The 72,089-nt window shown below is 44.7% G+C and overlaps 3 protein-coding genes and 1 pseudogene across 3 annotated transcripts; all 4 read left to right on the plus strand.

Annotated features, from left to right (window-relative positions):
* The first annotated feature begins 2,087 nt into the window (after positions 1 to 2,087).
* LOC119274232 lies at positions 2,088 to 5,832 on the plus strand. Its single transcript, XM_037554899.1, has 5 exons — positions 2,088 to 2,216; positions 2,336 to 2,521; positions 3,357 to 3,749; positions 4,436 to 4,495; positions 5,357 to 5,832. Exons 1-5 carry the CDS (start codon positions 2,190 to 2,192, stop codon positions 5,603 to 5,605), a joined length of 915 nt encoding a protein of 304 aa, XP_037410796.1. The 5' UTR covers positions 2,088 to 2,189; the 3' UTR covers positions 5,606 to 5,832.
* A 10,238-nt stretch (positions 5,833 to 16,070) lies between these two features.
* On the plus strand, positions 16,071 to 17,532 carry LOC119274233 (transcription factor bHLH168-like). Its single transcript, XM_037554900.1, has 2 exons — positions 16,071 to 16,397; positions 16,871 to 17,532. Exons 1-2 carry the CDS (start codon positions 16,197 to 16,199, stop codon positions 17,318 to 17,320), a joined length of 651 nt encoding a protein of 216 aa, XP_037410797.1. The 5' UTR covers positions 16,071 to 16,196; the 3' UTR covers positions 17,321 to 17,532.
* Positions 17,533 to 22,114: 4,582 nt separating this feature from the next.
* LOC119280382 lies at positions 22,115 to 24,182 on the plus strand (annotated as a pseudogene).
* A 4,075-nt stretch (positions 24,183 to 28,257) lies between these two features.
* LOC119274234 (transcription factor bHLH168-like) lies at positions 28,258 to 30,438 on the plus strand. The gene is made up of 2 exons (XM_037554901.1): positions 28,258 to 28,701; positions 29,573 to 30,438. Exons 1-2 carry the CDS (start codon positions 28,414 to 28,416, stop codon positions 30,008 to 30,010), a joined length of 726 nt encoding a protein of 241 aa, XP_037410798.1. The 5' UTR covers positions 28,258 to 28,413; the 3' UTR covers positions 30,011 to 30,438.
* The last annotated feature ends 41,651 nt before the right edge of the window (positions 30,439 to 72,089 follow it).

Genomic DNA, 72,089 nt, shown 5'->3' on the forward strand with positions numbered 1-72,089 from the left:
AAAATAAAGGATCGGCTTAATTTAAATCAAACCCACAAAATAATTCGAGCATACTGGTAAGAATTTCAAACAAACATAGTTAAACATTACAAATATAGCAATTCTATTTGAGATGTGCAACTAGTGTCGGATCAATATGCAACAATAGAGTATAAAGATAAATCGATTGAAACCTCTAAAATACTAGTCAATTGGCAAGAAAAAAAATTATGCCGCTTCATCAGAAGCGAATCTGTTCAAATAATAGAAAAATCAAAATCTTTTAAGCAGGCAGACCTTGAGAAGCCTACCTAATAATAAACTAGATGTGTTTTCTCTAGGTGTGTTTGCTCCAAGGACATTTTTTTAGAAAAGGAGGAAGACCCCCGGTCTCTGCATCTGGACGATGCATACAACCATTTTATTAATTATTGAAACAAGACCTTACAAAGTCATACAACAGTAAGACTAAAGCAACCACCTAAGCAACATCTATCGCTACTCCTATCCAGTTGATGAAGGGGCGCTGATAGTCTGGGCCTAATATCAAACAGACCTCGCCGCCAAACCTAACATCTAAGACCTGATGTCCCAACCAGGACGCTTGCCGGGTATGGGCACCCACCAGTCCGGCGTGCTCCTCAACCAGGACGCATGTCGGGTATGAGGCCACCGCAGCCGCCTGCCACCAATCCATCTTCAGAGTTGTACTGCTGCATCTACCTTGACCGGTCTAGTTGCCGCCGATGCCAGACAGCGTCACCCTCCTGAGCGAGTCCATCTCCGCGCATCGGGCGCCAAGTCTCCACTGTGCCACGCCGCCGAGATCCACCGTCATCAATGGGCAGGATGAAGCACCGCTCCTCCTCTTGTCCCCTCCAATCAGCGCTTGCTCCAAAAGGATGCCCCCAGGAGGAAGGACAACACCGAAGGCGCCGTCATCGTCCGATCTGGTAGACCCTCTAGGGTTTCTCCCGGAACTTCCAGATCAGGTTGACGTGACCTGCAATGATGATGCCTCGAGAAGGGAATGATGTCCGAGATGCCGCTATCGTCCACCAAGACCGCAGTCATGCGCGATTTTCACCGGAAGCCACGTCGTCCCGATCTCGCGGCTGGCTGGAACCGAGCGGAACCTCGCCACGAAGACGTACGTCACCGTCGGTACTCCTGCGGAGATCCGACATCTCCTCGCAGGCCCCTCCGTGCGCCGCGGTCGGCGGAAGGCCTCCCCGCGGCGGATCTGATCGGGGCGTAGGATCCGCAGTCACCGCCGTCACCATCGGGGAGACGCGCCGCCGAAGCCCACGTACGCCCGGCGCTCCTCTCGACCACGTTGTCCCGTGTCAACCAAGACGAGAAAGATGGGGAGAAGCCCCGGCGCTGCCCAGCCGGCCAGGCTTTGCCCGGCGGCGCTGCAGACAGCGGCGAGGAGGGAGAGAGGCGGAGGAGGTGCGTGAAGCGGAGGCTAGGGTTTCCCCCCGGGTCACCCACGGGGGGCGACGCGAGGTTGCTCCAAGGACATGCACAACTTTTATAGGTTATTGCAACACATACTCTATAGGTGTATTTTTTGTAGACATTGTCCATTAGCACTAACCACATCCAGTGAGCATCGTATTATTGTCTAATTCTATTGTTCTACTACTCCCTCGGATCCATATTAGTTGTTGCTCAAAACCGATGCAGCGACAATTAATATGGATCGGAGGGTTGTAGTGAAGAGCAACAATGGCGAGGTACAAACGGCGGAAATCCCAGCTCCCACTTGCGCTCAATCATGCATGCATGTCGTTCCTGTATCGATCGTGCTTAACCAATGGATCCACGTCCACGCTGCTGTCACCCCTGTCCCGGCATTGAATGCCGTGTCGCGCATTTGTACGTACGCAAACAGCGGCAAGCAAAGATCCGTTGATATTTCTCCATCGGTGCTTGAACCCTCTCCAACCAATAGGATGTGTACGTACATCATCTCACTTCTGCAGCCACATATACCTCGTATACACACACACACACACACACACACACACACACACACACACACACACATTTTTAAAAATATTTTCAAGATCCCTATATATACACGTAGAGGTAGAGTATTTCCCAAGCTCCCATAGGCCACCTTGGCTGGCCCTTATCCGTACACGTCCATTTAGACCACGCCACGCAAGCACTTGTTCTTCTTCCTCCATTCTCATTCTGCCACCATGAAGCTAGCAGCTGCCTGCGCCTCGGTATCTTCTTCTTCTTCTTCTTCTTCTTCTTCTTCTTCTTCTTCTTCTTCATTTTTATTGCATTTCGATCCACACCCATTGACACAGACATTCTGATCGATCTCTACCCCCTGAGCTAGATGGAGGTGAAGGCGAAGCCGGCGAGGGGCGGGAAGAGGACCAGGGCAAGCGTCGGCACGGCCGGGACGCCGACGGAGAAGCTACTGATGGAGAAGAAAGACTCGGAGAAGGAGAGGCGGCAGCGCATGAAGGCGCTCTGCGACAAGCTAGCGTCCCTCATCCCCAAAGAAGACAACCCCCACGCTGTAAGAACAAAGAACACACTTCTCTTCTCATGTTCATTTTTTTCTCATTACCTATAGCTATAACTGAATAGTCTCCAATTCTCCATGTTTATATCGTGATCTCATCCCCGAGCAGATTTAATTATAGCCTCATAGGTGAGAAAACCATTAAATTTAATGGCCACTAGTATTGTCCTTCTCATCACATGAAATATCGTACTCAACGGTAGCTAGCAATTCAGTTCTACAGGCAATAAGTTTTCTTGGAATGTGCTGCTTTCCTCGACCGAGTTCATTTTTCCTGCCATACTCTGAAATGCAGCTCCAAGTTTTCAGGAAATAACTAACTGTCACGTTAGAAATACGAAGTCTTTCCGTCTGCAGTTTGCAAGCATTATTATGGCCATCTTGCAATCTTGCAAAACTCCTCCAGCTCTGAATTCGCATGTCCACAAATAAGAGAATGCATATAATATTGCTTTATGCAGTGCATCAATGAGACGGGATGGCCCATGTGGCTGTTCATGCCAAACATTCTCAGATAATAATAAGAGTAACTTCACTAAAGGGGCTTGCTAGCTAATAATGAATCGACAATGTAGGACGGCAACATTTAGAAAGTAAATATCAATTCGTAATGGAGAGGAAGATAGTATGCAGTAAGATCTTGAAGATAATTTACGAATTAAGTCACTTCCCCAACATCAACTAACGATGCATAGACCAGAAAGTTATAACTCTTCCATTGTCTTGAAAAGGAATGGCTATCTGAGCCCAAGAAATCATGTCATCAAAACTAAAAAAAAGCTCCTGTATATAATCTGTTCACATTATTGTGCATTAAATGTGTTTGTAGGATACAGTGACCCAACTAGGCAGCCTGGATGTGGCCGCATCATACATCAAGAAGCTCAAGGAGAGGGTAGATGAGCTGCAACGTAAGAAGGCCTCAATGCAAGCCATGGCTACCTCACGGGGAGTTAATGACATCAGAACGCCCACAACCACCACAAACACAAGTAGCGGTTGCGGGTCACTGGAAGGAGAAAAATATTTGGAGGCATCACCAACAGTAGTGGAGGTGCGACAATCCGACGAATCAAGCATGGAGGTGCGGCTGATATGCAGCACGAAGAGACCGATCAAGCTCCATGAGGTGATCACCATTCACGAAGAAGAAGGGGCCGACATCGTCAACGCCAATCATTCTGTTGCTGGCCACAAAATATTTTACACTATACACTCCCGGGTACGTACATATGTAGGTATAGTCTTTATATTTGCAACGTATAAACACATCTATGCTGCAAAATGTAAGCCACGCACAATTCCTTGGATCCAAGTTTTGACAAATAATTAATTAGACCAATAAATATGGGTTATGTGGCATTAAAATTGTATCACTGGATTCATATCTAAAAAGCATTAGTCCCTGAAAGAAATGATTTTTGTGGCAAAAAAAAAAATCTTTCATTTTGGAACGTTGGCTCGATAGCCTTCGAAAATATGTGTTAAAATTTATTTGAAGGGTACTGTTTGTCCTAGTGTAACATTACGCTGAATTAATGAAATATATACAAGAAAAATGCACATAATAAAACATGAGAGTGTTTCTGTCAAAAAAAGAGAGGATGCTGCAGATCCATAGATTCCTCTCGAATCACTTTCCTAGGCTGTAGAAACATAGAAAGAAAATAAACAAGGAGAAAAGCTAGCCAAAAATTTGAATATGACCTTAGATGTACACACTTGCCATGCAAATCCTAATAAAATTCCTTTGTTATTCGTCCCTCCATACTGGCTGGAATGTATGTGCTAAATTTAATTAGATGCAATTGGCTTTGTTTCCATCAAGATATAAAATTATGATGTTATCTATTTTGCATACAGTTAAGTTAACTAATTTCATAAATTTCTCCTTTTGTTATTATGCAGGCCTTCAGCACAAGAATTGGCATAGATGTTTCAAGAATTAACGAACGACTGAGAGCATTGGTATGATAGTAAATGAATCTGTGCACACACTAAAATCCACACATAACTGTATTTAATAAACATCCTACAAACAGTTCATGATATCTATTTATTAATTGACTATGACAGGGGATGGAAACGCCTTAAGTAGCTAGCTAGTGTCTTCTCCATGTTAATTTTACAATGAGGTCGATGTATGAAGAAAATGTTGATCATCCTTCGATCTATAATCACTTGCTATAATTTACAGTTACCTGTTTTTGGCTATTATAGTATGTTGTACATGTTAAAATATAAAATTTTAAATGTGTTCTATTTTATCTCTTCCTCCAATATCCAGTGTTGCATGAGATGAATAGGCTTGTTTTGAATATCGAGGTTGAATAGAATTGTCAGTTATAGCCCCAACAAAATACAACTTACATCTCATGTCTTTGGTGCAATACATTGATTGAGCCCTAGCACCGGCATCCCCAACCAATCTGCTATCACTAATTTGTATGGTACGGTATTAGAGCCGCCTCTCCAATATGCAAAGATCTTTCGGGTTCGCGGGCAATCGGCAAACATGAGGAAGAACGACCTACCGGCAAATTACTCTTTCAACAAAGTAAAAGAACTCAATGATACAATGGCTTTAGAAGGATCCCCTCTCGCTGAAGAGCATGCACTCTCATATATGTTTTGTGACCTCAGTTCTGACTACCCCCATGTTATCATTGACTCAAAACAAGTTGGTGTTGCTTGGTGAGATATATTCTCATATGAACTCTTTTGAAACCATATTGGAGAAGAAAAATCTCTCATTCTTGGTAAAATTTTCATCCAACCTTGATCCGTGCAATCAACATGGTGGTGATAATTGAGAAAATGAACATGCAGGATGTGGTGGCAGCAACAACGATCAGCATGGACAAAAAAGGTGGCAACAATCATTGTCAATACTCCAACTGTGATAATGGTGGGTGCTCATGCCTCCAACGTTCCAGCAAGATGGGCCCTCCCTCCCTAAAGGGTTCGAAGCTCTTAGACCATATCTTTGAAGACAACGATAATCAACCTCCCAATTATACGACAACCTACGACATCGATACAAACTCATATGCAGGTAAGGGAGCATGGACAACATAACAAGTGACCTAAATCAACTCACCTTCCACAACTATTGCAAGGGGGAGTATCAACTGTACACAACCAACATGTGAGGAATGCACATTAGTCATGTTGATTACTATAGAATTTGTACTTACACCAATAGCCACCATCTTGATAATAGCCATCATGTTCCTAAGGCTGCAAAAACACTCTTTTATGTAAATCAACCCACTTAATGGGTATAATGCTTTTTATGGAATTTATTATGAATAGTTTTTTATAAGGCATATGCAACGAGGAGAACTTTTTTGAGAACCTTGTAGAGGACTCTCTAACCTATCAATAATTGCCAGTCTTGCTAGGGTCAATATCTTGCAGCTACGTACGCATCTTCTTCGCATACATGGCATAGTCAAATATGCCATCGACTTTCCCATTGGTATAATTTCACTATCTTAATAATCTCCTACGTTTTTGTGGTTGTCAATAGGCAACAAGTCATCTTTCTCTCTATTCTCTTGAACTTGTTTTTTTTGGTATATCTGGACACACTCCCAAATATGTTCAGGGTCATTTTAGTTTGTAAGATTTATGGATGATTATAGTAATTTTGGTTGGATTTATCTTTTCATATGAAAAAGATAAGGTTTCAAAACTCATTGCACAATTACAAGCACACTAAACGGTTGCTTTCCAGGGAGATAATAATCACACAAAGTACACAGTAGAAAATTTTAAAAATCTACACAATTCCAAGGAAACGATGAATGGTTCGTCTTGTTGGCTAGGGACATAATAGCCATGCAAAGTGATTCGGTGGAGTATGCCAAAAAAACTTAATATTTTTTTAACAACATGGGTATTTTTTTAGTGGATATGTGTATCTCCTCTTGTGGAATACCATACGGATAGTACGGACCTTTCACTCCTCAATGAGTCTCCCATAACCTCAAGGTGTTGTACTTCAAGCACCTAAGTGGGATCTGTAGAGGTGATAAGGTTAGGAGCGTGAAAATCAGGAATCTTAATGTTATACGGAGTTACGCTCTCTATATATCAAGGGATCTACAATGCATAGAGGATTCCAGATAAATATTTACAAGACTACCACTTCTGGTAGGTCTTTTACCCATTTTGGGGCCTGGGTAAAACCGTCGATCTTTGTCCTCTCCAGCCTAGTTCTCTTTGTGCACCACCCATCTCTTTATTTTCTTATGTTGTTACCTTCATATCGTATGGTCATTGAGCCATTATTTGTCAATATAATCATGCATGTGTCATATCCACATAAGTGTCAGCAGAATAGTTCTCCTGAAACAGAACATCAACATACTGTGAAAGTAGGCCTTGCACTTCTTGCCCATTCACATATATATGCTATTAAAATTTTGGGACACAACCTTGACATCTAGTGTTTTACTCATCGACCAAGTTCCAACTAATGTTATATATCAATTTCTCTACCCTCTTGGAATGCTACTAGGACAAAAACCATGTCATTCCATCCTTCGAACTTTCAGGTGTGTGTGTGTGTTGGCTAACCATTCGACAATACAGTGTCTTGCTCTAAGTGTTGTGTTATAATTTTATTTTTTTGAAAGGGGGAGGGGGGTTGCACGAACCTAAAAGATCGCCCTAACAAACTACAACATGTATATCAAGTCTGATATATATTTATTTATTGTTGGCACTATATAGGGCCCGAGAGGTATCCCAAAGCAATCTGGTATGATGATATGGCTTCCAGATAGTGTCTGGCAACCTGGTGGCGGCATCAAGTCTTGCAACGGGGTATTAACCACCTAAAACTGTATTGAGTCCTCAGTCGCCAAGGAATCATATGCGTCATGGCCCCGCCTAACGAATGATGGAGATAGCTGGCGACCATGATGACTTCTCCTAGCTGCCTCGTGCTCTCGTTCCTCGATGGACTGGTACAACAGCTCCAGTCGGATTGGCTAAGGTAAGGTGGCCACGTGAGCAGCCTCTAACGTGTTCTTAGTCGGCAACTCACCGAAATGAGCATGCCCGGGATCTTCTTAGTCACGCATGCTTCCGCACCACCAACATGGCTTCAACAACAATGTAAGTACCATCACCCTGAAAACCTAGAGGGTTACCATGCGCCCGGTTGGATCGAAGGTGGAGACATCCCATCCGTTATCAATCCGAGTGCATGTCCAAGGGTACTCACTGACTCCAAGAGGGAGCGGCGGCGGTGTGCCCTCATCTCGCCCTGGTCTATGTGGTGAATAGGTCCCTAGGTATCTGTGTATAATTTCCTTTCTTTCTAGGGGTGTGTTGTACCAATTCTCAAATTAAATATAGGTCTGAGGTCCTCTTTGCAAGAGAATTTTTTTCGCAAAATATGTTTTTTTGAATGTATTGCACGTTGTTCGATATCTATTTTATAATGTATGTTAATTTGACTCTATAATTACGGGGTACAGATATCCGAACATATCCACATGTTGTCCACTATGTATCGCAAAGAGCAGTGTGACTTAACAGCAAATAATTAATTAAGCAGCCGCAATTTTGCCTTGACACTTCAATATCAATTCCTTAGCTAGCTAGTGCTTCTTACTAGGACAAAGAGATTCGACCTCGTGGATTCACGAGGCCTTTTTCGAACAATATTATGTATTTACAAAGTGAGAGCAAGTTAACTGGGGAAGGGAACAAATACCTTCGTCATGCAGACTTTGACCTCAAGACATCGACAATTAAGTTAATGATTCTTTGACAAAAGCCAAATACTAGCTTGTTAGTTGATTAAACTTTGTGTAAAACTGAAGAAAATATGTATGTGTATGTCAGCGTGCGTATGGTAAAAAGATTGAATAAAGTATGAATGGTGCTTTCCTGCCCAACAAAAAGTAAACTAGTATGCAGTAAGAGTCAGCAAATATATTACCTTTTCAGAAGAAAAAGTGATGGATGAAAGTGAGAGCTAGGCCGATGTTATTGCGTGCATGTAAACGTGCGGAATACTATGTGATGCCTTTTTGGCCCATGCTACACTTCGCTTTCTCCCTCTGTCGCCAGAGAGAGTGATTGGGCGAGCTTCCTATGGTGGGCTGAGAAGTCACCCCAAAGGAATCAATCCACACGAACATTTCATTATTTAGAGCGCGGAAAATGGTTGGTTACTAGGCAAAGAGCACTGTGACTTAACAGAAAAAATTAACTAAGCAGCCGCAATTTTGCCTTGACATTTCAATATTAATTCCTTAGCTAGCTAGTAGTGCTTCCGACCAGAATAAAGAGATTCGACCTCGTGGATGCCTAAGGCCTTTTTCAGACTATATTAGTATGCATTTACACAATGAGAGCAAATTAAATTGGGAAAGGAACAAATACCCTCGTCGTCCAGACTTTGACCTCTAGACAATGACAATTAAGTTAGTGATTCTTTGACAAAAAGCAAATACTAGCATGTTAGTTGATTAAATTTTGTGTAAACATGAAAAACAAATATGGGGATGTCAGCTTGCGTATGGGAAAAAGATTGAGTAAAGTATGAATTGTGCTTTCCTGCCTAACAAAAAAGTAAACTAGCTAGTATGCAGTAAGAGTTAGCAAATATATTGCCTTAGAGTATCTTCAGCCGCGCCCCCAACACGGCCTCCCCAGGCGGTTTTTTCATGCCGGCGCCAAAAAAACGACCCAGTCGCCCCAGGAGCCCGTTTTTCGCCGGCTTGGGCCGAAATCAGCGTCGGCGGACCCAGGCCGAACCCAGCGTGCTGGGAGGCGCCCGGGAGCGCCGGAGCGAGCGGTTTTGGCGCAAAAGGGTCGCGGGCCCGCCGAGTCAGCGAGACGCCGCTTCTTCGCCCTCATCGCCTCGGTTCCCATGGGAATCAATGCCAAGGCTGCCGCACCCGTCAACCTCCATTGATGCCTCACGGGCGGCGCAGTGAAGACGCCGCCGACGCTCGTTTTGCCCGCTCCCGCCACGCGTCCTCCCGCATGCCACCTCCCCGCCGCCCCGCCTCGGCTATAAAAGGCGCCCACTCCCCGCCGGTGAGTGCCACAGCCTCCCCCTCTCCCTCTCGCAAAAAGCCTTCTCCCTGCCGACGAGCAAAGCAAACATGGCCAAGAGGTTCTCAGGAGACGGCGCAGTGGCGAACGGCTTCGGCCTCCGACACCTCGAAGAGCCGGAGGCGCGCCTCCTCTACGAGGCCGAGTACCCGGCGCCCCTTGACATGCGCGTGCCGGGGGCGTGGAGGCTGAGCGTCGGCGGCGTCCCGGTGCCGCCGGTACACGAAGGGGCGGCACGATGGGCGGAGATCGCCCGCATCCGCTCCTCCCTGACGGAGGAGCAGCGGAACCAGCCGAGGTACGTGCCCGACAGTGAAACACTGTGGACGATGTACTTCCAGCGCCGCCGCGAGGAGTAGATCGCCTCCGTCAACGGCATCATTCCCCTTGGCCGCCTCAACGCCGAAGGATGGCGCGAGTGGTGGGGCGTCCCTGGCCGCACCCTCGATGACGTCCTCAACCACATCGATGCGGCCGTCCTTCTCTCGCCGCCGTGGCAGTTCCTGGATGCCGCGGCGAATAAAGCCGGGGTCGTCCTCGTCGTCGGGCTCCGGCTCGCCGACCCTCCACCCCGTCAGGCCCGAGCTGGAGGGGACACCGCTTGGGCGTCGCGGTCGCAATGGCACCCTTGTCATCGACGAGCCCTCACCGCCTGTGACGGCATCGGCGAGGCGATCCCTACGCCTGGTCCGGCCGAAGCCCGAGCCAGGCTTGCTCCCCGTGAAGCCGGAGCACGTCGACATGGTGGCCCCCGACGACGAGTCCGCCCTCAAATGGGCGAAGGAGGACTACGTCCGCGAGCAGGTGCGCCGCCAGCGCCGGGCGTACCTGGAGCACCAGGCCCGTCGCCGCGCTGAGGAGGGCGGCGTTATCGTAATCGACAGCGACGAGGTGGGCGAGGCCGGGCCGTCAAGCGCCCCGCCACGTGTCATCGACACCGGCCAGGGCTGCAGCAGGGACGTCGCAGGCGAGGAGCGCGACGACGTCGGCGGTGACTACACCCGCTTCTACAGGCTTCTCGGCATGTAGACGACGGCGGCGGCTAGGCTTTCTAGTTTTTTTTTTAAGTTAGGCGTAGTTCTTGCATGTTTTTACGTTTTTGTACAAATTTCAATAGTATGGCCGAGTTCATGCAAAAAATCGCCGAGTTTGCAAGAATTTGAAACGAACTTTGCCGAACCCGCGGCAACGTGGGCCTATTACGGGAGAGAACCGAATCCCATGGGCCAATCTAGCGCCGGTTCGCCCTAGGCCACTCTTTTTCGACGCCCTGTGGGGCTGACAGCTGGAGATGCTCTTATCAGAAGAAAAAGGGATGAATGAAAGCGAGAGCTCGGGCGATGTTACTGCATGCATGGAAACGTGTGGAATACTATATGATGGCCTTTTGGCCCATGCTACACTTTGCTTTCTCCCTGGTAGGCCAAAAAGTCTTTTTTTTTTGAAGCTATAGTAGGCCAAAAAGTCACACCCAAGGAATCAATCCACACGTCCATTTTATTATCTAGTGCGCAGAAAGTGGTTGGTAACTAGGTTAATTAAAGGAACTATCATAGTTTCCGTCTAATATCGCCTCCACTTTTAATGCTTAAAAATTACGGTGCATCAAGCTGTAGCCATGTGAAAAAAAAATAGTTATACATAAGTACTTCTTCCGTTTCAAAATAGATGACCCAACTTTGTACTGTTTTAAAATAGATGATTCAACTTTATACTAACTTTAATACAAAATTAGGTCATCTATTTTGAAACGGAGCAGGTAATTATTTTATTGGATTCTTTCTGATTGTACTTCCCATAATAGCCAAATTCCAGCCGTTTCGTTGTGTAAATTGCCTTTTACGATGTTAACTTTGACTGAGTGGAATTTGACATGCCATCAAAATCAAAAGATTGTGAGACCGTGACTAAAATAACTTGTTTAATTAATTTATATGCACGAGGAGGTAGTGGGTCGCTAAGTATAACTCCGCCAAAAATGCCGCACGTGATCGCTTCACTTAAATCTTAATTATGTCACTCTAACCATTTTCTACATGAAAACCATGACACATTACTCCATCTTCAGTTAATTAATCTTGACTCGATGAATTGACAGCTCCTACACATGTCGCATTCAGGTGTGTTTATTTATGTAAAGTGTGAATGCAAGAATAATGTACTACCAAAGTCAAGACAACATCCGTGTATGAGGATACCACTGTCCACCTAACCATCTCAATCGCAGGTTGGTTCGCCTCTAGAAAGACTTATATTTAGGAAAGGAAGGAGTATATCAGTGTATTGGAGATTGATGATCAAGGCGCGATTAAAATATTTGCCAGCCGGGATCGTGTCCCAATAGTACTGTATGCGCTTTGCTAGCTTAAGCTAATCTCTCTATGTTGATTCGCCAAAAAAAAAATTCTCTTGATGTTAACTTAATTTGAAAGGGTATGCATGCCATTTTAAGCTACTTCGTTGATGGTTAGAGTATGCCGTTTTGGGGTGCTGACTCAGTAGTGGTACAAACCAAAAATGCTACTCTCTCCATACCTAAATATAAGTCCTTTTAGAGATTTCAATCTGAACTATATATATAGATTCATTTATTTTGCTCCGTATGTAATCTATATTTAAATATCTACACAGACTTCCATTTAAGAACGGATGGAGTACTTTGACGGATGCTATACGGAGATTTTATAGAGCTTTCCAAAACTTAATAAATCTACTCCTCTGAATTTTGCTGAGTGCCCCCCCTCCCCCTCTTCTTTATCCCTCCAATGAAAACTCTCAACGCCCTCCCCACCGTATAGTCCGTTGAAACCAATGCCTACAATGAAAGACTTGCCATTTGATTCATAGAATAGGAACTTTTCCATTGGGTGTAGTCTAACATTTTTATTTCCTTTAAAATGTGAACGATTTGTTTCTATCCTTCATACAAATATGAATCTGTTCCAACAATCCAAAGGGCTCCAAAGAAAAAAATTCTACAAAAATCATATCCTTCAAAATTCCAACGAAATTCCTAGAAAATTCCTGCAAACCATAGAAGGCCCAAAGTTTTTGGGAATTTAACAATAAAAATATTCTGGAAAATAAGAATGGTAAATTCTGGTAAATAATGGAAATATAACTACGTAGTGTTTTTTTCTATTTTTAACAGTTGAATACCGCAAACCCCATACATTCTAAAAGCTTGTCCGCAATTAATTTTTCAATTTTCCTTTATATTTTAATATTTAATTAATTTGGTAATTCCATTTTAAATCTTTACCCCAAAATATAAAAAACTACTGTAGTTTGCTAATCTTGTTCTTAAATTTTGCTATATTTTCTATCTACCTTGTCTCGATTATTTGATACAACGTAGTGTTTTCCCTATTTATAGTATCTCCATGCCCTGTCAGTCCATATCTCAATTCCCACAGTGTATTTTTGACATTTGTGGAGACAGACGTCGATGTCATCACGTGATCACTGATTAATGGGGTCATTGTAACTTCTATATGGTTGATAATCGATCGGATTGGAAGGCGTGGGTGCGTGATAGCGAAAGGCTGCTAACAGCTCTTGTGATTTTGTTTTTGTGGGACACGTAGGTTGATAGTGATTGTGTTTTTGCCACGTAGTGCCTATATAGACACGTGTGTACAGGCTGGCTAGCAGCAACATTATCAGTCGCACAGTTGCACTGTATATATACCTAGCCCACGTGATTGCACAGTTGGTCTGCTACTTAACACTAGAAGAACGCCCGTGCGTTGCAACGGGGCCACACTAACTTTAAGAGTTCAATACTAATATTTTTATACATATCAAGTGACATTGACGACCTTTTTTACCATCAAATCCTTACACACACCCTCTCTGCCTCCCTTTTTCTCACTCTCTCTCCCCCCTCTCTCTCTAACACACACACACACATATCCATATTATTGGGTACGGGACCATAATCAATCTATTTCACACACGCTAGTGCATAACAATATGGATTATGTGTATTATATTTGCCACCACAACTGAGGGAATTAATTTCATGTAAATCGGCTAGCCACATCTCCAAGAATACGCGGAGGATGTGGCCCGCTTCCAAGTGCGTCTGCGTGCCGGCCACCCACGTCGGGTCCTTCAAGTGCCGCTTCCACCGCACCAACTCCCAGGGCCAGGGAAGCCGCCCTTCTTCGCCCCCTTCACCGGCCGCGGCCAACGCGGTGCCGCGGCACCCGGCCTCGCCGTTCTCGTCCTCCGGCACCGTCACGACCCAGTGACGTAGCCCAAGCATGGGCCTCGAGAATCAAGAACGCTCGACAACGGAGAGGGAAGGGAAGATCATATACATGTCATAAGAAATGGAGTTTATTTACCGCTCCCTCGATGTATTGTTTTCTTTGTTTGGAGATTGATTACCATCCATGAGTTAAGGTAAGGTTAATGTGATTGAGTGATTTTGTCTAAAAATCAATTATTTGTTTTCTAATTAATGTGATTGAGCGATTTAAGGTAAGGTTAATTAATTTAGATTTGACCTTTAGAGATTGTTCGTGATTGATTCTACATTACTAAATAACTTGCGCCAGTATGGAAAGTTCTGATCTGTTCAGATTTCTTTTGTTGTGTGAGAGGGTGACGCAAAAATAAACCGATGAAGTGGGGGGAGGGGATGAAAAAAATCTACGAAAAAACCCAGCGAAGGTGGGAGGAGGTACCAAAAAAAACCATGGGAGGTGGGACGAAAAAAAACCTCCCATACTTCATGCAGGAAGAGCACACATTCATAAGCTAACGGCTTCGCAATGTGTTCTTGCTGATAGTAATTGAACCAAATGAAACGATGGACAAGCAAATTGATTAAGGAACTCTAGGTAATACTTCATGCGGCATTGGCTCAAAAAGTTAATTTGTAAGTAACAAAAAAAGGCCTAGAAGAATAGTTCTACCTAAATAAAGTTTACTGCTGCACATGAGCAGATCCACATGAAGCAGAGGGGAGGTGGAGCAGGCCGGTAACCAGGGGAAGGAGCAGAGTGGGAGAAGATTTACACCGCCGTCTCCATTGGATATGGTGTCTCCGCCGCATCTGTGGAGGCGCCGCGGCTCCGCCTCGGATGGTGCTCGTGGCTATGGTGAAGAGGAGGGGCGACGCATGGGCGAAGAGGCAGGCGGTACTCGTGGCCAAAATAGTGGGTCGTTCGAGCTGCGGGAGGGAGGAGGGGATCGCCGGGAGGCGGCGAGATCGGTGGGCGGCGGCGGCGGCGTCCAGGTAGGGAAGTCGAGGTAGGGCGCTGTGTTTTTAGGGGAATTGCTTGTGAAAATAACGTGCCACAACGATGTAGCGAGCGGATCCCCTTAAAAAAGACATAGCGAGTGGATTCCCTTAAAACTGGTAGGAATGGACACGATTGATGACGTTGATAAATAGTGGTGAATGTTGGCCTAATTTACTATCATCATGCATGGAAACGAATCATCAAGAAAAAGAATACTTCCTATTACTACGCTCATAGGAAGCTTCCTAATCTCTGCTACCAAACAGTTTCTGCCCAAACAAGAAAGAAAAGTTATGGACCTGATTCGGAAGGAAACAAACGTTATGAAGATTAATTAATTTAGATTTGATCTTTAGAGATTGATTGTGATTGATTCTTTTACATAAAGACATTACTAAATAATTTGTGTCAGTATGGAAAGTTCTGATCCGTTCAGTTTTTTTCGATGTGTGAGAGGGTGAAGCAAAAATAAACCGATGAAGTGGGGGGAGGGGACGAAAAAAATCTACGAAAAAAACCAGCGAAGGTGGGAGGAGGTACCAAAAAAACCATGGTAGATGGGACAAAAAACCTGAAAGCGAGACTACCAACTGCTTCATTAGAGATAGAGATTTTCTTCTTTTAGTTACCTCTAATGTTTTTCCCTATGCGGTGAGAAAACACGGGAGAAGAGAAGAGAAGAGAAGTGGATGTGGGCAGAGCAAGAGGGCGACCGGCGGGCGGGATGTGTTGACCGTGAAACCGCGTGCGCGGGGTTCTCTCGCTCAGTCAATACTGCTCGTGGATCGATCCCAACACGATCACGTGCGTGTGTGCATCTCATCAACCCATGTTGCATGACTTGACAGTTCACTCTGGTTACGTGGCGGATGTGAAGCTGCAGAAGAGCAACGCCTATCATATTTGTGCAACGTGCACTAAAAGGAACGGTTGGACCCACGCGAGAAGAAACACGTTTTGGTAGACCCGATCACCCGCGGGTAGACATGGGACTTGCACGTTGCTCTAATCCTCTCCACTCATGTTCATATCTCTCTCTCTCTCTCTCTCTCTCTCTCTCTCTCTCTCTCTCTCTCTCTCTCTCTCTCTCTGAAGGAAAAGAAAAGCCTCCGTCTCCTTTCTTTTTCACTGGCAGGTCCGTCTTCCTCCTCCGTCCACTCCTCTGCTGCTGGCTCTGGCTGTATAAATATGCTCCCCCTCCCCTCCCACCATCCCCAACCTCCCTCCTCCTATCCATTTCATCCACACCTCAGCCTCAGCTCACCTGCTCCGTCCGTCCTCCTTGGGATTGGGAGAGAAGAGACCACGCGAAACTCCTCTAAAAAATAAAAATGAAGAGCAGGAGGCAGAGCGGCCGCGGAGGAGCCATGGTCGCCGACGGGGGCTGCAAGATGGAGCGCAAGGACGTGGAGAAGAACCGCAGGCTGCACATGAAGGGCCTCTGCCTCAAGCTCTCCTCCCTCGTTCCGGCCTCCTCCTCCTCAGACCACCACCTCAGACACTATTCTTCCTCGCCGCCGTCCAGCAACAAGGTTAACTATTCTTCTGTGGGTAGGAGTACGTGTGTGATGTAGCAGAGCACCTACTTCTGAATTATGTCTGAAATTGGTTGGTGCTGAGTGACGACCTTCACAAGAAAAGAAAATATCTCATCATCATTTCGGCACGTGTCTGATGGAATCGGCGGCAGTGAAAGCGATCAGTGTAGTACCACTCACTCATTCTCTCCCCGACCGTCCATGGGATAAGCCTAGGCGTAACTACTTCTGTGGACAAGAAATTTTTCAATGTTTGGTCGATCATTCAATCCATCCCCTCAATAATGCTTTCAGCCACCAACCCAAGATTGCAGCAGATCACTCCTCTGATCCGATTCACATGCCTCTGCCACACAAAATCTGAATATATATTTGATCATCTCTTTATTTTACTGCTAGCTATTACCAGCAGGATTGATTGATCGGCAAGTCTGACAACCACGACTTGGTTGTGTCTGTGCTTGCAGGACGCGGCGACGCAGCTGGACCAGCTGGACAGCGCGGCGGCCTACATCAAGCAGCTCCGGGGCCGGATCGACGACCTCAAGCGCCGCAAGCAGGCCGCCCTCTCCGGCGGCACCGCCGGCTGCTCATCCTCCGTCTCCGCCGGCGACTACAAGGCACAGACGACTTCGCTGCCGGTGATCGAGGTGCGGCACCAGGACGGAACTCTGGACGTGGCGCTGGTGAGCGAGGTCGGGCGGCCGTTCCGGCTGCACGAGGTGATCGCCGTGTTGGAGCAGGAGGGCGCCGAGGTAGTCAGCGCCAGCTTCTCCGTCGTCGGCGACAAGATCTTCTACACGCTCCACTCCCAGGCGTTCTGCCCACGCATCGGCCTTGACGCCCGCCGCGTCGACCAACGGCTCCGCGGCCTCGCCGCAGCAGCCACCATCTCGTCGTCGGTCCTCCTCACATGATATCTTTCTTTGTTGTTTTTTCATCAATAGCGGCAGCTTAGCTTAGCTTAGTACTGCTCTACTCTGCTAGTGAGTGAGCTTCAGGTTTGTCTGAAATCTACTAGTGCAGCCATGTACTTGCATATCTTCTCCTTTTTTGAATATGTGAGATATCTTAGCTTTCAGAATGTTGGGTTGCTTTCTGCTAAGAAGGCTTGAGAAACCGGGGAACATTAGACCGTGTTTGGTTGAGCCGAAGATTCTGGAAAAGCTGCTGTGAGCCGTGAGCATAGATTAAAATCGCGGGCGAAACTGCCTGGCGTGATCTCTTCTTTGAAACGGCCACACGATCTGCATGGCTTGCGGAATCGCACGAGATCGCGGTGCTATCACGGAGTGATCGCTGCTTTGAAACGGCCAGGCGATCTGCATGGCTTCCTGTTATGTTCGCAAATTAGGTGCAGATTTCTAGCTGTCATGTAATTCCCCTCTCTATGTATACCTTGCAGTTCAAGAGCGAAAAAACATTAGAATTGCATCATAATGTGAAATATATCATTAAAATAGGATAAATTATAGTAGGAAATAGTGATGCAAAATGGGTGTATCACCTTCACGTTTGGCAAGCACTACAACTCAATGCTTGTCAAAGATGACATCTCTCACACCCAATAGGTGATCACTCTTGATCAACTTGTTGAGATTGCACATCCCTACACGTCCAAGCCTTCTATGACAAAGCTATCCATAAGAAAATTTAGCAATAAGACAGAGGTAGATATTGATTTTCAGTGATATCAAGAAAGTATTATTCCTCAAACAAGCTAGGAAATTTACCTTTCCAAGAGTGATAATTAGAGAAAACAAAGATAGGAACTCTATACCGAAGACTATCCAATAGATACCATACTCTCCTAGGCGGTAAAGCGAAAGCAAAGAGTCAATTTTCCAAGGATTCGCTAATGGGGGAACTTGCCGAGGAGACCAAAGCTTTGAACCCACTTGTAGGATCGATAAGTATGTCTAGAAGGCCGGTGAATAGACTACTAAGTCAAATAATGGACCCTTTCCCAAGTTTTCATTTCTTGTCCAATTTTAGTCTTTTCTAGAAATCCATAGAGCATGCACACATGCAAGTCTAGAGTAATGGGCAGCGAAAAGTAGAGGCATGCAAAGTGCAAACTAAAGAGGTAGAGATAATCGTAAACACAATTGGCTTTGTGAAGATTCTTTTTACGTGGTTCGAATAGTTGGTGCTATCTTACATCCACGTTGATGGATGTCTTCGGTCCATGAAGGAATAAGATCACAAGGATCCCGTTTAGGAGATTCCATGGAGGGACAGTCCATGAAGGACCATTCTTTAAAAAATCATCCGATTTAGCGATTTATGGTCCGGTTAATCAATACTCGTGGGTGATCGATAAGATTATGCCATATCATCATCATTTTATCGATTGGGCCGATTTACTACTCTGACAAGCGATTTGTCCGGAAGCTACTAATATATCGGGTCTATTCCTAGAAATATGTGTGCAACAACTATGTTTATTTGTGTTTTTGGGACCTTGTTATGTAATATATATTGTTGTCCAATTTTTCAGAGCAAAGTAATCTAGGTAACACTTCTGTTCGATACCTTTTTGTTGTTGAATATAGCAAATTTTGTGCTCGGAACCTGGGGTAGCAGTCTTGAGGTGGAGTAATAGTAGTAGATGCAGTTGGTTTAACGGTCTATTTGCCATGCATGTATTGCTTGTAGGAGATTATGCAATGAATGATCATAGTCATACTCGTTGTTATTCCTGTCAATTGCCGAACTTTAATTTGTTTACCATGTCGTTTGCCCTCTTTTCAAGAGATGTACCTCTAGTGAACTTATGGTCCCGGGTATATTCTTCCATCAGTACAAGCTCCTACAAAATGGCTCTTTCATAGTATCTGCTTTTACTTTTAGTGCACAATTAACTAGTATCTTTTTGGTTTTAAACATTATAACTAGCAATACAAGGGGCTTGACAACCTCTTGCCAAGTTGCGCGCCAAGTGCATAACATTGTTTAGAGTCTGTGTTAGAGCATCTCCAGCTGCGCCCCCAGAACGGCCTTCCCAGGCGCTTTTTCGCGCCGGCGCCGAAAAAAGGGCCCAGTCGCGCCCTCAAAGGCCCATTTTTCGCCGGCTCGGACCGGAATTGGCGTCGGCGGACCCAGGACGAACCCGGGACACTGGGGGCGCCGGCCGAAACGTTTTTGGCGCGAAAGCCAGCGGGCCCTCCTAGGCAGCGACTTAGCTCTTCTCGCCGCTTCGTTGTCCTCATCGCCTCGGTTCCCGCAGCGAATCAATGCCAAAGCTGCCGCGCCGGTCAGCCTCCTTCATTGATGCCTCACGGGCGGCGCAGTGAAGACCGGGCGACACGCGTCCCTCTCCGCCACGCGTATGCGCGGCGCCTCCGCCTATATAAGACGCCCCCAGCGCGCCGGCGAACGCACATACAGTGCATCGCCGCTCCTCCCCCGTTCCTTCCTCTCCCCTTGCCGCCTCCATAGCCATGGCTGAGCGTTTCCCAGGTGACGGCGCGGCCGCGAACAGCTTCGGCCGCTGCCACATCAACGAGGACGAAGCTCGGCTCCTCTTTGGGGCTGAGTACCCGGTCCTGCCGGACATGCGGTTGCCCGGGGCGTGGAGGATCAGCGTCGGCGAGGTCCTGGTGCCACCACCGCCCACCGGGGCGGCGCGGCGCGCGGAGATCGCGCGCATCCGCGCCTCTCTGCCGCAGGCGGCGAGGGAAGGGCCAAGGTACATCCCAGACATCCCGCTGTGGGAGCCGTACTTTCGTCGCCGCCACGCCGAGCAACTCGAGGCCACCAACGGTGTCGTGCCCTCCGAGAGGCTCAACTCCGAAAGCCGCCGCCAATGGTGGGGCGTGTCCGGCCGCACGCTGGAGGCCGTCCTCGAGTACATAGAGGACGGCAACACGCCCAGGCTGGAGTAACCCGCTCCACCGTCCTTCTCTCGCCGGCGTGAAAGCTCTTGGACGCTGAGGCAGGGTGCGTCCTCCTCCTCGTCCGGCCGCTCGACCGGCTCCCCCTCCACCCCTCCCCCCCGTCAAGCCGGAGGCCCAGGACACGCCGGTCAGCTAGCACACCCGCAACTCCGGCATCCGCATCGCCGACCCCTCCCCCGCCTCTGGACGCCTCGTCCTCGTCAGGCCGAAGCCGGACCCCGGCCTCCCCGTGGAGTACGAGGCCATAGCCCGACGCGGCTTCTCCGACGAGGAGGCCCTAAAGTGGGCGCGGGACGACTACCTCCGCGATGAGATGGTCCGGCAGCGCCGAGCCCTGGAGGAGATAGCCGCCCGCAAGCGTGGGCGCGAGGACGAGCACGGCGTGGTGATCCTCGACAGCGACGAGGACGAGGACGCCCCCGGACCGTCCAACCCGCCGCGCCAACCTGGGGAGGGGTGCAGCAGGGACGGCGGCCACGGAGGAGGCGACGACGGCGACGACGACGACGGCGGCGGCGACTACATGCAGTTCTACAGCCGCCTCGGCATGTAGAGCTTCAAGGGCGGCGGGCGGCAAGGAGCGGCGATGCGACGGGGGGCCTAGTAGCATTTTTTTTCTTTTGTGTAAAATATTTTAAATATGTATGAACTAGCCGAAGTTTGGATGAATTTAGCCGTGATTTAAACAAACTCGCCAAACATTTTCTTTTTAAAACAATTTGACGCGCCTGGGGGCGGCCCTGGGGCCGGCGACTGGGGGCCAACTCGCCCAGGCCGGTATTTTGCGCCGGCTTACTCCTGGGCGGCGATTTTAGGCACCTCCTGGGGGGTCAACGGCTGAAGATGCTCTTAACTCAGTCAGACTAAACCGAGAATGCATGCACAGATTTTCAAAAATGACGCAGAAGTGACAGCTAGCCCATAGCATTTTTGTGATGGAAACGATGGCTGTTATACTCAGTGGCGTAGCCAGGGGGTGTGCCAGGTGTGCCGTGGCACACCCAGATTTTTGGAAAACATTTTTTTACCATGTAAACATTTGCTTATTTTTAAAGCCCATGCAAGTGAATTGAAACAGACTTTATTTTTTAAAGTGTGCACACCCTCTATTTTATTTCTAGGTCCGCCACTGGTTATACTAGACATCTGCAACCGTGTACGTGGTCTGGACCTCCGGGGCTGAGCAAGGTACATGGATGGTACATGGTCCACGGTCCTATTTAAAGGTTCTAACTTCAACAGGGTAGAGTACAGAGCTAATGACGTTTTACGAAATGACAATGGTGGTGTACCACGCACAAAAAAGGCGCTCTCTATCAACGGAGGATATCACCTATCACTGGGTTAGAGATGTTCTTTCCTACAGTAAGTTCATTGTGGTGAAGTGGGACAAATACCAATGCCTAGCTAGCTAGCTACCAATGGCACAAGGCCCACTCCCAATTGCACTCAATCATGCATGCATGCATGCTAGGACCTGTATATATCGCCTACGGCCGAGAATTATACGCTCGATCGTGCGTGTGTTTAACCAATTGCAATGGATCCATGCATGCACACGCTGCTGTCACCTTTGTCACCCAAACACGCGGAGCTCTGCAATACGTCCGTACATGGCTGCTAGCATAACAAAAACAACAACAATAACAACAAATCTCCGTTGAAATTTCTGCATCCCTCTCCAGCCACTACTGTAGCATGTGCACGTACTGAAATCCACTACTGTAGCCACATATATACCTCACTTTTTTTAATACAATATATACCTGGCATATTTCCCATGCTCCCATAGGCCTAGCATATATCATCAGGTCCCCTTCCGGCCTGCCACGCCACACAGGCGCTTGCTCTTCTTCTTCCTCCATCTCATCCTGCCTAGCTAGAGCTGCCGCCATGAAGCTAGCAGCTGCCTGCGCCTCGGTATTTTATTCTCCGTTACGTTAAATTTCGATCTAGAGTATTAAGACCGCGGCTGCTGATTGGACTCTCCCTGTTAAGGTAGATGGAGGTGAAGGCAAAGCCGGCGAGGGGCGTCACGGCGGCACCGGTGGAGAAGAAGCAGTCGGAGAGGGAGAGGAGGCAGCGCATGAAGGCGCTCTGTGAGAAGCTCACGTCCCGCATCCCTAAACAATACTTTCCCCACTCTGTAATTAAGAACACACTTGTCTTCACATGCTATTTTTTTTCCCTTTACATATAACTGAACAGTGTGATAGCTAGCTAGCTTGCTCTTTTGTATATATAGTTGATAACTAGCTTGTTGTTTCTCTCCAATTATCCATGTTTATATCATAATCTCATCCTGTCCAGGAAGTAATGAGTGTATATATTGTGAATATTTAAGTGGATGATGGTAATTAAGAGTGTATGTTCGGTATTTATTTTCACTTTAGGTACTACTCCCCCCGTCTCATAATATAAGAGTGTTTTCTCTATAGCACGCTAATTTGTGCTAATCAACTTAGCATGATGCCCCTCTAAAAGCTATAGCGCCGAGATAGCGCGGTGTTTGAAACTATGGGTTTACACGAGATGCTATGAATAATATAGTTCTAAATTCAAAAGGTTTCTTGTGTGTAATCACATCCATCACCATAAATAGACTGGAAAAAAATAAAAATCATCCATTATCAAGAAAAGGGATGGCTATCAGCCAAGGAAATCATGTCATCAACTAAAAAAAGTTAAATTCACTTCAAAATGTATTCATATTATTGTTCCTTTAATGCATATATAGGATACAATGACCCAGCTAGGCAGCCTGGATGTGGCGGCATAATACATCAAGAAGCTCAAGGAACGGGTCGATGATCTACAACACAAGAAGGCCTCTGCGCAAGCCATGGCTACCTTACTGGGAGTTAGTGGCATCTCGACGCCCACTATCACTGCTACCACGAGCAGCGGTGCGAGGTCACCAGATGGAGGAAAAAAATTGGAGGCAGCACCACGGGTAGTGGAGGTGCGGCAATACGACGATGCAAGCATGGAGGTGAGGCTGATATGCAGCACGGGCAGGCCTATCAAGCTCCATGAGGTGATCACCATTCTTGACGAAGAAGGGACCGTCATCATTAATGCTAATCACTTTGTTGCTATCGACAGAATATTCTACACTATACACTCCCAGGTACGTATATACATACACTGCAAAACGTAATGCGCGCACGAGTCCTACGATTAATGTTTCGACCAATAATTAATTATACCAATAAAATATAGTTTATGTGGCATGAAAATTGTGTCATTAAAAGCATTATTTGCTGATTGAAATGATTTTTGTGTCAAAATATTTTTTTTCCTTTTTGGAACCTTGGATCGAAAGCCTTATAAAAAGTATGTGTTCATACTCATCTGACGGGTAATGTTAGTTTCTAAGGTAACATTAAACTGAAATAGCAACATATATACAAGTAGAAGGCACAAAAGAAAATATAAGAGAGACCCTGTGCGTATGTGAAACTGCTGAGCTATAGATTCCTCTCCAATCATTTTCTTATGCTGTAGAACGATAGAAAGAAACGAAAGAACGGGGAAAGCTAGCCTAGAAGTTCGAATTGATTTCCATCTTTCTTTACCCCTCTCTTGTGGCCAGAATGTATGTGCTAAATTCAATTAGATGCGGCTGCAAAAAATAGCATATTGTGATGGAGGATTTCTATCTAAATATCAAACTATAAAGTTACCTACTTTGCATCAAATTAAGTTAACAAATTTCATAAATCTCTCTCTTGTTATTGTGCAGGCCTTCAGCACCAGAATTGGCATAGATGTTTCAAGAATTTATGAACGAATGGGGGCATTGGTGTGATAGTAAGTCGATGATTTGTGTAAAAAGAAGGAAAAAAACCCACTTAACTGTATAAATAAACATCCCACGAATGATACATGATGTGTGCTCATTAATGACTATCATTAAGGACGAAAACACCTTAATTAGCTACTCCCTCTTTCCCATAATATTGGACTTTTTTGACACTGGTATAGTGTCAAAAAACTTCTTACATTATGGGACGGAGGGAGTAGTAAATGTGTTGAACTCACAACATGATCAATCTATGAAAAAAAATTGATCAACCTTCGATCTATTATCTATAATTTATATTAACATGTTTTGGGCTATCATACCGTGTCCATTGATATTTCTCGATCGGTGCATGCAGCCTCTCCAACCAATAGCATCTGTGTTAGTACATCGCTGGAGAACTTTTTTGGAAAATAAATATGTGGAGTGCACTCCATGTACAAATTGCTCGATATCTAAATTATGGTAAATGTTTGGTTGTGTAATTGCATGTTGGAGATGCATGAAAAAAATCGATGAGTTGTGCAATATGTATCCCGATTATAGACCGCGCGGCTGGGACCAAAAGAGCAGTGTGACTTATCAATAATTATTTAACTAAACGGCCGCAATTTCGCCACCACATATAAATATTAATTCCTTAGTTAGCTGGTGGTTCTAGCCAGATTAAAGAAATTCAACCTCGTGGACGCATGAGGCCTTTTTCAGACTACATATATTTTGCACTTGCACGTCGAGAACAAATTTATTGGGGAAAGGAACAAATACCTTCAACATCAAGACTTTGTCCTGACATTGACATCCAAGTTAATAATTCTTTGACAAAAAGTAAATTCTGGTTTCCAAACAAATAAAACTTTTTACGAAATATATGTGGATGTTGGGGTGCATATGATAGAAAGATTTAGTAAAGTATGAATCGTGCCTAACAAATGAATATACTATCTATTGACTCACCAAATATATTGATGCTCATGTTCCAAAAGAAAAGGTAAGTGATGGATGAAAGGGAGAGCTAGGCCGATGTATGCATGTAAACGTGCTGAATGAATATGTGATGGCCTTTGGGCCCGCTCCACTTCGCTTTCTTCCTCGTCACAAGGGGGTGATTGGGAATCAATCTACACGTCCATTTGTACATTTTTTATTTGGCGCGTGGAATTTGACTGCCGTATTATTTTTTCCACATCAGTAATTCTTTTGGATTGTGATTGTTTCAGACAACAATAGCTTTGTAAAAGGTGAAATGTAACTTAATGCAAGACAACATGTGGATCAGCCCCCATATAGATTTAAATGGAGAATATTGCACTTGGATAACAATGTTAACTTTTACAAAGTGTCAAATTTGACATGATTGTTTTGTAAAAGAGGGTTCACAGCCTCGGCATCACTGTGACGCACACGGACATGATTTCCTAATCAAAAGATCGTGAGATTACGACTTTAAATTATGGCATGTTTAGTTGATCTTTTCTGGGCTGAGTTGGTGCGCGGATGAGTATAAAGTCCACTAAAATGCCGCATGTGATTGCTTAAGTAAATTTTTACTGTGTCACTCTTGCCATCTTAATTACTTCAGATGAAACCATAAGCACATTACTACATCTTTAGTTAACTAATTGCCACAACTAAATCTAAAATTAATAAATTAATTGCCACTAGCAATACTAAAGTGCTTAAATTAGGTGAATTGACAACTCCTATACACGTCACAGTCAGGTGTACATTACATAAAGTGTGAATGTCAAAGCCACAATTTTATAATCTGTCAACCCTCTGCTGAACGCGCTAACATTGATCCTGCATGTGTGCTCTGTCTCATTATGAAACTATATCAGCGTCGGTATCATAGCAGTGGAGATTGAAGGATCAAGGTGCCATTAAAATATTTGCCGGCCGTGATCGCGTGGCTGTACTGTACGCGCTTTGCGCCTTATCTACAGTAGCTTTTCTTTTTGTCCTGGCTTAGCTTACACGAAGCAACTTTTCCGAACAAAACAAAAACCTTACACAAATCTCTTGATAGAAAAAGCTTAAATTGACAGGACATGCATGCCGTTTTAAGCTATTCCGTCGTTGCTTAGAGTATGCCGTTTTAGGGTGCTGGCCCAATAGTGATGTGACAAAATTATGTTCCCTCAATTTTTACTTTTTTTGGCCTCTTAACTCCAACACCAGAAAGTGTTAAAATAGCATAGTGAGACAAAAAGAAATTGAATACAAAAATGAATATTGATTGAAATTTTTCCAATAAAATAAAGATTTGGGGAATTTGAAAATACCAAAATAAAAGCAAGCAGAACCGAGTTATACTAATCGACATAAAATCGAGATGAGCTTGTGTCTGTACTATGCTAAAAAAAGATATGAAGTCCAGACACAGCCTGTGTCGCATCAGCCGGTGCGTAACAGAATACGTTGCTCTGCCTTGAACCCACAATTATTGCATACATACATACATACATACATATATATATATATATATATATATATATATATATATATATATATATATATATATATATATATATATATGATTATCCCAAGCTAAGCAATGTAACCAATGCTGCATACATAGTCGTCTCACTGCCCTGTCAGTCCATATCCCAATTCCCATGGAGTAACTAGTTTGGTCTCATGTTGAGACAGACGTCGAAATCATCACGTGATCATTAATTGGGCATTGTTACTTGTCCATGTGATCCATAGATTAGAGGATGGGTTTGGAATGCGTGGGTGCCTCATTGTGAAAGACAGGCCCCTTGATAATAAATAAAATGCCGCTAAAAGTTGCTTGGACCGCTTATAATAAATAGAAAGCTGCTAAAAGTTGCTTGGACCGCTTATTTTTTCTTCTCCTTTCTGTGAATGATAGTGTTTGTGTGTTTTGTGTACGTAGTGTCTATACACAGGGACGGAGCTGGAACTAATCTTATCCTGAAGCACCGCTTAATCATGGCGTAAATTTTTGAAGCAACGATGCACCGGTCATCATCATCATGCGTATAGGAGTTCAAATAAAGAAAGAAAGCATACGCGACAACAAACACGTTATGGGGGACCCGGACCAGAGAGGTTGCTACTCCACTCGACTGATTCTTTCTACTGACGCATTTCAGGGCAACTCTAAGGCGGCCTTCAAGCCTCGCGCATACGTCTGGACTGCGCTATGCCCGAACGATGCGGTGAGCGGCTACCACAGCGATTGGCACCACAACGATGCGGTCGCTGCAAAAACCAAGGTGAACCGTTAGGCCTTATACAATTCAAGATGCTTAGGGAGGTGCCTAAAGAAATAAACAAAGCTTTTTTTTAAGCAGCGATGCTTATTTGTACAACATAGACACTTAACTAAGCGTCTCTCATGTAATAATAGGCACCCGTGCTTATTTGTACAGCATAGACGCTTAACTAAGTGTCTCTCCTGTAGAAATAGGCACCGGTGCTTTAGAAAAAGTTTGGTTTATTTTTCTAAGCACATTCGTAAGCATCTCCCACTGTACAAGGCCTTATCCTCGCCACACTCCATTTCACATAGCCAAGCAAAGCAACAATCAACAATCTGGTTGCGGGGCGAACCAACTTGTGGTTGGATGGTTAGAGGGACTGTGGTATCCCCAGCCCACCATCGTTCAAATCTTGGTGCTCGCATTAATTTCAGGATTTTCGGTGATGCGTATCCAGTGGGAGGAGACGTTCCCGTCAAAGACGAAGTGCCTATAGTGACTTTGTAAATTTCGGAGATGGTCATAGGAATAGGGTGTACGTTTGTGCGTTCATAGGGGTGAGTGTATGCGCGTGTATATGAGCGCTTGCGTCTGTACTGTGTTAAAAAACAATCTGCTTGCGGTCGGCGGGCTGCATGTAGTGGAGGGAAAGCAGAGGATCATGGGTTGGTGGGACCCACACGAAAACAAACACGTTCCGGTGGACCCGGACCAGAGGGAGAGGGGGTTGACCTCTGACCACCACCACTCAACTGATTCGTTCTATCTCCATTTCGATCTTTCTTTTTCCTTTTTTAGCTGCATGCTTGCTCCATTTTCTTAATTATTAATCAGTCGCCGTCCGTCCGTCTTGCTCCTCCCTCCGTCCACAACAGAGCAGGGCAAGCCGCTCCGGCTGTATAAATAAGCTCCCCAGCTCACCCACCAGCTCACCTCAGCCTCAGCTCCCACCTTCTTCAATCAAATCCATCCCTACACCAACACCAACACCAGCACCAGCACCAGCTTCAACCCAATCCACTACCTCCCTCCTCCTTGAGAGAGAGACACCAACCGCAACTCGGCTCAGCACGCCGATGAAGAGCAGGAGGCAGAACGGCCGCGGAGGAGCCGCCGCCGGCGCCATGGCGCTGGACGGGAGCCACACCCACACCCACACCACAAGCAGCGGCTGCGGCGCCGGTGGGGTAGGAGGAGGAGGAGGTTGCAGCAAGATGGAGCGCAAGGATGTGGAGAAGAACCGGCGGCTGCACATGAAGGGCCTCTGCCTCAAGCTCTCCTCCCTCCTCCCCGCCTCCTCCTCAGACCACCACCTCCGCCATTATTCCACTTCTTCCTCTTCCTCGCCGCCCTCCAGCAGCAAGGTACGTCAAAAACTACCTACCTTAAGCATCCTCCTCCACTTCTCTTCTCTTCTCTTGTCGTGTCCTCTTCTGTTGATTCGGCAGATTAGAGCATGCAGCTCATGCCGCTAATTCACCACTATTACCAAGCACTAGTGACATACATACATACATACATACAGTAAAGAATACAGTATTTGCCTTTCTCTCTGTCTTTATAATAAAGAATACTCATAGATGTGCGGCGTAATATACTCCAGTTTTCTGAAAACAAAAACACACACATAAATATAAATATACTTCTTCCCCGGTCCACTCAATTATTGTGCTCTCTCTGTCTCTCTATCTTTCTGTCCGAAATTGGTTGGTGGTGGCGACGTGCACACCAAGATAGTGAGTATTTCCACACGTGGCTTTGTGGTCAACAAAATCCTCTAAAGATCTGTCGACAATAATCATTTCACCCACCTACTCTACACAAGATTGCAGGCAGATGAATCTCCTGATTCGAGGCACATGCCTTTCTCTTCCTCACAAAAAACTTAATTTCTTCTGTGTGTGTCTATCAGTGGATCACAAGTACAAGATTATCAGTGGATCATTTTCTTTATTTTACTACAAGTAGCCACTACTAGCTACTCCCTCTGTTCCTAAATATTTGTCTTTCTAGACATTTCAAATGACTACTACATACGGATGTATGTAGACATATTTTAGAGTGTAGATTCACTCATTTTGCTTCGTATGTAGTCACTTGTTGAAATGCCTAGAAAGACAAGTATTTAGGAACGGAGGGAGTAGAAAGCACAAGATTGTTTGTGTTTGTGTGTATGTGCAAATTGATCAACCGCATGATCTGACGACGACGACGGCTTTGCTTCTGCCTCTGCAGGACGCGGCGACGCAGCTGGATCAGCTGGACAGCGCGGCGGCCTACATCAACCAGCTCCGGGGCCGCATCGACGACCTCAAGCGCCGCAAGCAGGCCGCCCTCTCCGGCGGCTGCTCATCCTCCGTCTCCGCCGGCGACTACAAGCCACAGACTACGGCGTCGCTGCCGGTGATCGAGGTTAGGCACCAGGACGGGACTCTGGACGTGGCGCTGGCGAGCGAGGCCGGGCGGCCCTTCCGGTTGCACGAGGTGATGGCGGTGCTTGAGCAGGAGGGCGCTGAGGTGATCAGCGCCAGCTTCTCCGTGGTGGGCGACAAGATCTTCTACACGGTCCACTCGCAGGCGCTCTGCCCCCGCATCGGCCTCGACGCCGGCCGCGTCGCCCAGAGGCTGCGCGGCCTCGCCGCAGCCGCCACCGTCTCGTCCCTCCTGACATGATCTATCTTTTTTGCCATGGCGACCGGACCGACTGACTGCTGACCGTAGGGTAGCTGACGCGCGGATGCAAGGGTGGTGAATGGAGCTGGTTGATTTGCACTTGTGCTGCAGATGAACAATTTTTTTCATCAGTCGGGTCGGGGCAGCAATGTTCTACGTGACGATGTTTGTTTCAGCTTAAGATTCCCTCCTTGTACCGGTGTTCTTCCTGGCTGTGGCTATTGGTGCGGGGTTTGGTTGGCTAATGCTAATGGGTGAGTGAGCTTCAGGTCTGTCTGAAATTTAGCGTGCAGCTGCTTATGTATATACTTGTGAGAGCCTCTTTTTTTTTGACAAGTTGAGTTTTTCCAGAACGCCTTGAGGGACTAGATGACCGAATGTTAATGAATGATTCAGTGAGTGCAACACAACATTCAGCTGTGATGGCATGTCTTGAAGTGTAGTTTCTTCAAAGATTAGCTCTGAGACTGAGAGGTTGATTGTGCCTTTGACCTTGAGGCGTAGCAGAGACGAGAGCAGCAGCATATCCGAGAACCAGTGCAGTGAGGGGATCGATTCCCTGAACGCCGCACCTCTTGTTTTCTCTGCGATTACACCATGTGTATATCCGAGAACCAGTGCAGTGAGGGGATCTGCTGCTCTGCTCTTCCTTTTCTCCATGGATATGATCATCTTGTTCCACACCACACCACGTGCAGAGAGCCTTCCCTGAGATGCATATCTGCATTCAGGGAGACTGAGCTGCGTGCGTGCGTCAACAGGGAACAAACCCAAGAAATCGTGAGGGTAAAGGTAGCTACCCACCCACCCACCGTGTGTCAACAATCTCTCTATTATTGTAGTGCAAAACAACAAGAAGAAATTGCGGCCGGCAACAAATTCAGTCATAATTTATCAAAGATTCCGACACATGTTTGAAACTTACCACAAATACGGACTAAATCCTGATTGGGGGTGATTTTAACATTATCTATAGACGGAAGGAAAAAAACAATGATAACTTTGACGGCAGATGGTCGTTTATGTTTAATATAATTATTGAAAGCTTAGACCTTCGAGAGATTGAGCTTTCTGCTAGAAAGTTCACTTGGGCCAACACATTACCAGTCCCGACCTTTGAGAAGCTGGACCGGGTCCTAGCGAGCGTCGAATGGGAACTGAAGTTTCCCCTTGTGACGGTCCAATCGCTCTCTCGCGCAATCTTGGAACATACCCCTTTGTTGGTTGACTCGGGAAAGGCAACGCATGTGGGGAATAAGAGTACGTTATCTTTCGAATCAGCGTGGTTTGAAACAGAAGGATTTCTGGATCTAATAGCAAGAGAATGGGCTAAAGATTCAGGAAGGAGAACGAGTGTTGAGCGATGGCAAAATAAGATCAGACATTTGAGGCAATTCTTGCGGGGTTGGGCTAAACATCTGAGTGGGATATATAAGGTTGAGAAGGAAATGCTACTTTTGCCTATTCAATCCCTAGATTTAAAAGCTGAGTCCTCCATATTAGATACCAGAGAACTGGAAACTAAAGTGGAGGGGGAGTTAAGATTAAAAGAACTGCTCCGTGAAGAGGAATTGAAGTGGGCATCGTGAGCTAAAGTTCGCAAGATCGTCCAAGGGGATGATAACACGCAATTCTTCCACATGATTGCGAATGGCAAGCACCGAAAGAAGAGAATCTTTCAGCTTGAGCAAGATGAGGGAACGATTTTAGGGCAGGAGAACCTAAAGGAATATATCACCAATTACTACAGGCAGCTGTTTGGGCCTCCTGAGGACAATTTTGTTTCTTTGGATGAGTCGAGGGTTGAGGATGTTCCTCAGCTCGCAGTTGATGAGAACAACATTTTGACAGTCTCTTTTTCAGAGAAAGAGGTGTTTGAAGCAATTTCCCAAATGAAAAATAATAAAGCTCCAGGACCTGATGGTTTTCCGGCAGAGTTTTATAAAAAGTGCTGACACATCATTAAGGGGGACTTGCTCCCGATGTTCCGGGATCTTTTCTTGGGACAGTTGTAGTTGTTTCACTTGAATTTCGGCACAATCACTCTGCTCCTAAGAAAACAGAGGTTTTGATGATTGAGCAATTTAGGCCGGTCTGTCTTCTTAACGTTAGCTTTAAAATCTTTACCAAAGTTGGGACTAATAGGCTTACACAGATTTCGCATTCTGTGATGCAGCCGTCCCAAACTGCTTTCATGCCGGATAGGAACATCCTAGAAGGGGTTGTGGTTCTGCATGAAACGCTCCATGAAATCCACACGAAAAAACTGATGGGGTGGTTTTCAAAGTGGATTTTGAGAAAGCGTACGACAAGGTAAAATGGCCATTTCTTCAGTAGGCTTTGCGTATGAAAGGATTCGACCAGGCCTAGAGAGACCAGGTAGACTCGATCACGCAAAAATGGAGTATTGGAATCAGGGTTATATTTGTGAGTAGGCACGAAGCGGGCTCTCATGACTTCCTTCATTTCTTCCCAAGTTGTGATTGGTGGTTCGCCTCTTGTATGTCGTCGCTCGACCACTTGTTCCCACCAAATGAGGATGTAGTCTTGGAACTCGAGGGAGGCCATGGCGATCTTCTATTCCAAACACTTTTGCCCTTGTTTTGGACTCTAACTTGCATGATTTGAAAGAAACTAACCCGGACTGACGCTGTTTTCAGCAGAACTGCCATGGTGTTATTTTTGTGCGGAAATAAAAGTTTTCGGAATGACTTGAAAATCCACGGAGCAACTTTTCAGAATTAATAAAAAATATTGGCGAAAGAATCAGCATGAGGGGCCCCACACCCTGTCCACGAGGGTGGGGGCGCGTCCCCTGCCTCGTGGGCTCCCTGGACATCCACCGACCTCAACTCCAACTCCATATATTTGCTTTCGCGGAGAGAAAAATCAGAGAAAAAGTTTCATCGCGTTTTACGATACGGAGCCGCCGCCAAGCCCTAATCTCTCTCAGGAGGGCTGATCTGGACTCCGTTCGGGGCTCCGGAGAGGGGGATTCGTCGCCGTCGTCATCATCAACCATCCTCCATCACCAATTTCATGATGCTCACCGCCGTGCATGAGTAATTTCATCGTAGACTTGATGGACGGTGATGGGTTGGATGAGATTTACCATGTAACCAAGTTAGTTTTGTTAGGGTTTGATCCCTAGTATCCACTATGTTCTGAGATTGATGTTGCTATGACTTTGCTATGCTTAATGCTTGTCACTAGGGCCCGAGTGCCATGATTTCAGATCTAAACCTATTATGTTTTCATGAATATATGTGAATTCTTGATCCTATCTTGCAAGTCTATAGTCACCTATTATGTGTTATGATCCGACAACCCCGAAGTGACAATAATCGGGATACTTCTCGGTGATGACCGTAGTTTGAGGAGTTCATGTATTCACTAAGTGCTAATGCTTTGGTCTGGTACTCTATTGAAACGAGGCCTTAATATCCCTTGGTTTCCACTAGGACCCTGCTGCCACGGGAGGGTAGGACAAAACATGTCAAGCAAGTTCTTTTCCATAACCACGTATGACTATATTGGGAATACATGCCTACATTACATTGATGAATTGGAGCTAGTTATGTGTCACCCTATGTTATAACTATTACATGAGGAATCGCATCCGACATAATTATCCATCGCTGATCCAATGCCTACGAGCTTTTCACATATTGTGCTTTGCTTATTTACTTTACCGTTGCTACTGTTATAATTACTACAAAACTGCTACCGTTACTTTTGCTACCGTTACCGTTACTTCCATACTACTTTGCTACTAAATAGTTTGCTGCAGATACTAAGTTATCCAGGTGTGGTTGAATTGACAACTCAACTGCTAATACTTGAGAATATTCTTAGGCTCCCCTTGTGTCGAATCAATAAATTTGGGTTGAATACTCTACCCTCGAAAATTGTTGCAATCCCCTATACTTGTGGGTTATCACGCAACTTTCGCTGGTGCATTACACCCACCATATACCTTCCTTAAAACAGCCACCATACCTACCTATTATGGCATTTCCATAGCCATTCCGAGATATATTGCCATGCAACTTCCATCATCATCATATACATGAGTTGAGCGTTCATTGTCATATTGCTTTGCATGATCGTAAGATAGCTAGCATGCTATTTTCATGGCTTGTCCGTTTTTTGATATCTTTGCTATGCTAGATCATTGCACATCCTGGTACACTGCCAGGGGCATTCGTAGAGTCATCATGTATTAGTTTATCGAGTTGTAATATTGAGTTCTAAGTAAATAAAGTGTGATGATCATCATTATTAGAGCATTGTCCCATGTGAGGAAAGGATGACGGAAGCAATGATTCCCTCACAAGTTGGGATGAGTCTCCGGACTTTATGAAAAATAAAAGAGGCCAAAGAAGCCCAAATTTAAAAAAGAGGCCAAAGAAGCCCACCAAAAAAATTAAAAAAAAAGAGAAAATAAAAAAATGAATGAGAGAGAAAGAGAGAAGGGGCAATGCTACTATCCTTTTACCACACTTGTGCTTCAAAATAGCACCATGTTCTTCATAGAGAGAGAGTCTCCTATGCTTTCACTTTCATATACTAGTGGGAATTTTTCATTATAGACTTGGCTTGTATATTCCGATGATGGGCTTCCTCAAATGCCCGAGGTCTCCATGAGCAAGCAAGTTGGATGCACACCCACTTAGTTTTCAGTTTGAGCTTTCATACACTTATAGCTCTAGTGCATCCGTTGCATGGCAATCCCTACTCACTCACATTGATATCTATTGATGGGCATCTTCATAGCCCGTTGATACGCCTAGTTGATGTGAGACTATCTTCCTCCTTTTTGTCTTCTCCACAACCACCATATTCTATTCCACCTATAGTGCTATGTCCATGGCTCACGCTCATGTATTGCGTGAAAGTTGAAAAAGTTTGAGAACACTAAAGTATGAAATAATTGCTTGGTTAATTCCGGGGTTGTGCATGATTGAAATATTTTGTGTGGTGAAGATGGAGCATAGCCAGATCATATGAATTTGTAGGGACAACTTTCTTTGGCCATGTTATTTTGAAAAGACATGGCTTTATTAGTATGCTTGAAGTATGATAGACTATTGCTTTGAAACACTCGTGTCTTAATATTCGTGCCATGATTTGATTACATGATCAAGATTATGCTAGGTAGCATTCCACATCAAAAATTATCTTTTTTTATCATTTACCTACTCGAGGACGAGCAGGAATTAAGCTTGGGTATGCTGATATGTCTCCGTCGTATCTATAATTTTTGATTGTTCCGTGCCAATATTCTACAACTTTCATATACTTTTGGCAACTTTTTATACTATTTTTGGTACTAACATATTGATCCAGTGCCCAATGTCAGTTCCTGTTTGTGGCATGTTTTATGTTTCGCAGAAACCCCATATCAAATGGAGTCCAAACGGGATAAAAATGGACGGAGAATATTTTTGGAATATTTATGAATTTTGGGAAGAAGAATCAACGCGAGGCGGTGCCCGAGGGGGCCACGAGGCAGGGGGCACCCACCCCCCTAGGGCGCGCCCCTGACCCTTGTGGGCACCCCGTAAGGCGGTTGCTGCTCTTCTTTTGCCGCAAGAAAGCTAATTTCTAGAAAAAAAATTATGGCGAAGGTTTCAATCCAATCAGAGTTACGGATCTCCAGGAATATAAGAAACGGTGAAAGGGCAGAATCAGGGAACACAGAAACAGAGAGAGACAGAGAGACAGATCCAATCTTGGAGGGGCTCTCGCTCCTCCCATGCCATGGAGGCCATGGACCAGAAGGAAAACCCTTCTCCCATCTAGGGAGAAGGTCAAGGAAGAAGAAGAAGAAGAAGGGGGCTCTCTCCCCCTTGCTTCCGGTGGCGCCGGAACGCCGCCGAGGCCATCATCATCACCGCAATCTTCACCAACACCGCCTTTATCTTCACCAACATCGTCATCACCTTCCCCCATCTATATTCAGCGGTCCACTCTCCCGCAACCCGATGTACCTTCTACTTGAACATGGTGCTTTATGCTTCATATTATTATCCAATGATGTGTTGCCATCCTATGATGCCTGAGTAGATTTTCGTTGTCCTATCGGTGATTGATGAATTGCTATGATTGGTTTAATTTTCTTGTGATTATGTTGCTGTCCTTTGGTGCCCATCATATGAGCGCGTGTGTGGATCACACCATAGGGTTAGTTGTGTGATGATAGGACTATGTATTGGAGGGCAAGAGTGACAGAAGCTTCAACCTAGCATAGAAATTGATGCATACGGGATTGAAGGGGGACCAATATATCTTAATGCTATGGTTAGGTTTTACCCTAATGAACGTTAGTAGTTGTGGATGCTTGCTAATAGTTCCAATCATAAGTGCATAAAATTCCAAGTCAGGGATGACATACTAGCAGTGGCCTCTCCCACATAAAACTTGCTATCGGTCTAGTAACGTAGTCAATTGCTTAGGGACAATTTCACAACTCCTACCACCACTTTCCCACACTCGCTATACTAACTTTATTGCTTCTTTACCTAAACAGCCCCTAATTTTTATTTACGTGCTCTTTATATTCTTTCAAACCTATCCAACAACACCTACAAAGTGCTTCTAGTTTTATACTTGTTCTAGGTAAAGCGAAGGTCAAGCGTGCGTAGAGTTGTATCGGTGGTCGATAGAACTTGAGGGAATATTTGTTCTACCTTTAGCTCCTCGTTGGGTTCGACACCCTTACTTATCGAAAGAGACTACAATTGATCCCCTATACTTGTGGGTTATCAGTGGTATGATCCAAGTACGGAAAATATGTTAGCTCATGTCTCTCCTTCATATAAAATTGCAATTATGATTACTGGTCTAGTTATCAATTTCCTAGGGACAAATAACTTTCTTGTGTGTCATAAGCTTTCTATCAAACAACTAACTTTTATTATCTTGCAATTTATTCGTAGTTTTATTCTCGCAAAATACTTCTAGTTTTATACTTGTTCTAGGTAAAGCGAATGTTAAAGTGTGCGTAGAGTTGTATAGGTGGTCAATAGAACTTGAGGGAATATTTATTCTACCTTTAGCTCCTCGTTGGTTTCGACACTCTTATTTATCGAAAAAGGCTACAAATGATCCCGCAACAATGTTGATGGATGTCTGCTCTTCGTACTCGGAGTATGTTAGCTCACTGACACTCTTATTTACATATGTTAGTGATGGATTCATTTCCAGGTGCTTCATACTCTGAGTTGGCCTTGCAACAATGTTGGTGGATGTCTGCTCTTCTACCTTGTGTCCACCTTTGCAGAAGTATGTGCCAAGTCTTTGGAAAATTCCTTCTTGGCATTCTTGGGCTGAACGAACGAGGCTCATCAATTAGTAATATTAAGGGGTGGGGGGTAGTCAGCCTAGCCCATATGACTGGCAGCCGAGGTGGTAAGTACCCCTAATCCACGACTCCATTACAAAACAATCATCACAATCAGTTCACTGTGTACACATGACAAATAACATTTTTACATGTTGCATATTACATATCTATGCAAGAACTTACAATACAAACCAAAATGATTTTTCCAACCAACTCCCAACTAGATACTAGTAATTTTGTAAACACCTCACTCAGACATACTTTCCATACAACTACCTAAGTGACAAAGATGTGATATGATTATAATAACATTACACGAGTAGAACATAACCATAACAAAGCGAAAACCTCGCACATAAGATGCTACTTGATTTGCATTCTTCTAACTATCGAGGTAATGCCCTGTAAGGGCTATCATTGTGATCAACTTTACAATATGCAAAGGCCACATAGAATTATGTGTCTCCTTGATAATCTAAACCCTAGCGTTCTCCTCCCTAGGGATATGCAAAATTATGAGACCAAAAACTCAATGCAAGTGGCCAATGTCTTCGTACAGTTAAATGACTAGAGATTTGGAGTCCAACCTTTATACTAAATACTTATACTTCCACACACCACATTTGGCAAAAGAAATATATTTTTATTTACATGATATTTAGCATATAATTATTACTATTGTTATTCACATAATTGTGTTGGTGGTATAATAAATCATAAGTTAATAGTTAAATAATTCTATCATAAAATACAATAGCGCTAAATGTTTAACATGATTTCTGACATAAATTATGTTATTTACTCTTGTCTAGATTTGTATAATCAATGTATTGTGTTCCATTTAAATTTGAATAGGTTATAAAGTCAGAGTAATGTTTTCCGACTATATCTATAGTAGTATGCTTATATGTGTTTGTGTGTGTATATATATAATTAAATATCTTGATAGAGTGTTCTATAAAGTACAAATTTGAAATAACGTTTTCTAGAGTAGGATTGTCTAGCTTAGTTGTAGTAAGAGAATTTTCTTGAGTGTAAGATGCGTCAGTAGGTTGTTACCTTTTATTCTAATCAGGGTCTCGCTAGTTACCGTTGCTCATTTTTAAAATTTTGTGCACGGTTATGTCCTTGAGGGTTTATAACTGGTCAAAGAGTATGTGTATTTTTTTCTATTGTCATGCATGTAACATCAATGTTAGTAATGTGTAGAAAAATAAAAACCAAATCTGAAGTTTTCAGCATTGCTTTTACTTGCTTTCACAAATAGTCTTGGCATGTGGTGCATTCAGTGATCTCTTCTAGGGCAATAATTGATTGCTCATGGCCATGGCCATGATGTAGCGGTACTCCATCAGAATAGGTGTAAAATAAACATGTATATTGTGCCGTATTGAGCCAGTTAAAGAATTTTCATCCATTTTCCAACCATTTTCTGTCCAACCGGATCACGACGCAGATCAACGACGGCAGGAGTTTGCGCAGGTGCATGGCCCCGCACCTGGGTGCCCCTGCGAATTTCCGGATTCATCAATCATAGATTTATATAAACTGATTGATATTTGCCTAATTAGCCGTAGATTTTTGCATGACTCATCAGTCATAGATTTGTATAAACTGACTGATTATTCGTCAATTAATCATAGGTTTTGGGGGCACGTTAGACGGTAGACCATTAATTAGCGATTGCAATCAAAGCGATGTCTCTTTCCAATCTGAATGTCTCTCTGCAAGCTTCTCATCCAAACACTTTAGGGAGAAAATCCTTGGAGAGTAATTATTCAGAATACAATCTTTTCATATTATTTGAGGGGAAATATTTTCGGTCAATCTATTTATCATTTGTCATGGCAGTACAAAGAAGATCACAAGAAAAAATAATACAAACAGGTCTGTAGACCATCTACCGACGATTACAAGCACCAGGGTGAGCCAAAGGGGCGCCACCATCAACACCCCTCGCTCACCGGAGCAAGACAAAACTTTGTTGTACTAGACACTCCAAAAGTCATTGTGCTAAGACCCCACAAGTCCAGCGCAACAGAACAATAGTTGTTGCGGATGAAGAGAAGTATAGATCGGAAGAATTCAACATGTAGACACATAAACGAAGACTGAAGACAAGCACCAACCGAATCCCGTGAGATCTGCTGGAGACACATGTCCATACACCCACCAACAATGTTTCACACATCGCCGGGCTGGGCCGGGGCCGGGGGGTTGTTATGATCTCACCTTCCTGAACTGGACGCAAATGTTAAACGAACTCGAAAAAACGAAGCAACATCCCTCCTGGGGCAAGGACCATGACCATAGGGCTACCGGGGACGAGGTGGACCAGCGGCGGCGCCGACGGAGGGCAAAGAAACCCTAAGATTTTCTTTTTTGGTTCTTATTAGGAGAGAAGGCGCGGCGCTGCGTCGAATAGATGCGTTTTGGACCATACAATCTTTTCATACAAAAACCATGTACTAGCTAGTATGGTTTTGAAGGTACGCGTCATATATGTTTCATTCCACTATCACATTATTTTGGTGTACAAGCATGGAGGCAAATCCCAGAGAAACATTACACAAATGCAACACTACATAAGCGTACGTACATTTTCTTGTCTGAGATACTACTTCTATACTAGTTATTGGAAGGGAAAGCTTGTCCATTGATCTAGAGCGGAACCAGGCTTGGAGTGTAGGGGGTGATGTTGAAGTCACATACGTTTTTTTTGTACTCAACTAGCGTGCCGGTATCCGGGTGGTGATACCTGAGATGGTGGACATCGGCATAAAACCTAGAGGTAGTTTCTTGAGTCCGGCGATCACAGCGGCAGAGACAGGGGCACGTCCCGCCATAGAGCAATATGGAGTCATTGGACGCCGCCATTGGACGAAGGCCTCTCAAGCCTTGAAAAACGGGGTACCCGACGATGACGTGACGACGCTCCCACCGTGGACCTTGTCCTTGTTCATCATCCATGTCCATGCCGTGGCACACCCACAGCTCGTACGACTCGTCGACTTGGTCGGGCACAAACTCTTGGGGCACGCACAGGCACAGCTCGCCGGACAGCTCCGATAAGGTGGTCGCCTGATAGTCGATCCTCCGGCGGCAGGGCGGGGGCGGCGTGACGCCGAACGACTCGTCGTCCAGCCTGAAGCGCATGAACCCGGGGGCGACCGTTGTCGTCGCGTCTTGGAACAGCGACTCATTGATGGTCCAGAACAAGGAGCCCTTGAAGAAGGTGGCTGTTCGACCCGGCATGACGGGGTACGGCGGTGGTGTTGACGTCTCACGCCAGTAGTGTGGTGGATGATGGTCCACCGTTGGGATTCGGATGGTCAGCACCTCCATCCCCATGGTGTATTTTCGGCCGGAGGGCTTGTCCGACGAGCGGTAGGAGAAGCGAGCGACCTTGTAGGCGTTGGAGCGAGGGTCAAGGCCGAGGCCCAAGGCCTGGTGGCCTATAGCACGCGGCCTGCCGACGACGTGAGGGCGGTGCAGGCTCGGGGGCAGCGTGACGGCGCGCCGCGTGGCCGGGTTGAGCAGGTGCACCGCCGAGTAGGCGGGCACCAGGACCAGGCCGTCGCAGTGCGCCAGGTCGTGCGCCGCCACCTCCCATGGACCGGCGGCAGCGCGGGGGAGGAAGGAAGGGCCCGACATGGCGTGCACGAGGGTGGCCTCCTTCTTCTGGCTCTCCTCCCACACCCACAGGTATAAGCCTCCGGTGGTCACCTCCCCTGGTAAAGTCTTTACGATCTGCGGCGAGATGAGCAGGCAAGGTTTCTGCCGGCGGAGGTGCGCGCGGCGGAATGAGGCGTCGTCGACCATGTCGCGCCATGCCTTGCAGACACACCTGAACCGCAGCAGCGTCTCGACGGGGAGACGGAGCAGGATGTGCGCCGCCACCAGCTCCAGCGGCAGACACGGCAGGATCATCGTCAAGCCGCCGAGCGGTTTGATTTTGACGCGCAGATCGCGATTATATAGGCGCCGGACCCTAGGGACTAGCGATTCGATTTCTTGCAACAAACTAGTAATTAATAAATCTGACCGTAGGCGTAGGCCGGCACGTCCTCCAGTTTTATCGGCGTACGTCGACGGACCACATACTCCGAATCGGAGTACAAACTTAGTCTCCGGATCGTATAGGAGGATTACATCTTTACAACTTGGGAAATGCCCAAGTTAGTTAGGAAACGAATCCTATACATCAGGAACGGAAACCTGATTCCGCACGATCCCGTTCCGTTAGTTAGCCGCCCACCCCCACCCCCGGGGATCTTTCTGACCGCACGGAATCTTTCTCTACTATATATGGATCGATCCCAACGAACGTTTTCTTTCTTTTCGAAATGGCTGTTATCCTGCATTTATTAAGAAGAAAATAGTTGCTCAGTTATGTACGGAAAATCAAGCGAAAATCAGGTTGCTCGGTTAATTATGAAGAACCGGACAAAAACCATCAGAACCGCTGAGCGGCACACATAAGAAAGCCCACGCACATCGCCACAAGAGGGCCTCGGCGAGACAGTACGCGGGCGTTATCGTCATCACTCCTCCTCTAAAGGTGTCATCGACATCCGATCCCTACAATCTGAGCAAACGACTCTAGACTTCGCCAAAGACAATCGTCGCCTCAACCCGCACTCTAGCGAACGCGTGAAGGTACATGAAGATCTGCGCCAAAACTAAGACACCTGCGTGCCAGACAGCGCAACTCTGACTCCGATGAAGAACTCTGAAGGACAAAATCAGGCATAATTGGTGCCATAGAAGATCACCGAACAGGCCACCTGTAGCCACTCATCGTATACCACAGGGCCCGGCCTACGTAGTTTCGACTCCACAACAACAAACAAACCGAGGCAATACCGCGGACATGCCGGAGAAGACCGGACTACCGCAACCACTGTCGCGTCGCCGCCGACATCGCTCCCACCATCATCGTTGTCACAGAAGTATGGACGCCACAACGGACGCAAACCACCGGTCCCGCTTGCCGATGCCGGGCTCCGAGACGAAGCCCCCAAGAGGGAAAACGACACACCAAAGTGTCGCCATCGTCTGATTACAAGATCAAGGGTTTCCCCTGAAGAGGCCGCGATGGTCGGATCCATGCAGAAGGGGTGCGGGAGCAAAGTGGCGATGACTCTAGGAAGGTCACGACGGACACAGCTGTCGCCATCCACATGGTCTTCACCCAAGCTCCCACACCATCTTGGCTACATATCATCCCGCACCGGCGCCGACAAGCCCACCAACCGCTACCACAGTTGCCCGTCGACGAAGAGGCACCTAGACCGCCTTAGCCAACCGCTCCTTGCGGAGACCGCCACAGTCAACCTCCCACACGAGGGCCAACCATCAACCGCTGCCACCACCGCCGAACATGCCACATCGCAGCCGACGCAGCCGCCCACACCTCGCAGAGGCTGGAGCTGACCCCATCGCCATGCAGGACAACAGACCCGTCGACGACCAACCGGAGCAGAACCACCGAACGTGGCACGAGCCACCGCGTCGTACCGAGCACCATGTCGTCAAAGCACAGAGGAGCATCGCCAAGGGAGTCCTGGACTAAGGGGTCCTCAAGTGTCCGGCCTAATTTGTATGGGCCGGATTATTAGGCTGCGGTGAAGACGAAGTTGGAGGCCATCTCATGTCCGGATAGGAGCCTTCTATGCAAATCTAGTTGTCATGTTGTAATTATTCCTTTCCCGGTGACCGACTATGTGTAACCCTAGGGCCCTTCAGTGTCTATAAACTGGGAGGGTTTAGTCTGTAGAGGATAGCAGAACAATAATAGGCATACCTCTCTAGGGTTTAGCTACACGATCTCGAGGTAGATCAACTCTTGCAATCATCGTCTACCTTGAATATAATCAAGTAGGGAGTAGGGTTTTACCTCTATCAAGAGGGCCCAATCCTGGGTAAACTTTGTATCCCCTGTCTCCTGTTACTCGTTGATCCTAAGACTCACAGCTTGGGACCCCCTACCCAAGATCTGCAGGTTTTGGCACCGACATTGGTATTTTCATTGAGAGTTCCGTTGTGTGGTCGTTGAGAGGATTGATGCCCTGCATAAACTTCGACAACAAAATCACCTCTGAGAGCGTTTTGGTTCCCGGTCAAACCCTTCGGATCGGCAACTTTGTCTTGAGCACCAACACGACCGGTAGTCCGGGGTGTGTCACTGATGCTCGGCATGGTTTAGCCCGATCAGGTCTGCGGCCCCAACTAGGGCTCGGAACAACCCTGAAGCTTTAGTTCCAGATCCCTCCTTCAGATGTCCCTCCAGCTAGGCTTCGAGCCTGGGGACGACCTCGACGTCTGCCGAACTTACCATGCGCATCACCGCACGAAGATACACCCGGTGCTACGCGTCAGCCCTGAATATTCGGAGAGGATGAACCCGACGGACGTCTCGTTGCTAAATGAGTTGCTAGACCATATTAAAACCCTGGGAGTCGCTTCGGCTTACGACTGAATTGGGCTTAAACCCGACAACAGGAAAATTCATACTTCGCCAGTCACTCACCTCGTTGCAACCATTGAAGATCTGGCCGAAGAATCCTCATCTCCTATCTTGAAAACCAGGTGTGTTCAGATTTCTGAACTTCCGGAGCTCGAGCCCCTTCGAGGAAAGGCCAGTGCTCACTCCGGACCTTAGGCCGGATACTGAACCTGGTGAGCATTCAGACACCCCAGTCCCAAACCCTTTGTTCCAGACACTCCAGCATCGACCCCGCCCTTGAGGCACCGGACGCACGCCTGGCCAAGATGAAATTTTTGCCCACCCACCCACCATGCTGAATACTCCCCTAGCAATTCTGGCCCTTCGGACATATGGGATCTAATGTACATACAACAACAGCCCAGATAAACAGTCCACCATTATTGGGCCAGATTCCTCCTCGTTAAAAATAGCAGCCCATGAATTACAGTGTTTAGTCGCTGCTTGAACTTTGGAGGTGCTCTGCATTTATGTTTTGTGGTCTCAGAAAGTGTTAGCGAGACACCATCATTGTCATATTGTATCATGATTGTTTTGACAAACTGTTGGCATTTGAGTTATCTTATTATTGCTCTCTAGTTACTTATGACATTGTTATGGATGAATATGATTTCTAATAGTTATAATGAATATGGTTAGTTATAATCTTTGCTGAAAACTTGGGTGATGTTTGAACTAATCATAAGCACAAGAACAAAAAGAGTTTGTAAAAGTTTTTCTTTATCACTGTCGGTTTGCCAACTGAATTGCTTGAGGACAAGCATGAAGGAAATATGCCCTAGAGGCAATAATAAAGTTATTATTTATTTCCTCATATCATGATAAATGTTTATTATTCATGCTAGAATTGTATTAACCGGAAACAATGATACATGTGTGAATACATAGACAAACATATAGTCACTAGTATGCCTCTACTTGACTAGCTCGTTTATCAAAGATGGTTGTGTTTCCTAGCCATGGACAAAAGAGTTGTCATTTGATTAACGGGATCACATCATTAGGAGAATGATGTGATTGAAATGACCCATTCCGTTAGCCTAGCACTTGATCGTTTAGTATGCTGCTATTGCTTTCTTCATGACTTATACATGTTCCTGTAACTATGAGATTATGCAACTCCCGTTTACCGGAGGAACACTTTGTGTGCTACCAAACGTCACAACGTAACTGGGTGATTATAAAGGTGCTATACAGGTGTCTCCAAAGGTACATGTTGAGTTGGCATAATTCGAGATTAGGTTTTGTCACTCCGATTGTCGGAGAGGTATCTCTGGGCCCTCTCGGTAATACACATCACTTAAGCCTTGCAAGCATTGTAACTAATGAGCTAGTTATGAAATGATGTATTACGGAACAACTAAAGAGACTTGCCGGTAATGAGATTGAACTAGGTATTCGATACCAACGATTGAATCTCGGGCAAGTAACATACCGATGACAAAGGGAACAACGTATGTTGTTATACGGTTTGACCGATAAAGATCTTCGTAGAATATGTAGGAACCAATATGGACATCCAGGTTCCACTATTGGTTATTGACCGAGAATAGTTCTAGGTCATGTCTACATAGTTCTCGAACCCGTAGGGTCCGCACGCTTAACGTTACGATGACCGTTTTATTATGAGTTTATAAGTTTTGATGTATCGAAGTTTGTTCGGAGTCCCGGATGTGATCACGGACATGACGAGGAGTCTCGAAATGGTCGAGACATAAATATTGATATATTGGACAAATATATTTGGATACCGGAAAGGTTCCGGATGAGATTGGGAATATACCGGAGCTCTGGGAGGTTACCGGAACCCCCCGGTAAGTATATGGGCCTTATTGGGCCTTAGTGGAAAGGAGGAAGAAGGAGCAAAGGAGGGGGCGCCCCCCCAAGCCCAATCCGAATTGGGAGGGGGGCCGGCCCCCCCTTTCCTTCTTCCCTCCCCTCTCTTCCTTCCCTCTCCTACTCCTAATAGGAAAGGGGGGCCAAACCTACTTGGAGTAGGATTGCCCCCCCTAGGGCGCGCCTCTCCCCTTGGCCGGCCCCCTCCTCCTCTCCCCCTTTATATATGGGGGAGGGGGGGCACCCCTAGGACACACAAGTTGATCTACGGATCGTTCCTTAACCGTGTGCGGTGCCCCCCTCCACCATATTCCACCTCAGTCATATCGTCGCGGAGTTTAGGCGAAGCCCTGCGCCGGTAGAACATCATCATCGTCACCATGCCCTCGTGCTGAACTCATCCCCGACGCTTTGCTGGATTGGAGCTCAGGGAACGTCATCGAGCTGAACGTGTGCTGAACACGGAGGTGCCGTACGTTCGGTGCTTGGATCGGTCGGATCGTGAAGACGTACAACTACATCAACCGCGTTGTCATAACGCTTCCGCTTACGGTCTATGAGGGTACGTGGACAACACTCTCCCCTCTCGTTGCTATACTATCACCATGATCTTGCGTGTGCGTAGGAATTTTTTTGAAATCACTATGTTCCCCAACAAAGCAATGGTTTAAGCTTGGAGGAATTGATACGTCTCCATCGTATCTACTTTTCCAAACACTTTTTCCCTTGTTTTGGACTCTAATTTGCATGAATTGAATGGAACTAACCCGGACTGACACTGTTTTCAGCAGAGTTGTAATGGTGTTGTTTTTGTGCAGAAATCAAAGTTCTCCAAATGAGCTGAAACATTTTGAGGATTTTTTATGGAATATATGAAAATTATTGGCGCAAACAACTACCAGAGAGGGGCCCCAGGGTGGCCACATAGCATCTGGGCACGCACTGGTGCTGCGTGGGCCCCTGGTGGCTCCGTTTACCCTATCTCCAAACGTATAAATTCACTTTCGGGGAGAAAAAAATAGGAGAGGAAGAATTATTGCGTTTCACGAGACGGAGCCGCCGCCACCCCCTATTCTTCATCGGGAGGGAAGATCTGGAGTCTGTTCGGGGCTCCGGAGAGGGGAATCTCATTCTTCGTCATCACCAACCTCTCTCCATCAGCAATTCCATGATGCTCCTCATCGGGAGTGAGTAATTCCTTCGTAGGCTTCGTCTTGTTGTTAGAGCTGAAATACCTGATGAACAATGCCTAGATAAAGAAACTGCTTTAACTATTCTTAATTGCAATACTAGAGAAGAGGCTTTGGCTATGATTGCTGAGATAAAACAAAAATCTCCGAGGGAGAGAATGAAGTGTGATCATAAGTTTGCTACTTCTCCCATCTTTGTTACTGATAAGGATTATGAATTCTCTATTGATCCTGAGTTGATTACTTTGGTAGAGTCTGGTCCTTTTTGTGGTACTGAATCTGAAACTGTTGTGGCACATCTTACTAAGTTGAATGATATTGCTACTTTGTTTACTCATGAGGAAAAGATTCGCTATTACTATATTCTTAAGTTGTTCCCTTTTTCACTAAAGGGTGAATCTAAAGTTTGGTACCATACTCTTGATCCTGGTTGTGTGCGTAGTCCCCAGGATATGATATATTACTTTTGTGAAAAATATTTCCCTACTCATAAGAAACAAGCTGCCTTGCAGGAGATATTTAACTTTGTGCAGGTTGAAGGAGAGAGTCTCCCACAAGCTTGGGGGAGAATTCTCCAGTTACTACATGCTTTGCCAGATCATCCTCTGAAGAAAAATGAAATCCTCGATATCTTCTATAATGATATTAATGATGCTTCTAGGGACTACCTAGACAGTTGTGTTGGATGTGTTTTCAGGGAAAGAAGTATTTCTCAAGTCGAAGAGTTATTAATGAATATATTGAAGAATGATAATGAATGGACACTTCCTGAGACAACACCTGAACCCACTCCAAAGAAGAGAGGTATTCTATTTGTCAGTCCCGAAGATATGCAAGAGGCAAAGAAATGCATGAAGGAAAAAGGTATTAAAGCTGAAGATGTTAATAATTTACCTCCTATTGAAGAAATACATGGGCTCGATGCACCACCACCACAGGTAGTAGAGGTAAAATCTTTGTTGAAGTTTGATAAGGATGATGTTCCTTATGGTAAGACTCCTCATGAATGATATCTTGAGTTCGAACGTTATATGGGCAAGCAAGATTATTTCAATGCTCGTGTTATGAAACAGCTAGAACATAATGCCCATGTTATTGATCGTTTGAGTGACTTGCTTGTTAGAATTTTCAATGATGTTTAGGGAGTCAGTAAGCATGCTTCTATGGTTCAAACTCAGTTAGAACAAGTTGCTAAATCTCAAAGTGATTGTCTTATTGAAATGAATATAAATATGCATGATCATGTTATTAGAGTTATGACTAGGGGTGGTAGGATGACCGAGGAACCTCTTTATCCTGAGGGACACCCCAAGAGAGTGGAACAAGACTCTCAAAGAGCCACTGTTGATGTTCCTAGTTCTTCTAAAAAGAAGAAGCAAAAGCAAAATGATAGAACTTTGCATGCTTCTAGTGAACCTGAGGTAGAAAAACCACCTGATGATGATCCTGATGTTTCTATTTCTGATGCTGACACCCAATCAGGTGATGAACCTACACCTGATGTTACTAATGAGATTCTTGCATATTCCCAGCCAGAAAATGTTAGAGAACCAAATAATGATATTGAAATTGAACCAGCTAAGGATCTTGATAACCCACCGCCTAAAAATAAAAGGTATGAGAAGAAAGACTTTGTTACTGGGAAGCACAGTAAGGAAAGAGAACCATGGGTTCAAAAACCTATGCCTTTTACTCCTAAGCCTTCCAAGAGTAAGGATGAGGACGACTTTGATCGCTTTGTTGAAATACTTAAACATGTTGTTTTATGTACTCGCTTGATTGATATGTTGAAAATGCCTCCTTGTACAAAATATATGAAAGAAATCGTTACAAATAAAAGAAAAATTCCAGAGGTAGAAATTTCTACTATGCTTGCTAATTATTCTTTTGAGGATGGTGTTCCTAAGAAATTGGGAGACCCAGATATACCTACTATACCTTGTTCCATTAAAAGAAATTATGTTAGAACTTCTTTATGTGATTTGGGAGCCGGTGTTAGTGTCATGCCTTTCTCTCTATATAAAAGACTTGATTTGAACAAACTCACTCCTACTGAGATTTCCTTGCAGATGGCTGACAAGTCAACAACCATTCCTATTGGTATTTGTGAGGACGTGCCCATTGTGGCTTCTAATGTTACTGTTCTAACAGACTTTGTTATACTTGATATGCCCAAAGATGATAATTGGTCAATCATTCTTGGAAGACCATTCTTGAATACTGCAGGGGCTGTTATTGATTCCAACAAAAGCAATGTCACTTTTCATTTCAATGGTAATGAACACACGACGCACTTTCCGAAGAAACAATTTCAAGTTAATTGTATTAATGTTATCGAAGATGCTCCCAATATAACTATTGGAAGTTTTCAAATACCTATTCCTACTATCAAAAAGAAACATGAAATAATTATGATAGGGGATATGCATGTCCCCATTGAGGTGACATAGTGTTTTCGCGAAAGTTCTTCGGTTTCATTTTAACCGAAAGGAGTTGTTAATAAGACTTGATCAACCTTATTAATAAATTATTTTTGAGAGGCATGAAGTTGATGAATCTAGCAAGCACCACTCTTTTTACCCAACTTATTTTCTCTGTTCTTTATTATTTAAATAAATTAAATGCCATGTTTTTTCCTATTTTCTGAATTTTTCATGCAATAAAAATGTCCAGAAATGAAAGTGCTCAGGATGTCTTGAAATTTTCACATGATTTTTTATTGAATATTTTAGAATTTCTGGAACAAAAAGTAGCGTGAGAGGACAAATGTGGAGGCCACATAGTACCTAGGCACGCCCCAGGCATGGGGCACGCCCAGGTGTTGTGTGGGACCCATAGGGGGCTCCTCACTTATCCCTTCCAGCCATCTTCTTCCTCCTCCATGGAAAAAAATCCTGCCCAGTTCTTGCTCGTGTTTGAGCTCACCTTGCTGCCATTTTCGATCTCTTTGCTCAGAACTCCGTTTCTGAAACTCTTTTGAGGAATTGTTCCTTGGTATGTGACTCCTCCAATGCTCCAATTAGTTTTTGTTTTAGTGGTTTATATTTTGCATATTCATCTACTCTTGATGCTATCGAAAATGAGCTTGCATGTTGAACTCTTTGAGTGCTAAGTAGTTTGAATGCTTGATATGGCCTCTAGGCACTTATATGAGTAGTTGCTATCAATCTTGTGAAGTTTTGTTAACATCTTTTTGTGGACCAAAAATTTCAGAAATTTGTTCAAGAAAATATGAACATTTTCAGAAGGATCTCCTCCAAGAAGAATTCCAAGGGAATTAGGGGAGAGTCTCAAGGAAATTATCTCTACTTACCCCGTGCTGCGGAAGTTCGACCGTGTGAATGGCCACATGTGCCCTTCATGAATGAAGTGGGTTTTCATCACGAGTTCACACAATTCATCACCAACCCCGTGCTCAACGCCTTCATCGCAGATGAGTGTGAACAATATCATATTCTCATTAATTTCTTTGTTCAAAGTTTTCATTACTTGACTGGGAACAACCCCCCTGAATTACACTTCATGATGAATGGCGGTACCCACCAAATATCGCGTGAGCAGTTTTGTGAGATTTGTTTGATCCCTACTGATGGGGATTTGAGGGAGCCTCGACCTGCTGAGTTTGAGGAGTTCCTCCACACCTTAACGGTGGGAGAAACGAGAGGAGTGTTGGTAGCTAAGTCTACTAGTTTACATCTCCCCACTATGCATTACTTTGCTTTATTCAAAGGGAAATGTTTGACTGCTAGGTTGGCTGCGAGCTGCCTTGGTGCACCAGATTATGCTATCCTACGCTGTGCCCTTTATGCTGATAACAATTTCAGCTTAGGAGCTATTATTGCACGCCGCTTTCACACCAAAGAGGCACGCCGCTTTTTGAGGTGCAATTTATGGAGGTGTCTATGCTACTCATTTAGCCAGTCACTTTAATGTTGACATTCGTCCGCATGACCCTCTTTTGCCTAAAGTTTATCTAGACTTTGAGTCCATGAAACACCATCACTTTCTTTCTGAGTCGGATGACTTTGACCGCATCAGATATAACTTGGTTTATAATGAGAACACTATGGATATTATTCTATTGCCTGCACCTGCTTTGTTTATGTTCATGCCAGAAATGGATATACTGTTATGCCGGAGGACACCCTTTCTTATCGAGCAGGGTTAGCCGCAGCACCTCAGGCGCCATAGGATTGGGATACTCAGATCCCTCCTCCTACTGACCACCAGTTTAGACCAGATGGCTTCTTTGGTTGGCTGTAGTCCAAGCTAGGCCAAAAGCCTAAGCTTGGGGGAGTAGTTATTTCTCACTGACATTATATTCATGCTTACGTATTTCACTCTAGTTGTCGGTGCTCATACTTTTTCATTGTATTATCCTTACTAGTTTTATTTTTTTGCTTTCTTCTCGTGTGTTTGAAAAACTTCGATAAAATCCAAAAAAATAGTTAGCTTCTTTTTGGTTTTTGCTTTCTTGTTCATCTAGTAATAGTTTCTAAAAACCAAAATCCCAAAAGATTTCTCCTTTCTTCTTTTGCTTGTTGGGAGCTTTCCGGTGTAAATAGTTTTTCTCGTTTTTTCTTTCTTCTAGAAAAAAATAAAAACTTCAAAAATATTTCAGTGTGTTTCTCTGAATCTCTTTTCTTTTCTTTCGGTTGTGTTCTTTTAAGGAGAAGACTGCGATCAAAATTGATGAGTGGCTCTCACTTGCTTTGTTGATTATCTAATGGAGAGCCCATTGTATCTTGTTTTCTCCTTTGTATTAAAATGTTGCACATTCCAGCTTAGTCCACGGCACCATTGCACTATTATTATTTTTATACATTCGATATGACGACATTTGGTGGAGTGACCGTGGCAAAGAAAAGATGGTATGAACTCACCTTGTTCTTGTCTTTCTGAATATGTTTAGATTGATATCCATGATTCAGCGTATTATGATCAAACATGTTTGTGATGACAATTAGAGATTATAGTTTTTCATGCCATGCTTAAGTACCTAGGAGTCGATAATGATTTATCTTGGAGGTCGACATGCACTTAAAAATGATTGTGATGTGGTATGATGATATGGTATCCTCCTTTGAATGATTCAAGTGGCTTGACTTGGCACATGTTCATGCATGTAGTTCAATCAAAACCAACATAGCCTCTATGATAATTTATGTTCATGGTGCTCATATCCTACTCATGCTAGTATTCAATGCTGATTGTGCATAGTGTATGTTGATGACCATATTCACTCTCTAGCTAGTCCCTTCCCAATCTTATTGCTAGCCTTCGCCTGTACTAAGCAAGAATACTGCTTGTGCATCAAAATCCTTAAACTCGAGTTATTCCAGATGAGTCCACTATACCTACCTATATGAGGTATTACCGTGCCGTTCCAAGTAAGTTTGCATGTGCCACCTCTAAAATCTTCAAACAAACATCTATTTTGTGTGCCTGGACCGCTCATGGAGCGACAGGGGAAAGTTGATATCTTCTATGCTTAGTGAGTCATTCTTAGATGAGTGTTTATTCACTTGTCATCGCACGAGAAAATGGCAGTAATAGGGACTCCCAGTCCCGAACTCAAAATTGCAAATAATTAAACAAACTCCCCTGGACTGTTGTTGGTATGAAGGGCACCCGAGGATTCGGTTAGCCATGGATTGTGATATGAATGGTGGAGGGGGAGTAAACTTTACTTTTATTGCTTGGGAACTGTCGCTGATTTGTTTAGCATGGAAGAAATTGAAAGACTTCGGTCGTAACATTGACAGGAAGGGCATGCCACCCAAAATTGAATTTATCTCTGATTTTAAAACTTGAGCTCTGGAACCTCTGCAAATCTATGCTTCCCTCTATGAAGGGACTATCCATTTATTTTTATGTTGAGTCATCACCTTCTCAAACAAGCACCAGACCTGAGAGCGGTATTGTCATCATCATGCATTGTGTGGGTTAGTCTTGAATGCATCATGATTGGATCTTAGTTACCATGAATTACAATGTTTAGTCGCTGCTTGAACTTTGGAGGTGCTCTGCATTTATGTTTAGTGGTCTCAGAAAGGGCATTTAGTTACCATGTCATATTGTATCATGATTGTTTTGACAAAGTGTTGGCATTTGAGTTATCTTATTATTGCTCTCTAGTTGCTTATGACATGGTTGTGGATGAATATGATTTCTAATAGTTATCATGAATATGGTTAGTTATAATTGTTGAAAACTTGGATGATGTTTGAACGTAATCATAAGCATAAGAACAAAAAGAGTTTGTAAAAGTTTTTCTTTATCACTGTCAGTTTGCCAACTGAGTTGCTTGAGGACAAGCAATGGGTTCAACTTGGGGGAGTTGATACGTCTCCATCATATCTACTTTTCCAAACACTTTTACCTTTGTTTTGGACTCTAATTTGCATGATTTGAATGGAACTAACCCGGACTGACGTTGTTTTCAGCAGAATTGCCACGGTGTTGTTTTTGTGCGGAAATCAAAGTTCTCCAAATGAGCTGAAACTTTTTGAGAATTTTTTATGGAATATATGAGAATTATTGGCGCAAAAAACTACCAGAGAGGGGCCTCAGGGTGGCCACGCAGCACCAGGGCACGTCCTAGTGCTGTGTGGGCCCCTGGTGGCTCCGTTTACCCTATCTCCACTCGTATAAATTCACTTTCGGAGAGAAAAAATAGGAGAGGAAGAATTATCGTGTTTCACGAGATGCAGCTGCCGCCACCCCCTGTTCATCATCAGGAGGACAGATCTGGTGTCCGTTCAGGGCTCCGAAGAGGGGAATCTTTGTTCTTCGTCATCACCAACCTCTCTTCATCAACAATTCCGTGATGCTCCTCACTGGAGTGAGTAATTCCTTCGTAGGCTCGTTGGTCGGTGTATGGGTTGGATGAGATTGATCATGTAATCAAGTTAGTTTTGTTAGGGCTTGATCCCTAGTATCCACTGTGTTCTGAGGTTGTTTTTTTTATGACTTTGCCATGCTTAATGCTTGTCACTAGGGCCCGAGTGCCGTGATTTCAGATCTGAACCGTTTATGTTTTCACCAATATATTTGTGTTTTAGATCCGATATTGGAAGTTGTATGCACCTGCTATGAGTTATGATCCGCATACCCCAGGGTGACAATAACTCGAATTCTTTTCGGTGATTACCGTAGTTTGAGGAGTTCATGTATTCACTATGTGTTAATGCTTTGTTCCAGTTATCTATTAAAAGGAGGCCTTAATATCCCTTAGTTTCCTTATGGACCCCGCTGCCACGGGAGGGTAGGACAAAAGATGTTATGCAAGTTCTTTTCTATAAGCACGTATGACTATTTATGGAATACATGCCTACATTACATTGACGAACTGGAGCTAGTTCTATGTCGCCATAGGTTATGACTGATATATGATCAATATCATCCAACACATACCCAACATCATCGATTAGTGCCTACGAGTTTCCGCATATTGATATTCACTAAGTTACTACCGTTGTTGTTACTGTTACCATTGTCACAAACTGCTACCGTTGCCATTACCGCTACTGTTGCTACTACTGTTACTTGCTCTCAAACTATCATATTGCTTTGCTACTAATCACTTGATGCAGATATTTAGTCTCCGGGTATGGTTGAATTGACAACTCAACTGCTAATACTTCCAAGTACTCTTTGGCTCCCCTGGTCGAATAAATAAATTTGGGTTGAATACTCTATCCTCGAAAACTGTTGCAATCCCCTATACTTGTGGGTTATCACGCCCTTCCATAGTTGATACCACGCCCTCTTGGGGTGTGATGCCTTCGCAATAAATCAGGCAATCCCTCATTATGGATACATGAAACTCAAAATGCCAGGGCCCAATGGTGTGATCACAATCCGGAGCGAACCAGACAGATCCCTTCGGGCCGAAAATAAAACAGCGTCCCTAGCCCTCGAAGCATTGTCCGGGGCCCTCGCAGCCGAAGAGCTATCAATTCTACGCACTATGGTAGACAAGGACAATGTGTTTCTCAGTAAAGGACCCAAGTCCACCTCTTTCAAACCAGCAGACGAAGTAGTCAAATTTCAAGTTCATCTGATGGATCCAAACAAGACAGCATCCATCGGAGCACAGCTGGGCCCAACGGTTGACATGTCCTTACACGCGTTCCTATAAGAAAATTGGGACATATTCACCTGGCATCCGTCCGATATGCCAGGAATCCCACGCAGACTGGAGGAACATGGCCTAAACATAATCAAAGGCTTCAAGCCAGTTAAACAGTCATTACGACGATTCTTTGAGCCTAAGCGTCAAGCTATGGGGAGGAGCTAGCGAAACTCCTCGAGGAAGGATTCATTAGGGAAATCAAACACCCCGTGTGGCTAGCAAATCTGGTCATGGTACCAAAGAAGGATACGTCTTGGTGGCTTTACATTGATTTCAAGGACCTTAATAAAGCATGCCCTAAAGATCCCTTCCCTCTACCCCGAATTGACCAGATCATATACGCCACCGCTGGACACGACTCGCTATGTTTCCTCGATGCCTACTTTGGATACCATCATATCAAAATGAAGGAATCCGACCAGGCTGCAACCACATTCATCACCCCCATTATGCCCTTCGGGTTAAAGAATGCTGGTGCCACATACCAGCGCATGATTCAAACCTGCCTAGAAAACCAAATTGGTAAAACGGTTGAAGCATACGTAGATGACATGGTCATCAAGACCGAGAATGTCACGGGATTGGTGGATGTCCTCCGCTTAACATTTGAAAATCTCCAAACATATGACATACGGCTCAATCCGGACAAATGTGTCTTCGGAGTCCCTGCGGGAAAGGTACTTGGCTTCATTGTTTCCCATCGAGGAATTGAAGCAAATCCGGCAAAAATTCAAGCCTTTTCACAATTGGCAATACCCACAGAACTAAAACATGTCCAAAATTTGGCAGGATGTGTGGCGGACTTAAGCCGCTTCATCTCCAGGTTGGGACAGAAAGCATTACCACTCTACAGGTTGCTCAAACACACCGCGAACTTTCAATGGACCGATGCGGCAACGGCAGGCTTGGAGGAAATAAAAGCACTATTAGCCAAAAACCCGATCTTAGCCGCCCCAAGTGTCGGCGAGCCAATGCTATTGTATATCTCAGCCACCCATCAAGTAGTGAGTGTTGTCCTCGTCGTCGAACGGGAAGAGGAGGGACATAAGTTCCCTATGCAAAAGCCAGTCTATTATGTATTGGAGGTCCTTACACCATGCAAATCACGATACCCTCATTACCAAAAATAGCATATGCCATCTTCATGGTGTCCCGAAAACTTCGGCACTATTTTCAGGAGTGTTCGATCACAATCGCGTCCGAAGTACCACTCAATGACATTATAAATAATAGGGATGCCACGGGTCGCATAGCTAAATGGGCGATAGAGCTCCTTCCTTTCGAAATCATGTACAAGCCACGCCAAGCTATCAAGTCTCAAATGTTGGCCAACTTCGTAGCCGAATGGACAGAAGCCGAACTCCCAAGGGAATATGGTACATACTCCAATTAGACCATGTATTTCGAGGGCTCTAAAATGCTAGCCGGACTGGGGGCTGGCGTTATCCTAATATCCCCCATGGGAGATACAGTCTGCTATTTATTACAAATTATGTACATGGACTCCAATAACGCGGCCGAATATGAAGCACAGTTACATGGGCTCCACATGGCAGTATCCATGGGAGTGCAATGACTCGAGGTGGGCGGGGACTACAACCTCGTGATCTCCCAGGACAATGGCGAGTTCGATGCCAAGGACCCTAAAATGGCAGCTTATAGGAATGTCGTACTCAAAATATTAGCCCAGTTAGAAGGTCTTGAGTTTCATCACGTTGCTCGAGATAGAAATCAAGGAGCAGAGATCCTTGCTTGTATGGGCCCTAAGAGAGAACCCGTCCCCCAGAACACCTTCGTAGAGCGGCTTTTCAAGCCATCTGTGGTGTGGCAAGATGACGGCAAGGATAATATCTCGGACTCTATTGTACCTCCCGGCATCGAGCCAGGTAACAAAATCATCGGGGGCTCAGCTATTGAAGAGACCGCTTCGGCTCACAAAATCATGGTCGTCATTGCGCCATGGACCGAATCACTCCTAGCTTACCTACATAGGTAGGAACTTCCCAATGACCTGAATGAGGCAAGACGCATAGTTCGGTGCTCCAAGGCCTACAAAATTCATGAAGGCGAATTCTACAAGAAAAGCACTACCGGTGTCCCCCAAAGGTGCATATCCGAAGAATAAGGGAGGCAAGTTTTGGCAGAAATACACGCTGGCATGGCGGCCACCATGCGGGAGCTCAGGCCCTGGTAAGCAAGGCCTTCTGAGCAGGGTTCTTTTGGCCCACAACCCGGGCGGACGCACAAACACTAGTCCAACTTGTGTTGGATGTCAGCTCTTCTCAAATCAAAGCCACCTGCCCCCCACTGCCCTTTGGACTATACCAATCACCTGACCCTTTGCGGTCTGAGGGTTGGACATGGTAGGACCTCTTAAAGGGGAAGTCATAAAAAATAAATACTTGTTGGTTATGGTCGACAAGTTCACTAAGTGGATTGAGGCCAAAGCCGTAAAAATAGCTGAATCCGAACCAATGGTTGACTTTATATCTAGTGTGGTACACCATTATGGTGTTCCCTACAGCATAATTATGGACAATGGCTCTAATTTTACAGCCGAAGTGGTGAAGGACTGGTGTGCCAATATGGACATCAAGCTCGACTATGCATCCATCTATCACCAGCAAACAAACGGACAGGTTGAGCGAGCCAGTGGATTAATAATGAGCGCCATAAAGCCTCAGCTGGTGCGTTCCCTAAAAGAATCCGATAAGCACTGGGTTGAGGAATTAGACTCCGTGCTCTGGGGGCTACGGACCACCCTCAACCGGTCAACGGGATACACACCTTTCTTTATGGTGTATGGAGCCGAGGCAGTTTTGCCTTGCGACATCATTCATGGTTCATCTCGAGTGTGCATGTATGAGGAACGATAGGCCGAGTTAGATTGGGAGGATGACCTGGATGCTCTTGAAGGAGAACGCGACATAGCACAAGCCCGTTCCGCATTCTATCAACAGTAAGCTCGGCGATACAAAGCAGGGATATTTGGGCTAAGAAATACACGTCGGCAATCTTGTCCTACGCCTCCCTAAGAAGAAGAAGGATAAGCTCAAGACCAAGTGGGAGGGTCCCTTCATAATTGACGAAATATTAACAGGGGGAGCATATCGTCTTCGTGATGCAGCAGACAATCGCCTCGAACCAAACCCATGGAACGCAGCTCGGCTTCGGCAATTGTACGGCTAATTCAGCATCGCCTCTTCTCGCGGTTTTTTATCCAATTTATCTCTATTGTTCTTTTATTTTACCCTTTTCTTACTATTACACTTGATTTTGACATAGCGCATCCTAGGTTGTGTTCGGATCTACCGAACTGTGTTAGAGCTGTTTAGGTATACATCATCAAATGTAATACCCTAATACACCTGGGGGCTTCTTTTACGAAGCCAGTGATTGTACTCCTCCAACACCATTTTGAACCTCTAATGCTTCTATTTCGTCTTTATGCCATTATATGCACCACTTTGACTTGAGTTTTTGCCAAGTTGGATTGCCTCGCTCCTGTGCTTACGCCCTACGTTCCCGATTGTTCGGCTATGGTGCAAACGGAGCACCACTGCGATTGTTACAACCGGTTGTTAAGAAAATAATTGGTCGGCGACAAAGACATTAGCAGTACTTCGGTACTACCAGTAAAGGGTTGGCCCCATTAAAACCGTGTATTGCGAGTATTCGGCCTTTTGTATACATGGTCAACATGACAACCCAAAGAAAGGAACCCCTGACGGAACTATTTTCTATGGAAGATGTTTCTTACGTTAAAAAGTAATATAACATAACTCCCCATGCACGTTTTGTCTGTTCAAGCCACATGGCCGAATTGGTTACCCGAATGTGATTACCTACTTGACCCGGGTCACATAGTACGGAACACTCCTAACTTCTGTTGCGGAGGTAGAAGCGGATGCTCGGTTAAGACAGCGTTTTACAGCTCGGTTGGAGATAAGTTGGATATAAAGTACATGGATACATATAATCAAACGACTATTCCTTATCTAAGTCATCTATAAGCCTGTCTAAAGCACAGTCCTCTTGCGAGTATCTTGCAGCGGGCACCACTTGATCATAAACCAAGTTCAGTGGGATCTCTTTTCCATTGGGGCCCACTGGCCCAACCTGCGCCATATGAACTGGCTGAAGTCTTCCATAGCTCAAAACGGCACTGGGCTCCTTTGAATATGCCAGCCAGATCGTCCATGCTTTCTGGAGGCGTGTCGGATGGCCATAAAGCCTTGACCATGCTCTTCATCGCCTTCCGGGCTCGCTCGTCCACTATCGACAACTCTTTCAATAAATTGCCCCTGTACAAGGATACTTCTTCCCCAGGTGCCTAGTGAGGAGACCTGTAAAGGTATATAACATTATAATCCTCATATTACTAGAAAACGAATGTCTCTTTCTAAAGCAGAATCACAGGCCATACCGAATATGCCGCCCTTTAATTTTTGGTTCTCCCCCAGGGCATCGGACAATTGAGCTTTCAAGATCTTAATCTCTTCGGCTTGTCGATTTCTTTCCTCCTCCAGCTTATTCATTTAGTCCATGGGCCGAGCTACTACTCGATGGCCGGCGTCTCTTGCGATTCCGCATACTCCTGGGCCTCCTTGGCGGACTTCAAGTCCTTTTGTAGCTGCCCTATAGACTCCGCTGCTAGATATGAGCTTGGAATTAAACACCAATCTCTTATAAATCACTATCAAAATCAAAACTTCCTATCTTGCCATGCGCTTACCTTGTAAAAAAATTCACCCCCTCTAATTTGGTGGTGGTGGCGGCTAGCCATGTTTGGCTAGTTTCAAGCTCCTGGGACAACACCTTGTTTTGGTCCTTCAAGGCCTGCAAGGACGATGATCCTTAAACTTGGTCGTCCCGACCACTTTAAGTCTCGGGGGATACTGGGATATAACCTATGTGATAAATTTTAAATCCTTTACTTGCATATCAGTCGACAGCAAATGAGCTACTCCTTCAGGGCCGGTTCGAGCAGCTCGGATATATGCGTCTACAGAGCTGAAGGCAATAAACTCTTGATCGGAGAAGGCTGTGTGGCGTAGAGCCTCTTTACATCGCTGGTGGTTCATCACACTTTCAACTCGGAGTTTGTAACCGAGACGTCATCTGAATCCCCTTGAAGAGGATGGGCAGGGGAGGCGCCTGCATCAGTTTAGCCCTCACTGAAGAGTTCGGCTCTGGATTGCCTTGTCGCATTGTGGGAGTGTCTTCGGACACAGGCCGTCGAACACTCCTTCTATATATAGCAGACGGAAATAATTAAGGCCTTGGTGACAGGTACGAACTGCATGCATAAATTCTTACCTCTTCGTTGGAGGAGCAGGTGTTGTGGCGCTCTGAATTTCCTTGCGCTTCGACGATTCGTCTTGTGCGGGCGTTGGTTTCTTAGGAGTCGCCCCCCATTGATGTGCAACATGAAGAGCGTCGACCCTTTGGAGCAGGAGTCAACTGCTACTTGTAGACTACGTTGGATTATTATCCCCGAAGAAGAGAGGATGATGCAGCACGGTAGAGTAAGTATTTTGCTCAGTTAAGAAACCAATATAATCAATCCAGTAGGAGAACCAAGCAAAACCACGTAAACAGCACCTACACACAAAACGCAAACCCTCACCCAATACAAACGAGAGGTTGTCAATCTCTCGGCGGTTAAGTAACGAGATTATATGGTATATGATAGATTGATAGATTGATAAATAAATAAAAGATAAAAATGTGCAGCAAGTATTTATGGTATTTTTGTATAAGTAAACAACATAGATCTTATGATAAAAGTAAACCTGGGGGCCGTAGAGTTCACTACAGGCATCTCTCAAGAAATAGCATATGGTGGGTAAACAAATTACTGTTGGGAAATTGATAGAAAGGCAAATAATTATGACATTATCCAAGGCAATGATCATGATATAGACATCACATCCAAATCAAGTAGACTGGCTCCTGCCTGCATCTACTACTATTACTTCACACGTTGACCGCTATCCAGCATGCATCTAGTGTATTAAGTTCAAGAGAACGAAGTAATGCATTAAGAACGATGGCATGATGTAGTCTAGATAAACGCAAATAAGAATTCAACCCAACTTGTTATCCTTAATGGCAACAATAATTGTGTGTCAACTCCCCTTCTGTCACCAGGACTGAGCACCGCAAGATCAAACCCATTACTGAGCACATCCTCCCTTGCAAGAAGATCTAATCTAGTTGGTCAAACCAAACCAAACTTTGGAGAAGAAATACAAGGCTATAATAATCATGCATAAAAGATATCAGCAAAGAACTCAAATAAAACAAGGATATATTTGATCATAAACTCACAATTCTTTGGATCCCAGCAAAGACACCGCACAAAGTCATTACATAGGATGGATCTCCATGTAGATCATGGAGACCTTTGTATTGAGAATCACAAAGAGAGAGAGAGAGAGAGAGAGAGAGAGAGAGAGAGAGAGAGAGAGAGAGGCATATAGATACTACCTACGGACCAGTAGGTTTATGGTAAACTACTCACGCATCATCGGAAAGGTGACAAGGTTGATGTAGAGCCCCTATGTGCTGAGTTCCCCCTCTGATGGAGTACGGAGAAGGCCTCCGGATGGGATCTCGCAAGAACAGAGGCTTGCGGCGGCAGAAAAAGTATTTCGTCTACTCCCCTAGGGATTTTGGAATTCTTATGAATTTATAGTGGTGGAATTAGGGCAAAAGTAGCAAGAAGGTCCCACATGAAATTATCCCCCCCCCCCCGGGCACACCCTGGTGCCATGTGGGTCTCTCCAATCATTTGTTCCTTGGCCTCCAAGTTCCTACTGATCCTTATCTCCAGAGAAAAATCTCCAAAAAGTTTCGGGACGATTTGATCTTATCTGATATTGATTTTCTGTAAAACAAAAACAGGGCAGAAACAGGAATTGGCACGTGGAACTAAGTTAATAGGTTAGTCCCCAAAAATGATATAAAATGTATGAAATGATAATAAAAACATCCAAGAATAATAATATCATAGCATGGAACAAGCAAAAATAATAGATACGTTGGAGACGTATCAAGCATCCCCAAGCTTAAGTCCAGCCCGTCCTCGAGTAGGAAAGTGACAAAACATATTTTTGATTGTGGAATGCTACCCAACATACTTCAAGTTATTTTCATAGCATAGACATGAGGACTTGTATGATTCAAAGCAATAATCTATAGTTTGGCATGAAGACATAAATACTCAAGTGATGCTAACAAGCAACCATGCCTTTCAAAATAACAATGCTAAAGAAAATTATCCCTAGCCCATTATGCTCTATAATTGATCAATTCATGAAACATACTCGAATATCAATCATACTCCATGCACACACATGATCACATGACCCCCTAGTTGGTGCTTTTAAAGAGAAGGATTGGACTCAACATAAAAATAAATAGAAAGGCCCTTCACAAAGGGAAGCATTGATTTACAGAGGTCCCAGAGCTCAAGTTTTAAAAAGAGATGGAAAATTTATTTTGGGAGGCATGCTTTTCTCGTCAATGAGAACGACTTAGAGTTCCCAACACTTCTCACATTGGATAAATCATAGGCGGTTCCCAAACAGAATATAAAAAATTTGCTCCCCATCATCGTTCCATGGTTTTGAGACTTTTGTACCTTTTCTCCATTCACATCCGAAGGAGTTTATTTTTCCACATTTCCTTTCACAATCCATGGCTAGCCAGATTCATGGGTGCCCTCCATACAAACACATTCTCGGAAATTCAATTTATTTTGGGACTGGGCATCCCTTTTACCTCCACACTCTCGTGCAATGACAAGTGAATAATCATTGGCCAGCCCTCACCGCTTCATGAGCCATACGGGCACACAATAGAGAAATTAATTTTGAATTTTTTTAGAGATGGCACATGAAAATTTACTTAGGATGGCATTCAAATACCGTATATAGGTAGGTATTGAAGGAAATATGCCCTAGAGGCAATAATAAAGTTATTATTTATTTCCTTATTTCATGATAAATGTTTATTATTCATGCTAGAATTGTATTAACCGAAAACATAATACATGTGTGAATACATAGACAAACATAGTGTCACTAGTATGCCTCTACTTGACTAGCTCATTTATCAAAGATGGTTATGTTTCCTAACCATGGATAAAAGAGTTGTCATTTGATTAACAGGATCACATCATTAGGAGAATGATGTGATTGACTTGACCCATTCCGTTAGCTTAGCACTTGATCATTTAGTATGTTGCTATTGCTTTCTTCATGACTTATACATGTTCCTATGACTATGAGATTATGCAACTCCCATTTACCGGAGGAACACTTTGTGTGCTACCAAACGTCACAATGTAACTGGGTGATTATAAAGGAGCTCTGCAGGTGTCTCTGAAGGTACATGTTGGGTTGGCATATTTCGAGATTAGGATTTGTCACTCCGATTGTCGGAGAGGTATCTCTGGGCCCACTCGGTAATGCACATCACTATAAGCCTTGCAAGCATTGTAACTAATGAGTTAGTTGCGGGATGATGTATTACGAAACGAGTAAAGAGACTTGCCGGTAACGAGATTGAACTAGGTATTGGGTACCGACGATCGAATCTCGGGCAAGTAACATACCGATGACAAAGGGAACAACGTATGTTGTTATGCGGTTTGACCGATAAAGATCTTCATAGAATATGTAGGAGCCAATATGAGCATCCAGGTTCCGCTATTGGTTATTGACCAGAAACGTGTCTCGGTCATGTCTACATAGTTCTCGAACCCGTAGGGTCCGCACGCTTAAGGTTTCGATGACAGTTTTATTATGAGTTTATGAGTTTTGATGTACCGAAGGAGTTCGAAGTCCCGGATGAGATCGGGGACATGACGAGGAGTCTCGAAATGGTCGAGGCGTAAAATTCGATATATTGGACGACTATATTCGGACATCGGAAAGGTTCCGAGTGATTCGGGTATTTTTCGGAGTACCGGAGAGTTACGGGAATACGTATTGGGCCTTATTGGGCCATACGGGAAAGAAGGAAAAGGGCCTCAAGGGTGGCCGCACCCCTCCCCTTGGTCTGGTCCGAATTGGACTAGGGAAGGGGGGGCGCCCCCTTCCTTCCTTCTCCTTTTCCCTTCCTCTTTTCCTATTCCATATGGGAGGTGGAATCTTACTAGGACTAGGGAGTCCTAGTAGGACTCCACACTTGGTGCGCCCCCTCCTAGGGCCAGCCTCCTCCTTCCTTGCTCCTTTATATACGGGGGCAAGGGGACACCCCATGACACACAAGTTGATCTTCGTGATCGTTCCTTAGCCGTGTGCGGTGCCCCCCTCAACCATATTCCACCTCGGTTATATCGTAGCGGTGCTTAGGCGAAGTCCTGCATCGGTAGAACATCATCATCGTCACCACGCCATCGTGGTGACGGAACTCATCCCCGACACCCTGCTGGATCGGAGTCCGGGGATCGTCATCGAGCTGAACGTGTGCTGAACTCGGAGGTGCCGTACGTTCGGTGCTTAGATCGGTCGGATCGTGAAGACGTACGACTACATCAACCGCGTTGTCATAATGCTTCCGCTTACGGTCTACGAGGGTACGTGGACAACACTCTCCCCTCTCGTTGCGATGCAGCACCATGATCTTGCGTGTGCGTAGGAATTTTTTTGAAATTACTACGTTCCCCAACAGTGGTATCAGAGCCAGGTTTTATGCGTTGATGTTATATGCACGAGTAGAACACAAGTGAGTTGTGGGCGATACAAGTCATACTGCTTACCCACATGTCATACTTTGGTTCAACGGTATTGTTGGATGAAGCAGCCCGGACCGACATTACGCGTACGCTTACGCGAGACTGGTTTTACCGCCGTGCTTTGCACACAGGTGACTAGCGGGTGTCTGTTTCTCCAACTTTAGTTGAACTGAGTGTGGCTATGCCCGGTCCTTGCGAAGGTTAAAACAGCACTAACTTGACGAACTATCATTATGGTTTTGATGCGTAGGTAAGAACAGTTCTTGCTCAGCCCGTAGCAGCCACGTAAAATTTGCAACAACAAAGTAGAGGACGTCTAACTCGTTTTTGCAGGGCATGTTGTGATGTGATATGGTCAAGACGTGATGAGATATAAGTTGTTGTATGAGATGATCATGTTTTGTTGAAGTTATCGGCAACTGGCAGAAGCCCTATGGTTGTCTCTTTGTTGCATAAGATGCAAGTGCCAAATAATTGCTTTACTTTATCGCTATGCGATAGCAATAGTTGCAAGAGCAATAGTTGGCGAGACGACCATGTGGCGACACATTGATATAGATCAAGATGATGAAGATCATGGTGTCGTGCCGGTAACGATAGAGATCATGACAGTACTTTGGAGATGGAGATCAAACGCGCAAGATGATCATGGCCATATCATGTCACATATTTTGATTGCATATGATGTTTATCTTTTATACATCTTATATTGCTTTGATTGACGGTAGCATTATAAGATGATCCCTCACTAAATTATCATAGTAAAAGTGTTCTCCCTGAGTATGCACCGTTGTGAAAGTTCTTCGTGCTGAGACACCACGTGATGATCGGGTGTGATAGGCTCTACGTTCAAATACAACGGGTGCAAAATAGTTGCACACGCGGAATACTCAGGTTAAACTTGATGAGCCTAGCATATAACAGATATGGCCTCGGAACACGGAGACCGAAAGATCGAGCATGAATCATATAGTAGATATAATCAACATATTGATGTTCACCGTTGAAACTACTCCATCTCACGTGATGATCGGACATGGTGTAGTTGATATAGATCACGTAATCACTTAGAGGATTAGAGGGATGTCTTTCTAAGTGGGAGTTCTTAAGTAATATGATTAATTGAACTTTAATATATCATGAACTTAGTCCTGGTAGTATTTTGCAAATTATGTTGTAGATCAATAGCTTGGGTTGTTGCTTTCATATGTTTATTTTGATATGTTCCTAGAGAAAATTGTGTTGAAAGATGTTAGTAGCAATGATGCGGATTGGATCCGTGATCTGAGGTTTATCCTCATTGCTGTACAGAAGAATTATGTCCTTGATGCACCGCTAGGTGACAGACCTATTGCAGGAGCAGATGCAGACGTTATGAACGTTTGGCTAGCTCAATATGATGACTACTTAATAGTTTTGTGCACCATGCTTTATGGCTTAGAATCGGGACTTCAAAGACGTTTTGAACGTCATGGACCATATGAGATGTTCCAGGAGTTGAAGTTAATATTTCAAGCAAATACCCGAGTTGAGAGATATGAAGTCTCCAACAAGTTCTATAGCTAAAAGATGGAGGAGAATCGCTCAACTAGTGAGCATGTGCTCAGATTGTCTGGGTACTACAATCGCTTGTATCAAGTGGGAGTTAATCTTCCAGATAAGATAGTGATTGACAGAATTCTCTAGTCACCACCACCAAGTTAGTAGAACTTCGTGATGAACTATAGTATGCAAGGGATGACGAAAACGATTCCCGAGCACTTCGTGATGTTGAAATCGACGAAGGTAGAAATCAAGAAAGAGCATCAAGTGTTGATGATTGACAAGATCACTAGTTTCAAGAAAAGGGTGAAAGAACATGCGGTGCCCCCATGTTTGGTTTTGGCAATTGATGACAATCTCTATGGACTAATGGTTGCCTCGAGTTACATTTGAAGGGTTTGTCCATAGGCTTTTCTTGGAGTCCATTTGTTGGTTTCAAGGAGAGTTTGTGATGACCAAGTTGCTATTAAGGAATTATCCAAAGATTGGTCTTATGAGTGTTAAGCTTATTGCAAGCATGTCTTGAAGAAGAAGATTGTGTGATCATTCATGTTTACCTTCAAGACATCATCCAAATGAAGAGAGTTGGAAAGATTCAAGGTTGATCAAGACTAAGTCAAAGAATGAATCAAGTTGATCAGCACACAAAGCATAGAAGATGTACCGAGAGGGATCAAGCGATCCCATGGTATGGTAAGCATGGTCAATTATGCTTTGTGTACTAACCGATGGTCTTCGTGAGAGTTCTTTGTGGGGTTAGGTTGCGGTGTGCAAGCTCAAGTAGAATCATCACAAAGAGATCATATGCTTGAAGCTTGCCGTCCATTGTGGCGACAATGGACTTGTGAAGATGTGCAGAAGAGTGGCTCACCAATAGTGGAGTATGGGGGAGCAATCAACTAGTCGTCTTCGAGCCAATGCAATCAAGAAAGGTTGTCCAACTTGAGGGAGTCAAGACCGTCATCATCTAGCTCAAGTGGACCATGTGCAAGGCAAAGGTTTGCCCTTGATAGGTTTTCTATTTTACCGGTCTCACGGTAGTTGTGGGAGACCGGGTTATAGGATTGATTGCCGTACTATCAAGGGGGGCTCCCGATGAGCTGCTTGATCGTATCATTCGTAGAGAGCTCAAACCATTGCATCCTTGCATCATCTTTTTGGTTCTTGTTTGGTTCTTCTCCTTGTGAGATTTGGAGCTTATGGTCATTTTTATGACAAGCTCGAGTTCATCGAAAACGGAGTTCGCATGCATCTTCTATGATGTTTTCGATGTTGGAGGGTATGCCGGTTCTTCTCGGGTGGAGGTCTCACTCCTTTGTTTGCTAAGCATAGCTCCCCTGCCTCTTCTTACTATAACCAACAAGCTTGAGTTTGCTCAATTCGGAGCTCATATGAAGAAGTTATGGCAGTTCTGGTTTTCCTTGGAGTATTCTTTGTTTTCGTGGTTGAGGCATAAGGTTGGCCCCAGCGGTAGTACCACGACCACAGCGGTAGTACCACCGAAGCTCCCCAGCAGTAGTACCACTCTCAGAGCGGTAGTACCGCTCCAAGTGGTAGTACCACTCTCAGAGCGGTAGTACCGCTCCAAGCGGTAGTACCGCTCTCCGAACGGTAGTACCGCTTGGGATTTTCGGCCGTAGTACCGCTGTGCGTCTGGGCTACTTCCGCCTCGATTCTCGAACGAAGTTTTTCGTGTCGGGTTTTGCGGCACTAAGGGCGGCAGTAGGAGCGTTAGTACCGCTCTAAGCGGTAGTACCGCTCTTCCCTAGCGGTAGTACCGCCCTGGGGTCAGGGCCCTGGCAGCGTGGCAGTACCGCTGGGTTGAGCGGTAGTACCGCCCAAAGTGGTAGTACCACCCTTCCCTAGCGGTAGTACCGCTCTGTGCGGGGATGTTCAGTGGGGTAACGGTTGGATTTTCCCCCTCCTATAAAAGGGGGTCTTCTTCCCCATTGAACCTTATCCTTTGAGCTCGTGTTCTTCCCCCATTGTTGACCTTCTCCGAGCTTGCTAACTCTCAATCCCTCCATGGATTCTTGCTAGTTTTTGAGGGAAAAGAGAGAGGAGATCTAGATCCACATTTCCACCAATCACTTTCTCCTCTATGTGAGGGGAACCCCTTGGATCTAGTTCTTGGAGTTTTGGTGTTCTCCTTCTTATTCTTCCTCTCATTTTCCTCCCTAGCATTAGTTGCTTTGGTGGGATTTGAGAGAGAAGGACTTCGGCACTCTGTGTGCCCTTGCCATTGCATTTGTGCATCGGTTTGAGTTCTCCACGGTGATACGTGGAAGTTACAAGTTGAGAAGCTTATTACTCTTGGGTGCTTGGTGCCCTTGAGCTTGTTCCTCTTGGGTGCTTGGGCGCCCTAGTCGGTTGGTGGTGTTCGGAGCTCAATCATTGTGGTGTAAAGCTCCGGGCAAGCGTCGGGGTCTCCAATTAGGCTGTGGAGATCGCCCCGAGCAATTTGACGGGTTCCGGTGACCACCCCCAAGGGTTGCCAAAGTGTACAGGTTCGGTGACTGCCCCCAAGGGTTGCCATTTGTACGGGTTCGGTGACCGCCCTCAAGGGTCCCTTAGTGGAATCACGGCATCTTGCATTGTGCGAGGGCGTGAGGAGATTACGGTGGCCCTAGTGGCTTCTTGGGGAGCATTGTGCCTCCACACCACTCCAAACGGAGATTAGCATCCGCAAGGGTGTGAACTTCGGGATACATCGTCGTCTCCACGTGCCTCGGTTATCTCTTACCCGAGCCCCTTTACTTATGCACTTTACTTTGTGATAGCCATATTGTTCTTTGTCATATATCTTGCTATCACATAGTTGCTTATCTTGCTTAGCATAAGTTGTTGGTGCACATAGGTGAGCCTAGTTGTTGTAGGTTTTGTGCTTGACAAATTAACCGCTAGGTTTATTCCGCATTTGTTCAAGCCTAAACCATAATTATTTTAAAGCACCTATTCACCCCCCCCCTCTAGGCGACATCCTCGATCTTTCAAAGGGCAAAGTAAAAGAAAGGGAACTTCAAGTAGAATGGCAAGCAAGTTGTCACTCCCGTGAAGAAGCCCAAAGCTGGACCAAAGCCTGAAACTGAGTGATTATACTGCAAAGGAAATGGTCACTAGAAGCGGAAATGCCCTGAATATTTGGTGGATAAGAAGGATGGCAAAGCGAACAAGGGTATGTTTGATATATAGGTTATTGATGTGTTCCTTACTAGTGTTTATAGTAGCCCCTGAGTATTTGATACTTGTTTGGTTGCTAAGATTAGTAACTCGAAACAGGAGTTACAGAATAAACAGGGACTAGTTGAAGGGGAAGTGACGATGAGTGTTGGAAGTAGCTCCAAGATTGATATGGTCATCATCGCACACTCCCTATACTTTCGGGATTAGTGTTAAACCTAAATAAATGTTATTTGGCGTTTGCGTTGAGCATGAATATGATTTGATCATGTTTATTGCAATACGGTTATTCATTTAAAGTCAGAGAATAATTGTTGTTCTGTTTACATGAATAAAACCTTCGATGGTCATACACCCAATGAAAATAGTTTGTTGGATCTCGATCGTAGTGATACACATATTCATAATATTGATGCCAAAAGATGCAAAGTTAATAATGATAGTGCAACTTATTTGTGGCACTGCCGTTTGGGTCATATCAGTGTAAAGCGCATGACGAAACTCCATAAAGATGGATTTTCAGAATCACTTGGTTATGAATCATTTGATGCTTGCGAACCGTGCCTTTTGGGCAAGATGACTAAAACTCTGTTCTCCGGAACAATGGAACGAGCAATAGATTTTTTGGAAATAATACATACTGATGTATGAGATCCAATGAGTGTTGATGCTCGTGGCAAGTATCGTTATTTTCTGACCTTCACAGATGATTTGAGCAGATATGGGTATATCTACTTAATGAAGCACAAGTCTGAAACATTTGAAAAGTTCAAAGAATTTCAGAGTGAAGTGGAGAATCATCGTAACAAGAAAATAAAGTTTCTGCGATTTGATTGCGGAGACAAATATTTGAGTTACGAGTTGGTTCTTCAATTAAAACAATGTGGAATAGTTTCACAAACTCATGCCACCTGGAACAACACAGCTTAATGGTGTGTCCGAACGTCATAACCGCACTTTATTGGATATGGTGCGATCTATGATGTATCTTACCGATACCACTATCGTTTTGGGGTTATGCATTAGAGACAGTTGCATTCACTTTAAATAGGGCACCATCAAAATCCGTTTGGGATGACGCCTTATGAACTGTGGTTTGGCAAGAAACCAAAGTTGTCGTTTCTTAAAGTTTGGGACTGCGATGCTTATGTGAAAAAGTTTGAACCTGATAAGCTCAAACCCAAATCGGAGAAGTGCGTCTTCATAGAATACCCAAAGGAAACTATTGGGTACACCTTCTATCACAGATCCGAAAGCAAGATATTCGTTGCTAAGATGGATCCTTTGTAGAGAAGAAGTTTCTCTCGAAAGAAGTGGGTGGGAGGAAAGTAGAACTTGATGAGGTAATTGTACCTTCTCCCTTATTGGAAAGTAGTTCATCACAAAAATCAGTTCCAGTGATTCCTACACCAATTAGTGAGGAAGTTAATGATGTTGATCATGAAACTTCAGATCAAGTTGCTACCAAACCTCGTAGGTCTTCCAGAGTAAGATCCGCACCAGAGTGGTACGGTAATCGTGTTCTAGAAGTCATGTTACTAGACCATGATGAACCTACGAACTATGAGGAAGCGATGATGAGCCCAGATTCCGCGAAATGGCTTAAGGCCATGAAATCTGAGATGGGATCCATCTATGAGAACAAAGTGTGTACTTTGGTTGTCTTGCACGATGATCGGCAAGCCATAGAAAATAAATGGATCTTCAAGAGGAAGATGGACACTGACAGTCGACTTGTTGCAAAAGGTTTTCGACAAGTTCAAAGTGTTGAATACAATGAGATTTTTCTCACTCGTAATGATGCTTAAGTCTGTCCGAATCATGTTAGCAATTGCCACATTTTATGAAATCTGGCAAATGGATGTCAAAACTGCATTCCTTAAATGAATATTTTTTAAAGAAGTGTTGTATATGATACAACCAGAAGGTTTTGTCAATCCTAAAGGTGCAAACAAAATGTGCAAAGCTCCAGCGATCCATCAATGGACTAGTGCAAGCATCTCGGAGTTGGAATATACGCTTTGATGAGTTGATCAAAGCATATGGTTTTATACAGACTTTTGGAAAGGCATGTATTTACAAGAAAGTGAGTGGGAGCACTACAACATTCCTGATAAGTATATGTGAATGACATATTGTTGATCGAAAATAATGTAGAATTATTCTACAAAGCATAAAGGAGTTTTTGAAAGGAGTTTTTTCAAAGAAAGACCTCGGTGAAACTGCTTACATATTGAGCATCAAGATCTATAGAGATAGATCAAAACGCTTGATAAGATTTTTCAATGAGTACATACCTTGACAAGATTTTGAAGTAGTTCAAAATGGAATAGTCAAAGAAAGAGTTGAGTAAGACTCAAAACCAGACCATGGCAGAAAATAGAAAGAGAATGAAAAATCATTCCCTATGCCTCAGTCATAGGCTCTATAAAGTATGCTATGCTGTGTACCAGACCTATTGTATACCTTGCTCTGAGTTTAGAAAAGGAATACAATTTTGATCTAAGAGTAGATCACTAGACATCGGTCAAGAATATCCTTAGTGAGGACTAAGGAGATGTTTCTCAATTATGGAGGTGATAAAAGAGTT

The sequence above is a fragment of the Triticum dicoccoides genome, chromosome 3B, assembly GCF_002162155.2.
Source record: "Triticum dicoccoides isolate Atlit2015 ecotype Zavitan chromosome 3B, WEW_v2.0, whole genome shotgun sequence".
NCBI classification, from domain to species: Eukaryota; Viridiplantae; Streptophyta; class Magnoliopsida; order Poales; family Poaceae; genus Triticum; species Triticum dicoccoides.

Bases quoted from the DNA above. Each gene is read 5' to 3' on its own strand.
- LOC119274232 (XM_037554899.1), top strand. From the start codon at position 2,190: ATGAAGCTAGCAGCTGCCTGCGCCTCG. The intron at 2,217-2,335 runs GTATCTTCTTCT...CCCCTGAGCTAG, and splicing joins TAGCAGCTGCCTGCGCCTCG to ATGGAGGTGAAGGCGAAGCC. The intron at 3,750-4,435 runs GTACGTACATAT...GTTATTATGCAG, and splicing joins TTTACACTATACACTCCCGG to GCCTTCAGCACAAGAATTGG.
- LOC119274233 (XM_037554900.1), top strand. From the start codon at position 16,197: ATGAAGAGCAGGAGGCAGAGCGGCCGCGGAGGAGCCATGGTCGCCGAC. The intron at 16,398-16,870 runs GTTAACTATTCT...CTGTGCTTGCAG, and splicing joins CGCCGCCGTCCAGCAACAAG to GACGCGGCGACGCAGCTGGA.
- LOC119274234 (XM_037554901.1), top strand. From the start codon at position 28,414: ATGAAGAGCAGGAGGCAGAACGGCCGCGGAGGAGCCGCCGCCGGCGCC. The intron at 28,702-29,572 runs GTACGTCAAAAA...CTGCCTCTGCAG, and splicing joins CGCCGCCCTCCAGCAGCAAG to GACGCGGCGACGCAGCTGGA.